Here is a 72089-nt window from a genome sequence, read left to right as displayed (position 1 = left end):
CGGTGTGGATGCTAATAAACACTCTTAAAAGTATAGGTTCTTTATAGGTATCTGGTTCCATGAAGAACTTCAACATCCATGGAACCTTTCCATTCCACAAAAGGTCCTTAAAGTCTGGTGGATTCTGATCCAGTGGTTATTATCATTTATCAGCTGGAAAAGAAAGTGTTCTGAAAGTGATTCCAACAATATCGTTCCTCTGTGTCATTGTTATTATAGTTGTGGTGTGCACTTTCCTATTCTCTTAGAATTAGAACGATTATTAAAACTTTGTTATCATCCTTCGAGAGAACATGCCTTTAGAATTGATGTGACATGTGGAATATTAGGATTAGCCAAATTAAAATTGTAATTACTGTATATATGTTGAGTCTCTTCAAAATACTGCCCAATTTTAAGATTTGTCCATGCTGAATCAATAGCAATTAACAGCTCAGATAAAAACAAACTGCTGTGGAAAAACAGCTTTATCTGGGTTTTTAAAAATAGTCAAATTCAGCACATTTGCAAGAGGCTTTCTCTATTTTGCGCATTCCTTCCAAAGCCTCGGAAAGGCTGCCAGATAAACCAGGATTTAAGACTTATTCATCATTAATACCCAAGATTCATGGGAATTTGTTAGGATTATCACAGTTTTGAGTCAGGAAAACACAGTGTTTATCTTGTCTAATGATAAAATCTCCCCAGAGGGAGTAAGTGTGTAACCCAGCTACTCTCAGGATTTAACCCTTTTTCTCCCATTCACAAGAACATGTCAGACTGGGATTTTACTAATCATCTTCATCTAATCTAAGAATCTAATTAAAAGCCTCTCCCCAGAGATAATCAGTTGAGAAGTGACTATCACACTATAATGGTCATCTGACAATTGACAATAACTATACACCTACTTAGCTAGGAGGCATCTACTCTGAATTTGCATTACAAATAATTTAAGCTCATCACTCAGTCGCTATAGTTTTTAGTTAAGTCTGAAGTTTTAAGTAATGATGGAACCACCACTTTAGGTACAGGGGGTTTTATTTGTCAAAGTTCATGATTCCAATGAAGTTGGGACTAATTTCTACATAAAGATGATTTGAAAAACATTATATATATACACTGAAAAAAATTTGGAGTAGGATTTACTTGAAAAAAGCTAGGCAACTTTTTTCACTCAGAAAATGCTAGTAAATTTACAAAGATTTGCCAAGTAAAAACTTAAACATATTCATCAGTAGCTTTAATTAGAAATCTTTAAGTTAAATTTACTTGGAATATGGAATTAAGTAAACTTTACTTAACCTAGTTAAGTGAAAGTAACACAGAAAATAAGTAATTTTAACTTGGCTAGTAAAAGGTTGATTATTATCAATTTAGTTGAAATTTCCTTTGCATTACATTTCACTCAAACAATTATATTGAATTATACCAGTCATTTATAGTATGTGCTTTACTTAGATTATCTAAGTAATTTATACTACAACATGTCAGATGTTAAGCATCATGTGAATGCAAAGACCTCAATACTTGGTAGACAATACACAATGACGGTAACATTTGATGGATCGTTTTTGTGTTTGAATGTGTCATTTTGAGCAGAAAATTTACTCGAAATGTCACAAAATGGCAAGTTACTAATCCTGACAACAAAAGCAATGATAAAACAGTGTAAATACAGCTGGAAACCAGTGAAAAAATAACCTCATTAATTATTCAAGGTCCAGTGCATGATGGGAACCCCAGTATCAGAAAAGCTGAGTAATTTTTACTTAATTTTATTGAGTTGATATTTATGCTTTCATTTCTACTCGCTTGAATTAAGTACTGATATGGAATTTACTTCGTTTTTTTAGTTCTTGCCTGAACTAACTTTTTCATGTAAATTACATTGTTTTTTTTCAGTAGTATTTACTTCACCAAAAAATCATTTTTTACAGTGTATTCTACCATCAAGTTTATCCTAAACCAGGGGTCCAATCCTGCTCATGGAGAGCCACCTTCAAGCAGAATCTGAAATCGAATACTTCTCCACTATATATTATGTGAAAAACAGTACGACAAAAGAGAAGTTTGTCTGAATACATTGTATTCGAAAAACAGCAGGTGAAAAGTACCCGGATGACCTACTACCTCTGAGATTCTGAAGTGCGCATTCGCTGGACACTTTACTACTTTACTATGAGGCCACGGAAGAGTGACGTAACTGATGCTGGTAGGTCACGTGACAGTAACAACATGGCGGATGTAGTACATTTAAATTTCATTCATACTACCCATATTCCTACTAAAAGAAGAATGTTTTTTTTATTATTTCATTTGCGAGCTACTTTTTATAAATGAAAGTGGCTGAGAGCTACTCGTGTTATACAATACTGAAATCTCTCTCGGACCGAATGCAATTATAGGACGAATATTTTTTGCTCCTGAGACTTCCACAGAAGATATACAGTATGTGCATGTTTTAATATTTATACCACTTCTATTATTGATTGCCATCAGGATGTGAAGACAGTTTCAAACAGTATAAAAGTTATTATGAAAAACATTGCCTACCCTACCTTTAAGTAACTTGGCTGGTTCAATAAAAGGTTAAATGAAAAAAAAAAATAGTTTCGTAAGATTTCTTTCAGCACTCTGCCTTCAGTCATGTTTTCACACAAAACTAAACTTACGCTGCATGCTGTGCCTGTGTGAGACTGTTGCTAAATTTGCTTAATGCTGAAAAGTGCTGCATGTGTTTCAAATCGCAATAATCAAATACGGTTTTAATGATAATTAAAATATGAAATGGTAATACTAACCGTCAGGAATTTTAATTTTACAGGAGCAACTTGTGGGGCGGGGGGAGGATCCAGTTATAACAAGTCTTCACTGTTGATTGTGCTACATATCAGCCACACACAAAAACCCACTCTACCATTCCTCATGTAAATAGTATGTTTTTTCCCTTTTCTTTGGTTGAACGCTGTCTTTACTCATCCTGATGCAAACAAAGTTTTCTAGCTAATACGGCCTTGTACCCGTACAATCATGATGACGTGCTTGATTGAAACTTTGAAGTCCCGATAGGTTTTTTTCTATTGTTGGAAGTTATTCTGTTAATTACATCTGCATGTTGATAAATAAATGAAAAAAATTACCTCACAGCCGATATGTCAAATAGATACTTAACTTGCATTGAAGAGAGTGGGACACCTGTCTACATTACCTCACTCTGATTGGATGAAAAGTATGACTTTTCGGCTATACCTCCAATCAGGCCACTTTTTGTTAAACGTATAATTCCTAGATGTTTTTTTATTTTATTACTTATGTTCACTTTAAGGTCCTGCTATAATATTTCAATTTCAGTACAGTTCATATATGTTATTTTCAAGGTATATACCAATACACATTTTGAGATCATGCACTCCAGACAAATTTCTTTTCAAGTAAAATGGGCCATCCCTAACTTATCAAATATTTTCTTATTGGTCCAAGTTATGACTGGAAATTTTATCAGGCACATTGTGTAGCTAGGCTATAGTTTGTCTTTAGCTCAAAGTCAAATGGCAATAAATTCAAAGTCAAGTCTTAAATGTTGTATTTGCAGAGTCAAGTCTTAAGTCCTCAAAATTGGAACTCAGTCGGAGACAAATCCAAGTTACGAGTTCACATTTTTGTCTCCAGCCAAGGGAACAAATGGGGAGCATGCGATTGTCCCAAGCTTGAAAAACGTGGAGGAATTTATATGTATAAGTAACTAAATATGACACGTCCACCCCTCAGTCTCAGAGGCCAAAAGCCTATGTCTGCTGGGAGTGAGCTGGAATACATCAGCCATAACCCCCATTAGTTCTCAAAGTTGCCTTTCAGTTCAACACATGCAAACTGTGGGTTTCTGAATTGGGCACAGGGGCTTTTATAATTGCAGCTTTAAAATCTATTTGATTCTCAAGCCATTGGAGACAGAGGGCCACAGAGAACACCCAATTCTCGGTGGGAATCCCAGACCTGACTCAATTACATAAATATCAATTAGAAGGGAACTGGGGGATTGGGCTTGATCTGCCCCTAGAGAGGGTGGCCAAGTGTGGGGAGCAGCAGAGGAGGGGAGAGGGAGGAGACGGCACTTAAAACAATCAGCTGTCATGTTTCATTTGCACACTTTAGTTCACAGTCATGCTGTAAAAATGATAGCAGGCGGAAATACTGTCGCAAACAATGTGAAATTTAATTAACCAGCAGATTTAACTGGACAGAAATACCAAAATCCACACAGAAATGTTAATTAAAAATCAGTTTATCTAAGGATTTGAGCAGAAGTCCAAATTAATTAATGTCAAATGTCTCTCTGAGGGACTGTGACAATCGTCATAATTCCATGGAAGCCCAAAAATTGGAATAAAAATGTACACTATGGAAAAGATTTACTCCCATTGGTGGGCCCCTCTTTCATGTCTAATGGAACGATTGGTTAATAAGGCTGACAGCTAAGAGGATTACGATCAGTTTTGGGCCGTGCCTGATAGTGCCCTAAGCATGCGAGAGAATCCCCCCGTACTGTCAGGACTCATATACTCAAAACTGATCGACGCTATAGGCTCTTTATCATTCACAGCTTGAGGGATTTGGTCTCTGGATCACTCTAATGAGGGCCAATAGGATGAGGGCAATTTTTGATATCGGTATTGAGTGTCAGTGGGGGTTTCTTCTCCAGTGACGCATCTGTGAGGTGTGAGGAAATCAAGGGCCCATTAATCCACAGCTCTGGGAGGGTGAGATTGCAGAATCCAGTCACAGTCGGGATGAGTGTAGAGGTGTGAGGACTGGCTTATGGAACGAATCATGAGGAAGGGAGGCATGTCTCCATACATAAAACTGCTCTATCAGTTCACGGTCAGGGATTTGGAGATATTAGGGTCTCTGCTAAGCATATGTAGCATGCTTTAGACTGCTCTCTGGGATATTCATGGAGTTCAGATACTACACTTTATTGGATGTCACACATATGCTGTTTGAAAACATTTACTGCATGGTCAGTGCCTCCACATTCCTCTTCTGTAATTATAAAATCCAAATTTGAAGTCCAAATTTTCTTGGACGATATAAGGTCTGAGGTCAGGTATTCTTAGTGCAAGACAGGGTCATTCAACACTGTTTTTTTGTGAATTGGCCATTTGGTAAGTTCAGAAACCTGGTCATACATAGTCTTGTATTTCATTGGCTTATGCAAACAACAATAAAGTGTGGATTGGGAATCAATGACTTAATTAAATACAAAGAACTCATAAGAATTTAGTTCCATTATGCCTATAAGGAAATGTTACATCAACTTCCCTAAACAGCTGCTTTAATCATTAAGCAGGTAGTTTTCTTCAAGCATTTTGGAGACAAAGCTGCAGTTCTTCTGTATTTAGTCTGTCTCAGTTTTTTTTATTTTATGTAATCACAGACAGACTCGATGATGGTGAGATCAGATCTCTGTGTGGATTATACCGGCTGTTGTCAGACTCCTTGTGCATACACAAATCTCACTAGATTATTACAATTAATGGCAAAAGGGATGTTGAAAATACTAACGTGCCTAAGACTTTTGCACAGTACTGTGTATATATATATATATATATATATATATATATATATATATATATATATATATATATATATATAAAATCAAGGCCCTCATGCTGTTGGCCCTAAAAATCACTAATCAGCTAATCAAAAAATCATTTAAAATGATTATCCATATCTGTGTCACTGCCCAGCACTTTAGATCAGGTGAGAGAAAAGCCAAACCGGCTGCCCACAACCCCGTTACACATAGCAGGAGCATCTCTTCCGTGTGCCGCAGGTCGTCCGGGCACTGTGGCGAGGCGGTAAATATGGACTCAGAGAAAGTGCGATATGACACTAATCAGCTTGTGCGGTGCATTTCCCCAGCATACGCTTCCAAGCGAGCCCACGCTCTCCCAGGAGCACCAGTGAACGGGACCATGACAAACTTTATTTAGCTGAGCAGGTGCCATGACCAATTGACCCACGTGACTAACGGAGGCGGGCCGTGATTCAACAAGTGCACACTGAGGAAGAGCAATGTGAGATTTGTGCCACTTAAAGCCTCATCTTTCACTAATGAAAAAACATCCTTGGAATTGGGGATCTGTATGGCACCGCTGAACATGTTTATTCACAGGGTTTTGTAGCCGCTTGTTGTGGAAAAGACTGACCTTTTGACCAAAGACTGACGCTCAGAAAACCAACCCTCTTTTTGGTTTTAGTTGTCCGACGGTTGAAGTCCTGCTCTATTAATGCTTATCTGTCACGCCTCAAGCTTTTTCTACCTGTCTACATTTTTTTCCGCTGCTGTAAGCTCAAAATCACTCGGCATCGATCGCTCCATATCCTCCGAGTCCCTCCTGTCTCACTCACTAATTCTCCCTTTTACCCCTTTCATCCGGATTGAGCACGATGAGGTGGCAAAAAAAAAGAAAGAAATCAATAACAGGGCCAAGTGGGAGAGGTCAAAGTTCAACAAGGTTCCTGACGGATGTGTCAGGAAGGCCTGGACTTTGAAACAAGAAGCAGGGGGAGAGGCCGTGGCTTGCGCCCGGCGGCAGGCGAGATGGAGATCAAATTTACAGGCTTCGATCGGACCGGTGTGTTGGTGAAGGGATATTAGAGGAGGGTTTACAGGGTAATCAGATCAGCCCCATTAGAGTGCGAGAGGGTCGGCTTTATCTGGCTCAGGGCCAACATGTGTCAGAGACGGGGCCAGGGCAAATGACAGTGTCGGGAAAAACACCTGACATGCACTGATGACTGACTCATGCCCTCTGGAGAACCAACATTAGGTAATGACTACAGACGAGGATCCGGTCTGTGATATAGATGTACGGGTCAATAAGGACAGATCCCTTGCCACATCATGAGAGGTGTGATATGCATGTTTCGCTAAATTCAAAGGCCATCAAACTTCTCAAATCAAACTAACAGCACTGGTTTATACCGACACTGTACTCTGCTTCAGTCACGTTTCCTGAATTGTTCAGTCCAAACACTCATTTACAAGCATATGCACCATGTAATCATAGCTTCTGTTACAGAGGCTTATTATTGTCAGAAGAACAGTAATGTAAATATAATATAATATAAATAACATTTTATTATTCATGCAGTAAATTTGATCAAAAGTGACAGTAAAGACATTTATAATCTTACTAAAGATTTCCATTTCAAATAAATGCTGTTTTTGTGAAATTTCTATTTATCAAAGAATATTGAAAAAAATGCATCAAGGTTTCCACAACAATATTAAGCAGCACAACTGCACATCTCAACAATGATAATTATATGAAAAGACTGGAGTAATGGCATCTGAAAATTCAGCATTAAAAAAAAAAAAAAAAAGTTTTATTCAAAAAAATGTGTTACTGTATTTTTTAGCAAATAAATGCAGCCTTATGAGCCTTGTAATATTTAAATTTGTTTTAAATAATTATATATATATATATAAAAAACATGGGACAATGTTATACAACATTCATACTAGTTGGTCTATTTTCTTAAATCACAATATCTACTTAAACAGCATAATTTTACTTTGCCAACTAAAAAAAGAATCGCCAGACACAATTGAGCATTTATTGATTTAATTCATCCCACTGGAAAAGAGCACTCAAATATAAAACTGTAATCATTCATTGTAATCTCTGTAGTGCTGTTTAATCACAGGGCTTTTCCATAGAGGAATTAGCACATTTTCCTCTCAACGTGCTATAGATGACTGAGTGTAAATATGCGTGTGTGTGTGAGCGTTTGAGGAGGTTGCCATGAAAAGCAAATTAACTGTCGGTTAAATGACTGACATCTTCATGATACGGGTAATTATCACCACTGATGTTTTCAAATGAGTTGAACAGATCTATTCACTGCCCCTCTTCCTGAGGGATACTTTGTTAAATGAAGAAAGAGAGATGGCAATACATTATGCCTACACACACACACACACACACGCAATGTCTTTTGAGGTTTGTGAACTAGAATACAGTACCACAATAATCTCGGCATCATGGAGATGCTCTTCATTCATGTTCTTATCAGAAGAAGTGATGGCAAATCGGATAGTCCAATCAATCTAGCCACATTTTGCATTCATGGATCCTTTCAATTGGTCAAAAGGATCTTTATAGTGGAAAAAGGTTCTTTAGATTATTCAAATGTTCTTCAAACTAAAGGTGCAGTCATTTACATTTCTCAAAATTTCACAGTCGAAATTGAGTCATTTCAATAGGAATGCATGTGATTTTGAGTTTTGCGTGAGGATGAAAAATTTCCCCATGGATATTTTGCTCATGTTTAATTTGGTCCATCAAATTCATCACGCTGACCAACAGAAAGCTGCTCGATTTGAAAGTGAGATCTGTGTGAGCTACGCTTTATACATCGCTACAATATTGACGAGTGGCAATGGACTTTTTTGCCCACAAATTTTCACTAAATATCGGTATTGTTCTCTTAGAAACAGTTCAATGAAAGTTTTTTTGGGGAACCCAAAATGATTCTTCATTGGCATTGCTGTGAAAACCGCCTTTTGGAAAGTTTATTTTTAAGTTTAGTCCTCTTCATTTAACAGCAACAGAGGCGGTAACAGGAACAGAAGTGTGTATGTGAGTACATAAATAGAGGTGGTGGTCTGGGGAGGTTGGGGAGAAATCCATTTGCAATTTAAATGGAAATTTAATGATCCCACGGAGGCAGTGAATTAGCCTCCTGATCAATTGATCATGTCAAGGACAAATAGGTAAACAAACATGTCCATTAATTCTGGCCCTCCCTCTGTCCTTACGTCTCCTCCCTGCTGGGGAAGAGTGTTGGAGGATTACCAGGGAAGAGAAGCAGGAGGCGAGGGGGAGGTGAAGGAGCTAACAAGGCCCTGACAAGCTCCCAGCAACTGGGGGGGGCTGTCACTTCATTCCCACCCCACTGGGACGGACCAGCCCACCTCTTTACATGGGCAGTTGGGCCCAGCAAGACTCTGTTCACCATCACGGGGAGGAGAGATAAGAAGCGGGCATGGATGCAGAGAGAGGAGGTTCCTTGACACGGTGATCTCCACCAATCTGGCTCTGGATCAGCGCTGAGTGCATCGGTGTGGACGGGGACGAGGGCACAGTGCCAGTTCCTTGATGACTGATCACCAGCGTTCATTGACTATTGGTTACAGTGACAGTAGCACGTCACTTCACATCTGTTCCAGAATGAAAGACTGCAAAGAGTCAGTGAAGCTGCAAGAGTTTCTAGATTAAAGAAAAAAATCTAAGATCAAATGCACCGGTTACAAAAAAAACAGCACTCAACTGCTAAATGAAGCAAGGTCAGGGGTGAAATCAACAATTAGTCTTGAAATAAATGCTTTAATTCCCTTATATGAGCATTGATCATTCCTCTTTAGGCCATTTAAACCCTCTTATCAGCCCAAAATTATCTTTTCCAATCGTCTCTGCTAATTAGCCTAATAAGAAAGAGATGAGGGGTTTCTATAGCATGACTCTCATTGAAAGTCTATCAAGACATCTTGATTACCGCTAAATAGCTCTGGCCAGAGTCAATGGGTCTCAAAGGAAAATTTGCTCAGTTCTTTCAGGAAAAGAGTAAAAATACCATTTCACTTTCAAATTGGCTAATGATAATGTATGAGATCTCTCACAGTGCTAGATATCAGATACTGTAGAGTTTGCACGGATGACATGCATGCCAATTCCAATAAGGGGATATTCTTATGCATGCAGATGTGGTTTAAGAATGATAAAAAAGCATGTTTGAAGCTCAATGCATGTTTTTGCACTTTACACAGCTATAAGATGACTCTAAACATGTATTTTTATCATGTGAGACAGTGATTAAAAAGTGTCCCCACTAATGTTAAAATAATTTATGTCTTGCAACAAAACACTTCTCCATTGTTTAAGGGATATTTCTTCCAAAGACGATATTTTTAAAAATGTTTGTCCATACAATGAAAGTCAATGAAAGACAACCCCACTCATCGTATGGACAGAAAAGGTTGAAACATTCTTCAAATAGTATTTTGTTCTCCACAAAAGAAGGAAAGTCATACAGGTTTGGAACGACATGAAGGTGAGTAAATACTGACATCCAAATATTTCTGCATACTACAACACCTCCTAGAACCAAACAAAGATTTAATCATGTAATTATTACAACCCCCCCACACATTTTCACTTCTCAGTGCAATTCAGTAGAATGCAGGAATCCTGTTTTAAAGCAGCAGACATTTATAGTACAAGTCAAATAAAGCTCTGAAGCAAGATGTAAAGGAAATGCAGACCAGGAGCTTTAACAATGCCAAAGGCGGTGGAAAAGCTTTTTAAAAGGGCCATTTGTAAAACAAGGAGTTAAAACCAGATTATGGGTCAACAATAACACAATCCCTTATGCTCATTCCCGTAATACCCACAGAAGAAGAGGATTTATACTTATTGTGGGAGGCTAAGCATCAGGCAGCCATACTGCAAAAAAAAAAAAAAAAACATTTTACAGTGGGGCCAGGTAATCCCGTACGGAGGTGGTTCTACTGCGCTTTGGGACTGAATGGAGAAAAGGAAGTATTACTGTTATCAGAGAACTCAAATCTGGGCTTTCCAGGTGCTGCTAATGCTGGAGACACCCTCTCCAGCATTTTCAATAGATTGTGGCGGATTTGCCTAGTTGACTCTCTAATGAGTCAATTGTTCTCTCTGTTTACGCTATTAAAAGAGTATTAGCTCCGTTAAGGTGTTGGTGCCAAAGGGAGACACTGCCATAAGGTCTAAATGGGGACCCCTGTGAAGAGCTCATCAAACAGAACTGCACTGTTGATGCATCAAACAGGTCCAGCAGATAGCTAGCTATTTTACAGACGGTGACATTTCTGCTCTGTGTAATGTAACGCGTTGATGACGCAAACACCTCCTAGTCACTGTCTACTCTCTCGGCCAGAGGCGCATTAAAGCCGGTCGTGTGGACGGCAGTCATCAGCCCCCCAGCCGGCTCGATCGCTTCTCATCATCTACAACACCAAAAATGCGCTCATGAAACAGGTTATGAGACTATTTCATTTCTTAAAGGATAAGACCGCCAAGCACGGATCCAATATGGGTGCTTATGACTGAAGTGCCATGGGTTCTTCTCAGGTATCCTCTTAAAGCTACTCATTGAGAGGATGATGAAAACTTCAGTCAGAAGCAGGGAGTCCGCTTATTTCGAATCCTGGGTCATGTTTTAAACCTCTTCGCCAAAGTGCCTCAATACGCATAGAGTGCTGAGAGCCAGATTACTGACTGATAGGACAAAGCCCAGAGCTGATACAGAGGGATTTGCCAAAGTAAAGACAGATGTTGTAGTCGTGCAACGGAGAGCAATCCATACTCAGGGGCAAGGAGTTAATGGGGAAGCGTATTGTTATAAACGGCAGATTTGCAACTTCTGAACCCATCTTTTTATCTGAAAGAGGACTTTGCTTGTATTAAGAGTGTGCGTCAATCCCTTTTAGCAGCAGGGGCCGATCAACTAATCGTACATATCTGAGGTGATCTGTGAATGCCGCCAAACCCACGCCACAGCCGTCTGCTGCTGAAATATCAGGATGTCAGGTCATCAATATAATCAAACTGACCGGGTGTCTTAAAATGCTCATGCCAATTAGCTTTAACTATTAGGATAGTGCTTTCAGGCAAAAGTCTGCTTTCAAAAGCCACTACGTAACAGAAAAATGTGTCTCCCAGCTCTACAGGTTCTCTACAGCTAAATAAATATCCCTGAAGTTGGTGGACATTATAAATGAGTTGTCAATAATTCATGCAGGTTGCTGTTCATTGTGTTTTATTAGAAGCTGCTTCTTTCACTCAATAGTCATCAAAGCACTAAAGAGGAAGAGCAGCCACTTTATTCCCCTAATTACCCAATTATAGCCAACAGCACCCATACTGAGGATAATGACCTCATCTGAATCCAGTCTATTGAAATAATGAAAGCGCCTTATTAATTATGAAAGGCATTAGCAACACTACGATTACAACAGCAAGGGAACATATTCATTTTAATCAAATAATAATTTAATAATAAGAAATTATAATGGACATAAGACATTTGAACTCAGTGCAGAAGTTTGTAATAAAGACTTTTATTGATTGACTGACTTGGAGCAATAAGATAAGAAAGACATTAAAAAATAAATGAAAAATAATTGTAATCTGCAGTCTCTACATTAAACCAACACTGGCTGTATGTCAGAACTTCCCTTTACCTTTAGTTATTCTTCCGTCTATCTCTCTACTGTCCACGGGCTTCATTTTTACTTATGTCAGTAGCAGAAGCTTGTCAGAAGCGGTTAGTTTCTTTAGGAAAATGACTCCTGGTTCTTAACTCACAGTTCAACTCAAGCCTGAGATTTTTTTAGCGCCTCTTGTTTTTTCCTTTTCTTTTTCTTTTTGCAGTGAAGGTGGATTAGGAGAGAGGGGCTTTTGTTTAGATAAAGCGAGGGATTAGGTAGAGATTTGCCCCCATAAAGTTGTGGGCTTGATGGGCCTTTTATCCCTCCATGTCGCTAAAGCTGTGTTGCTTCTGGATTAGGACTATACAATGGGGCCCCTTGTGCTGGGGATCCGGGCCAAAGTGAGCAAGACGGAGAGAGAGAGAGAGAGAGAGAGAGAGAGAGAGAGAGAGAGACTGAAGAAATACAAGGGGGAAAGAGAGACTGAAGACAGTAGAGAGATGGAGAATGAGAGAGAATAAGAGGGGCACAGCTTCTGACAGAACTGACAGGTCAAAAACTTTTAGCATGGGGATTTGTTAAGAAGATCCTGGGATCTTGTCACGAATGATGCGATTTCCAGAGGTATCAGTGGAGCTGTGTGGAGAAATCAAAATAAATTAAAAAGTAGCACTGCCCCTTTAATACAGGTATCTAATTTAGCAAAAGGAAAAAACGGGTTTGAGACGAAGGTGCTGCTAATAACGTGTCTAAGAGATGGCTCCTGGCAAATTGCTTTGTTATTCTTGTCAAAAAGGTCTCCTGGAAGCAGTCGATTTTAAACCATACATCAAAATGATTAATTGCTCTGGGAAGAACAGATGCTGAAATACCCTTGGATTGAGCCTGAGAGGCTACAGCTTTGTGGATTGCAAACGTAATGTATTCATGAAGTTGCAGAAACATCATTAGGTCTATTAATTAGCTAATAACAACCATCTCGCGTTTTGACACCAAATGCCTTCATTTCATTTCTTTCCTGCTAAAGCTACGGGACAGTGTTAAATTCAGAAGTTTAAATAAAAGCCAGCGATATGATTGACTCGTTTATACGATATCATCCCTCGTTTTGTAAAAAGCAGACGCGATTCACCCTAAATACAATTATTTTGAGAGAAATGCTCGTCGGTTTAGTAAATTCAATGTCAGATTCCAAGTATAATCGCGGAGACTTTACATTGCAAATGCTGTTGTTATAAATTGCTATATCCAGCACTGAAATAGAAACGTGATAACATACACACGAGAGGGCAGCAAAATGAAATTGGAGTGCCAAAAAAAGAAAAAGAAAAACACAATTACTTGGAGTAAAACTGGACCGAGGGCTTCTTTTGCAGCTCTAAAAGTGGGGTTCTCTCTGTGGCACTTTAAATGGAAGGCATTTAAAGCCCTCAGATGTGCTGGACAGTAGGCTAGTCCTCGTTTAAGCAGATTTAAGGAAGAGGCGCTGAGAGGAATTCTTTCTCACTTTAATTGCTTTAGAAACGCTTCTCACAAAGAGACATTGCCCAGATTTACCTCCCGTTAAAGTTCTTATTTCCATCGGTTCACAAGTTAATCCTCTTTCTTTCTCAGACCATAAAAAAAAAACGTGGGGGGAAATGATGGGAAAGGACACAGGTTTGGTTCCAAAAAGGTAAAAGTAAATATATATATAGGCTATATTAGGCTAGCTACTGCATGAACTGTCTTGATAATGGCAACAAAATAGGTTTGATTTTTTTTTTTTTATGCTATAGGCCACCCTACTTTTAATGAGCAAATCTCTAAATATATTTAAAAGTGATGATATTCGCTTACAGCCTAAAATCGTATCCATTTGGATTTTTTTACATGCATTTGTTAATGCGTCGAATAGGCTAATTATTTATATTATTAATTTTTGTTAGTTATTTTCATGTGGTCTTTCTTGCTTGCTTAAAATTTATAAACAGGCAGAACGGGAAGATTTATACATACACACACACACACATATATATATATATATTTGAATGGCTTAGAAAAACTTTTGAAATTCAACATTATTCTACACTAGGCTACTGATCAATTAGATACGAGCAACTGTTATAATACATAGTGATTTGATTTTAGCATCGCTTGATTTCTTGCTGCCTATAATAAATATTAAATTAAACAGAAACATAATTTAGACTGTAGCCTAAGCCATGCGTTTAGCCAGTTCATGATCTGAGCACATACATCTTGCATTCGACAACACCCATATCATTTTTAAACGACAGTAGCCTAAATGTGTGTAAAAAGAGACACTCAGTTTCATTCAATTTCCACTCGTTTCAAATTCCTCTAGATGATAACTATGGTCAGAGATAAAATTCAGTTAGGGATTTTCACCCTGGCCCGCTTTTCTGCGAGCATCTTTAACAAATTATGCAAGCTTTACATTAAAAGGCTACTTTGCGCTGCCCTTAATTCCAACCTAAACGGTTTTGCTTCGAGAGAAGAAATCTTTTCTAAAAACCCTTCAAGAAGAGAAGGGCATTATTGTTTTAATCCTCTTACCGGCAGTCATTTCAAGACAGAGGTTTTTTGGAGGCTGAAATAGCGTCTTGTCTCCCCTTATCCTCACCCAAATCCTTCAAGGCCGGGAGAGATTGTGAAGGCAGTAGCCTGGCATCTATTAGAGATCTCTAAAGTCCCTTCAGTCTCTCCTGCAGTGGCATGACAAAGCCGAAAAGCAAACAAAACCAATGCGTGAGATATTCGTTTGTCAAAAAAAGGAGAAAAAAAAGGCTTGGGACTGTGACCTTTATAGAAATATTCCTATGTTCAAGAAGTAGGCTAAAAGTAGTCAATGCGTGAGAACAATATGAGAAAGTATATCGAAAGTTTGGCAAAACAGAGTTCAATATAGTCAATTTCTAGCGATCTGCAAATTGTTTGTGGTTCTTGCATAACTTTAACAAATGATAAATCCTAAAATCAAGAAAACAATATGACTCCATGTAAAAATGGCCAAGTGGAAATGCAATATTTGTTTGCTCCTTTAAAGATCTTCCTAACCTAAAACCCATTAAAATTACTAAACAAAATTTAGGACGAGAACACGCGTATATTTAATGCCTTATTTGTCCATATTAAAACTCTTTGCCATCACCGTCTATCTAACTAGGCTATATACGCGTTTCTCTTTTGTGCCTGCTTTAAAATCTTAATCCCACCGATGTCAATATTATTCTCACATTATGATATTATTGTTTATAAGCAAAAGTGCTTGTGAGTGGACATTAGTGCTGTGATTTAAGACTTCTAAGTAAAGGGTCAATTGGCTCGGAGTCCACACACACGCAACCAGAAAAATACCGTCGAGTTTTGATTGACAGCTTCAAGGACCAGTAGCAAGCCTCGTTGATGTTACGCGGAGCTCTTTAAAATCCCTCCTCAAAGCTCGTGTCAATAGATGGACGCAATGTGCTGAGAAGAGCGCGCAGGGAACGATTTGGAGGCGCTTGATACTTAGCGGATACATTTGAATGGGCTCTTAGACTTTTAGAAACGCGATAAGGACTTCTGGGAAATACTCCGAGCTACAAGCAACAAAATATCAAGTGACACTGTGAGACACTGGATAAAGGACAAGACTGAGATAAGGTAAGAGACGAATTGTTTATGCAATTGTTTACATTCTTAAAAATAAAGGTTCTTTATTGGCACTGGTGGTTTCATGAAGATCCTTTAACATCAATGAAACCTTTCCATTCCAGAAAAGGATCTTTATGTGTAAACAGTTTCTTTTAGATTATTAAAATGTTCTTCACACTAAGAATTATTATTATTATTTTGTTTTATTTTTAAGAAACGTTCACTGAAATGTTCTTTGGGAAACCAAAAATGGTTCTTCTATGCGGCATCGCTGCAAAAAACCCTTTTATGTTTAAGAGCATGCTAAACAATTAAACCATGAACCAATAAAACAATAGAAATATTAAAATTTGTCAGTTCAGTAGGCTGTCTGAAATATATAGCTTAAATAAATGCTGGCAGTTCCTCAACTTTTCTTAAGTCTTCAAATAGGCCTATTTAATTTTAAATATAGGGCCATTACCAATATCCTTATTTTGTATTTTTCTGAGATGCATAGTTGTAATCCAGAGCAAAATAATAATAACAATTTAAAAGAATCTTAAGCCTGTGTGTGAAAGAGACAAAACATACAAATACAATTTTAAGCATGAGCTAAAACAGCGGTCTGACTTTTTATTTTATTTTTTTAGCTTACTTGATTTCACAGTATAGTGCCAAAACTTGGATAAAACTATTATTTTTCTTAATTCATAATTATTAAATTGAAATTCTGTTAAAATACATTTCAAGTGGATATAGTTCAACCTGGAGGCCTTTGACAGTGAGGGATACAAATATATGAGTGACAATATAAAACCTATGTCATGCGAGACACGATAAATAGTCCCCCCGGGTCAAATGGGGTTTTAACGTTAACATTTTTCCTAATTTAGTCGGATCAAAAAGTTGCACTGTACATGCCAATTTGCATAATGAGGTTTTAATAATCGAAGCATGGAGTGTCACACTGCCCGCAGCAGTAACAGGCGGATGAACAGACTACAATAGCAGCGAGACACAGTATTAAAATAAGCTGCCCTTTGTGCTAAATATCAGCTGGCCTGTGGCGAAATTTGACGTTTAGCAAGTATTCACACGCTTGAACGAATATTTTCGCAAACGTGAACGTTAAATGATATCAGTAAATGGAATCGTAAATATCAGGCCCATCATTATTTGGTCGCACTAAGTCACTATTGCATTGATCGTTTTTATTAGCCTACTATTTTGAAATGTGTGTAGGCCTATTCTGTGTATTTATTGATCGTTTACAGTGTTTTTGGTCAAATGTAAGCTATAACATCCATGGAATGACAATGAATGGACTAAGCGAAAAGTAAAATACATAAGTTGGTATAGGCCTATAACACATCTCTTTAGACACATATTGGTTGGAAAACACACACACACACACACACACACACACACACACACAAGTAAGCTCACTGTACGTCCGTCCGTGTCAGCGGTGATGATAAATGGAGGTCTCCACAGTCGAAACCTATTTGCACTTCCATTAGACGGGGACCCAAATGGGGATCAACATGCATATTTTACCCGCAGAGAAGCCATACATCTCAGCCAAAACGTGGCCCCGGGGCGATGGGATAAGGGGCTGCGAGAGAAGGGAGGGAGAGAAACGGACCCCATTCAATTCAAATACTTGGGGGAGAAAAGTAAATGTTTAGCAAAGCACCTTCTGTGCAAGCGAATTAAACTATTCCCTCTTGCCCTCTGATCACATTCATCAGACGTTGCACTGACTTAATAGTCTGGGAATGGGCAGTCCGGATGTCACAAGCTTCCACGCTGAGGAGGGTACATGCGTTCTGGTGGCCTAAAACGGCTAAAGACAGCAAAAGTGCAACTACAAACTTTTAAACAAATCTTCCAGACAAACTTGCTTCCGTAAGTTCTACCTAAATGCACATAAGGACAATGGCCTGTTACAGAATAAGAAAGACACAGGCATTTTTTTCCAAAGAATAAAAGACCCTTAGAAAATCTGTGCGTAGCCTAATTTATAGCCTAGACTACTTGAACCAAAAATATGGTATAAATATGGTTTATGATATAAATGCAGAAATAATAATAATAATAGCCTAAATAATAATTTAAATAGAAAATTAAATAGGAATTTTATTATTATTACTAAAATATGGAAATTAATTAGAATTTATCATATTGAAACGGGACAAAATACATATTTCGTTTCCCTAAGAAAGTCAGCTAAATTTATTGTATAACATAAAACATTTGCAACAAGTTTTCTACTTCCTTTTTCATTTTATGCTATACATCATTGCTCAAGTGTCTAACTTCGAATTTTGTCAGAGATTTTAATGTAATATGATTTAAATAAATTATACTTGTTTTAGACATTTAGTCTCATGAATTTAATGTTGGCTACAATCGAAGTAAATAATAAGCAATTTAAGTGCTGGTTGGAAATACAATTTCTTTTAAAACTCGAGGCTGTTAGAAGTCCCTGGACACCCGGCATGTGCGGGAGCATATACTTTCTCTCTTAATAATTCGCACTGCATTGACCTCGGAGATATTCGTGCCTGTCAAACACCTCTATATACTAATACATTTCTAATCGTGTCCTGGAGCCTTTCATTTTATCTATGAAAAGTTTAAACTGGCTGTAAAAAATGACTGAAAAAACATGGGCACTAAACCTCATGGACAGGCTACATTTGGAAATGCAGATCAGTAAAATTTAAATATTGAGATTAAAATATCCCTACACATTTAGGCTTTGCAATTATTATAAGTAGCACAGGTTGAATTGATTTTCGATTACAAAAAAAAAAAAATGGTAGAATAACATCTTAACATCTCGTTCACTGCTAAAAGTAAATCTCACTAAAATCAATCAATGATTCATTGACAACTGTTTTTAAAGGATTTGCTACGGTAATTTGCCTCTGAAATTATATATCTAATGTAGTAAGCATAAGTCGGAGCTCATTAGGTAAACAAGTGATAATTGCACCAATTAATTCCTTGTGTATGACTAATGGATTGGACAAAACAATAATTGGATATTAATGAACACAGTTCCGCTCATAAGCGGATTTCCAAAAGCGCTACTTGACACTCTCACTATTAAGACTGACAACCATATTGATTGATTATATATCACTGTACATAAAAATATCACAAAAGCATGATGCTAAATAAAATAGTTGTTTTAATAATTGTAATAGGCATAAATGAATGCAGGGTAATTTAAGGATGTAAATGTAGATGATCATTTCAGTATGCGAATTAATCGCTAAATCTTTTAAGGCATTTTGAGGAAAATTATATTATTAATTTTATAGCCACAATCATGAAACCAACTGTGACGCAAATCTTGACACCAAAGTGTCAATTATATCAATTGACAAAGTTATTAGTCAATTTATTAAATGTAAAAATAAAAAATAAAATAAAAAAACTTATTACACGCAAAGGAATTATATCAATGAAATATATATTTTTTTTATTTAGTCCATGAATGGTACATAGGCTATTGAAAAGGCGCTGAGATAATGTTGCTATGGTGACCACCTCACGCGAAACGTGACTTCTGTTCAAAAGCATTTATTCTGATTTCTATTCGAACTCTGATTCTATCCTTTGTGATTCCTAAACCGTTCGAAAACCCCGTTCAAATGTATAGTCTACACGCTTGCATGCAAAAAGAAAACTTACTTTTGAGATCCCCAACTTTTATTCTGACTTCCTTTATGTCAGGCCTCAATATGGGAGATTAGACCACCAGAGAATGTTAAAAAAAAGTGTGTTAACAAATGGGAAAAGAGCTCATTGTTATTATAACATCCTCGCAATCCTGCTCTTTTACAGATATTTTGGAATCATGCAACACTACGGAGTGAACGGATACTCTCTCCACGCCATGAACTCATTGAGCGCCATGTACAACCTGCATCAACAGGCGGCGCAACAAGCGCAGCACGCGCCTGATTACCGGCCGTCCGTTCACGCGCTCACCCTCGCAGAGAGACTGGCTGGTAAGTGCGTTCCCTCTCTCCCTCTCCCATATAACACACACATTTATTGTGATTGTACAATGAATTAAATATGCCGTGTCTTTTCTCTTCCAACGGCTGTACATTTCAAGATATCATACTCGAGGCTCGCTACGGCTCTCAACATCGCAAACAACGCCGCAGTCGCACTGCTTTCACGGCCCAGCAGCTGGAGGCTTTGGAGAAGACGTTTCAGAAAACGCACTATCCAGATGTTGTGATGCGGGAGCGCCTGGCCATGTGCACCAACCTACCTGAGGCACGTGTGCAGGTAAGAAATTAATTTCACCTTTAAACTTAAAAAGTTTAGAATGTCCACAGATATGTATCCATGAGTCAAGAGTCAAATCTATAAATTGCCTTTTGGTCATCAGGTATGGTTCAAGAACCGCCGTGCGAAGTTTCGCAAGAAGCAGCGAAGCCTCCAAAAAGAGCAACTGCAGAAGCAGAAAGACGTCTCGACAGACGGAGCCCTAGGAACAAGCGATAAGGATGATGCCCCCTCCAACCTAGCTCTTGAGAACCAGCCACCTTCGTCCTCCTCTTCTTCCTCCTCTATGGAAGCAGAGGCAGCTCCCCATGCACTGGCATCAGAACTTAGCGTTGAGCTTAACGTGACATCGGCAGAGCAGTCAGGCAGCGAGTCGGCCACAGAGGACAACGCAACCGACAAGGAGGAGGAGATAAAGCAGCACAGAGAAGATCTGAAGGTTGAGAAAGAACCAACACCTGGAAACCTTTCCCCTCTTTGCAAACGTCTCAGCCCCAAACCAGGTATGTATAGCAAATACATATATACCATATACCATAGCCGTGTAGGCAAGAGCTCCAACATACAGTGCGGATGCACTTCGGGGCGACCCGAGTTCGAGTCCCGACTCGAGGTCCTTTCCTGGTCCAATTCCCCGCTCTCCTCTTCTATAGGATTCCCTGTTTGTCCTCCTACTGTCTTATGTAAATAAAGGCACCCCCCCCCCCCAATAACAAAAAGTATATATATTTTTTTACTTAAAAAGGTTATTTATTGGCATTGAGGGTCCCATGAAGAACCTTTCCATTGCACAAAAGCCTCTTAATAGTGGGAAAAAAAAGGTTCAGATTATTAAAATGTTCTTTTGCACACTAAGAAAATAATAGTTATTTTAAGAACTTTTTTTTTGGGGATCCCAAAATGGTTCTTCTATGGCATCCCTGCGAAAACTCTGCTTTGGAACGTTTATTTTTAAGAGTTTGAATTGACACTATGGTTCCAATCTAAATCTCGACAATCCATCTTTGTGTCCTTAGACTCTCCTCTTGGTTCCCCGGCCATCTCATCTTCCTCTAGCGGGGTGACCGGCGGGATCTCTCAGAGTCACTCGTACTCCTCGTCTCCGCTCAGCCTCTTCCGTCTGCAGGAGCAGTTTCGCCAGCACATGGCCGCCACCAACAACCTGGTTCACTATCCGTCTTTCGACATGGCGACCCCGTCGTCTATACCATACCTGGGCATGAACGTCAACATGCCAGCGCCCCTGGGTTCCCTCCCCTGCCAGTCCTACTATCAGTCTCTATCTCACCACGCGCAACAAGTTTGGAACAGCCCGCTGATGCAGACCTCTGGAGGCCTTCCTAACCACAACAGCAAGACCACCAGTATTGAGAACCTACGCTTGCGGGCCAAGCAGCACGCGGCATCACTGGGCCTGGACACGCTGCCCAACTGAACAGGAATCTGAAAACTACCTGAGCAAGGGAACATCTCTCTACCACTAACAACATGCCACCTGGACTTCAAGTTAGAGTGTCAATCTTTGAAAAAAAAAAGAAAAAAAAAGGGTGTCTTGAGGTTCTCCTGAATACTAAAGTTGCTTTCAGGAGAGGCAAATCAAATCTCTGACTCATTTGCAAATATTAGAGGGCTTGTTATTTTGAGGCAGGCAGTGAAATGATGAAGGATATTACATTTGTTTTGCTTAAAAAGACAGACAGGCCCTGGATTAGATTTAGTGTTATTTATACGTTTTGGAAGGGCGTAGATGTTTGATATAAGCACTTTTTGGAGAGGATCTCAGCCGGCTGCATGCACTATACACCAGAATCTGAAAATAACTTTTAATTTAATTTAATTATCGCGGTTCTCAAATTACACCACACAAATTACCTTGTAAATGTAAATCTTGCACAACTACATAGATTAATTAAATCTAACCTGTTTAATGGTCAGGATTTAACCACAGTAAATTGAGGATGGTTGGGTAATGAGGAAATGATTTCATTGACTACATATGCAAAGCTTTTAATTACATGTAGCCTCGGGCAGAGGAAGAAATGCAATTATAGACCATGCATATCATTGGAGATCGCCATATTAACACTCAGAGGGAAAGTACTCTCAAGAAAACTAGTGCTTACATTGCAACAGGAAACAATGCAGAATAGTGGTTGAATGCCAGACAGTCCAGAACAGGAAAAGTTCTCCAGTGGAAAGCAAAGCACTTCCATGTATGGCAGCTTTTTTTCCCCTCTTCTCTGCTCATTCTTTCCATCTCAGTGCTGAGCTCTCATTGTGTTTGTAAAGTATTTTAATATGTAAAATACAAAGTCTTTATCTATAAATGTTTACTGGTAAGGCAAATGTAAAAGTTCTATGTTTTAGACTGAGAAGATTTTAACCCTGTGATGATTCTGGTAGCTGTCCCTTTGTAAGATTGTACCGGGTGGGCCGCACTGCCCGTCTGCGTCTCCCCCAGATTATTTAACCTATACAGTCTGGTCGTCTATGTAACTCTTTCATTGTCACTGTGAACATCAATATACAGTCACTCACAACATCACACAAAGTGGTGAATTTGTAGCCTATATTGGTGGAGAGTGTTCCAGAAGTATACACATCTTTCCCTATGTCAATTGTAGATTTAAAAACTTGTAAAATAAAACTTCAACAAAACATTGGTTTGACATCTCTTGTTTATCCTCAAAATACCACATTCAATGTAAATTAGACTGTGACCATGCTAAACTGATAAATTAATTTTGAAGGTTAAGACCCCCCCCCCCCCCCCCCACCACCACCACCACCACCACCACCACCTACCTAAAAAAAGAAGAAGCTGATTTTAAAAGATAGGACAGCAGAAAACAAGGAAATGAGAGTGAGGAGAGCAAGAAAACAAGGTAATCTTGGGAAATGAAATCGTTGTGGGGACATAAGCCATCCCAGATGAATAAGCAGGCCATTATGCTGAAGAATGACAGCCTGGGGCCGTGATTATGCCGCTATTATATCTTAAACAGTGTGGTTTGTCAAAATGCATAAGCCCTTTGCTCACATAAAGAGGGTCTCCCCCTCTGTGTGTATTTTACCAGAGGCTTGATGCCACCGCCACCATGTTCTCAGTGCCCTTGATGGGGCTGCTAACTGCATTTTAAAGTGCCTTATGCCATATTTAAATACAGCTGATTGTAATGCGTTCTAACATTCAACCTTTTGAGTAGATCAAAACACACATGGGAGGGCGGTATGATTCATTATGAAAAAATGAACACCAACATGCAAACAGCAAATTTAACTTGTCAGTTAAAGGTTCGAGCAAGTCAACAGTGTAAATAAATAGCATCTCTATTATCTAGTTTCTAGAGCAAAAACAAACTGCCTCCAGGGGTTTGACACAGATTATGTGACAACAAGGTCAAGTTCTCTTTACTAACTCATGCAATGAGACCGGCAAGAGAAGCATTTTCTGTTAATCGTGTAGTATGATTTAAGACACAGGCATTAAATTGCTTGCTTGCAAATGAAGCCTGTTCTATGCCTGGCAATTTAAATGATTAACCTAAATGTCACAGTACCAAAACAAATAGTTACTACTGCTAAGCTCTGCAGCATCCAAATTCAATTATTAAGCGGTTTCTAAATTCACCTTAGTGTTTAATCAGGTGTCACCGTCAGACAGTCCTTTACAGGCACGCACAAGCACATAATGTACTTCGAGAATGCCTAGCACAAAAATCACAGTGTACCATTCAATCAGAACTTTTTTCCCCTCATGCTCTCCTTTTTGGTTTTAGCTGCATGGAGAATGAAAGCTGCCACCATAAGGAACCCCAGCCCATTGAGGAAGTGACAGGCACTGCCAGAATATGATCCTAATCCTGTTCCCAGCATTCTTTTAGCCCGCTGGCACTGCAATTTTGCCACATACTCTCCAAGCTGTCAGCTGAGGTAAATCTCTCTAACAGCACATTGTTCAGATACACATCAAAGAACTCTTGGAAACCAATACGGCTCACTCAGAAATTAGCGGGAAAAACGAAACATGCCAACTGTTATGTTAAACCTAAACTTCAATGAAAGTGTTCTAAAATCTTAAATAAAATATTGGTAACACTTTAGTTTAGGTATGCCAAATTCTCACTATTAACTAGTTGATTAAACTGACTCAAAAAATGAGTTGAACCTTGTATAACTTATAAAAATGTTAAAACATTGCTTAACTTATATTGATGAGTTAAAGCAATGTAAACACATATGTTGTCATATGTTATCACATATGTTGTCATAACTACTAATAAGCAGCAATTAGGAGTTCATTGAGGCAAAAGTCGTAGTTAATATAACCAAAGTATTTAAATGATAGTGTTAAAGTCGGTATGAAATTGAAGTTGCAATAGTCTTTTCTTCCTTATTGTGACGTGTAGCCTATATCTGAGTGAAATGGCTTCACCATCAAGAAAAAATGTAGGGTGGGACTTGATTTTGTCCACGGGAATTGATTGGATGGTTGTGGTTTGCTATTGCTGTGATGTCATCTGAGTGACAGGTTGTCCCGCCCTCGCGCCAGTAAACACGTCACCAGAAAAGAAGATGCGTCACAGCAAGAGGGAAGGGAAGTCATTTTGGTTAAAGATCACGAGGGCACATGAATAGTGATGTGCACGGATAAATCATTTATAATAAATATTGCAATATTCCATAAAAAAAAAAAAAATGATAATTTTGATTTTATGATTACTTTAGGGAGAGTGAAAAAGTAGCAACTGAGCTGAGAAAGCGCTGATGACAGGACGATGACAACAGGTGTTTGAACTCGCTTTCGAGAGGTCGCCCTCTTTGGTCCCAGCTCTCTTTTCTGATTCAATTCTCCCCTTTTTATCCCTCTGTTATCACAACCCCACTTAATCCTCTTAAGGGCAAAGAAAACCCCTCTTTTCTGGGGAGAGCTCACCCAAGCCAACCGCAGCTCTCCAGAGCCTGTCACCAAAGCGCTGTTTCAGTCACACGTAATTACACATCAATGCCACACTACACATACCTTTCAGACGGGGAGAGTGGCATTGTGGGCATGCGGAGGGAAGCTCAGCGCTCTTTGAATGCAGGACACAGTCATATGGATTAAGTCTCCACCGGACACTTGAGAGTTAGGCGAGACACTTCGCTACTGTGCGAGACTTAAGGAAAGCAGACAATCCCCGGCAAAAAAAAAAAAAAAAAAAATTGTTTTGAAACGGCCGTTGCCTGCGAGGATTTATTTTCTTAATGGTAGATTAAGCGGGAAGATGTATGGTGTGGTAATTCACGCTAAGCACCATGGGATGGTTCGTGAACGCTGCTTCAGCAAAATGTTTAGTTGTTTTTATCTGAATGCTGCGTCGCATCAGTAATGACGGATCCACCCAGAGATGGACAGTGGACTGGACCACAGCTATAGGATCACTGGCGGGAAAAATACGATTTTGGTTACACTTTATTTTAATGTGTCCCTGTTACAGTGTAATTATACATGTAGCCTACTGAGTAATAGTAATTAACTATAGGCTACATGTGCTTACTATAGGGTTAGCTGCATGTAATTATGCCTAATTTATAGTTATTATAAATAAATACATACGCGTTCCATTGATGTATGGTTTGTAGGACAATATTTGGCAGAGATAAAACTATTTGAAAATCTGGAATCTGAGGGTGCAAAAATATCGAAACATTGAGAAAATCGCCTGTAAAGTTGTCCATTTATGTTCGCGATTGTGCTGCATTCACTCACAAAAATAAATGTTTTATATATTTACGGTAGGAAATTTACAAAGTATCTTAATGGAACATGATCTTTACTTAATATCCTTATGATTTTTGGCATAAAAAAAAAATCGATAAGTTTGACCCATATAGTGTAGGCTATTGCCACAAATATAGCTACCCGTGCGACTTGTGACTGGTTTTGTGATCCAGGGTCACATATAGTAAATGCATGTAACGTGTAACAAGGACACATTGAAATAAAGTGAATACCAATACCAATAAAATACCATTTTTATTGTTTTTGAAAGAAGTCTCTTGGGTCTCTTAAGTCTCACTAAGGCTGCATGTATTTGATTAAAAACCTTCTATTTAAATATATTTTAAAATGTAATTTATTCATATGATGGAAAAGTTGAAGTTTCAGCAGCCATTACTCCAGTCTTCAGTGTCACATTATGAGTTGGCGCTCAAGTAATGTTTCTTACTATAATCAACTGTTTTTACTACTTAATATTTTTGTGGAAACCATGATATATAAATATTCAGGATTATTTGATGAATGGAAAGTGAACAGCATTTATTTGAAATCTTTTGTAACACTTCTTTACTGTCACTTTTGACCAATTTAATGCATCCTTGCTCAAGTGCATTAATTTCTTTCTCTTTTTTACATCAAAATTTGAACAGTGTACCACGGTTTTCAAAATAAATAAATAAATAATAATAATAATAATAATTAAGTAGTACAACCATTATCAAAACCGATAATACAAACTAAGCTTTGCATCACATGAATAAATTACATTTTAAAAATCTAAAATAGAACACAGTTATTTGAAATAGTAATAATTTTTCCACAATATTACTGTTTTTACCTTATTTTTGATCAGATAAATCCAGCCTAATGCAAACTAATGTCTGCTGCATTTTGTAATTAATAGACACTTATTTCACTGGACCTTTATGTGTCTTAAAGGAAATAGTTTTTACACTGATTAAAAAAAAAATTGGTGGTATATTTTAAAATTCTCACTATGAAATCAGACTAGAGTTCAAATGATTACATTTCAAAATATTAAAAATTTGTCATTTAATTGAAAAAATGAAATATTTGTATAATTAAAAATATTTGGCTTTGACATCTGGCCCCTATGAAAATTCCCTGAGGCCAGTCCACCCTTGATCCACAGTCTGAAAGAGTGAGTGCTGAGGCCGAGGCCTCATGCTGGGCTCTTAAGATATGCGACTCACACCACAGATATCCGAGCAGTATACGCCTTAGGCCAGAGCTTCACAACACCTACAACAATCAGATACCTTATCACTGAAGTGCCTGCGGTCAGCCGTTACATTTATGTGAATACGGTGTTAACAGCTTGTGGACATTAGAACAAACATGGAGTACAGAGATCTACTGATATCCATGACATCTTACATCAGAAGGTGTGAGGAGGACTGGGGCCAGTTGACATTTATAGGCTAATCTTAAAAAATGTAAACATAATATCCGTGAGGTTTAAGGTGACAGAGGTTAAGTTATTGTCATTGGATGAATTTACTGATCCAGAGAGAACGCATATAATTTAAAGGGTTAGTTCACTGTGTCATCATTTACTCAGTTAAAAACCTGAATGACTTGCTTTCTTCTTTGGAGCACAAAATATATTTTGAAGAATATTTGTGACCAAGTCCAAAAACGACACTGAATCCCACTGACTTTCATTGTCCAAAATATCTTCTGTGTCCCACCTAAGAAAGAAGGTTATACTGGACTGACAATGAGGGTGAGTAAATGATGACAATTTTCATTTTTGGGTGAACTGTCAGCTCAACTGTTTTGTATCAGTAATTAATCAGTGCAACTAATCTCACATACAAATGATGAAGTCAAAAGGGCGAGCATGAAGCTTCTGAAGGGGCCCTGCGTTTTTGAAGCAAACTTCACAAAAGTTTTGGCAAGAAGCTGTGTGATTGAATCATAAGTTGTTTTTTTTTCCCCATAACACTCGTGTTTGCCTTTTCCATGTGAAGCAGTTATGACTTCAACCCACCTACGGACATCTGAGATTCCGTCATTATAAGGCCTCGGAGTCCGGACGATATTCCCGACATGTTTCTGTCATTACAAAGATCTACACCCGATTTACATCATTGGCAAGGTGCTCGCCAAATGATCAGATGCCAGCATCCTCAGCAGTGTCAATAATGAATAAAACGTATAGATGAAAAGAACTCGTCCCTAATGGTCCCTCTGTCTCCTGAGTGTTAAAAAATGTAAATTTATGTAAAAGCCCATAGGAAACACATATTTACAATACGTTTAGGTAATCACAAGATGCAGGCATGGAGAAATATCCCGGCCGAGAGAGGCAGTCAATGCAAAAATAGTTTTTATGTGTCATTAATTCTCTTTGCATTCCCAAATAACCCTATATTACCGCGGTAATACAGTAATCACTCACAATCGCACAGAAAATTATCTGCACTCATCTGTGGAATAAAAGGCGAAGGGGAAAACGAGGGGAAAGCATCCCATTTTAGTATCCTCTTGCGTCCTTAATGTTCAACGAGAAGCCGGCGAGTAAACGACTGCTCGGCCAATCTCGACTCTGGCACCGATGGAACAGTTTCCGAGCAGCTTAATGATAGCGGGGAGTCGATGGCTCTCGTCAGCCCCTCTTCCTAAAATGCGCACACCTTTTCATGCTACATTGCCCAGAATAGACGCAAGGTTCATGGACAACTGGGGGAAAATTGAACCTTTTATACGCTACCAGAAAACAAAACACTCCTCTGATGCCAAATCTAAACGACACACACTCGGAGCGCTGACATTAGGTGTAGAAGTGCTGCAGACACATCAGTCCATGCAGCATTCATAAGAGCCTTGTCCTTGCCCATGGACATTCTTTATCCCTAAAATCAATGTTACAAACACTAGTACTGAACACTCAATCAAAATGCCTATTGTTGTTTGTATATAATACACGTCAATTGTTTGTGAACAGCTGATATGAAATTTCAAGCAGATTCTGTAGTGTCCTGATATGTGAAACTATTGTAAAGAAAATAAGGTCACACTTTAGATTAGTTTCTAAATCTAACTATTATATCCTAGTAATATGCATGCTAATAAGCAATTAGTTCATAGAGGGAATTGGACCCTAAAATAAAGCATTACCGAAAATTATTATTACGCATTCAGCGTTTAGGCCTCATATTAATTGAGAGACTACATGAAGATTGAAAGTATTCAAAAATAATGTAAACCCTGACAGCAATTGTGACTAGATATATCATCTTAATTATAAACTTTCCCCGGAAATAAAAAAATTATTTAAACATTTTTTTTTTAGCTAGGACTTGATACAGGTGAACAACTCATCCGTTTAACAGACATGTGAACAACACACTTAAGGACCTACATGAAAACAATTTCATTATCTTTAAACTCCTCTGAATTAATTCAGAAAATGCAAGACACTGTATATATATATCCATACACACATAGCTGTTTAGGGATTTTCTCTGAACCCTTTAGGCAACTGAAGTACTTCATTATTATAAATAAATATAATATTTAAGATAATTGTAAAATGATGAAGACCAGCATGTTTCGGTAATCTGCATGACAGGAAGAAGACACAGTGCTGTTTCTTTGAATCATGCAGAAATGCATACTGTCAGTTCAGTTCTATAACGGTTCGTCGACGCCCCCTACTGGCCAAACTTGGGAACACGTGAATAACAAACGAATAGGATTCTCAGTTTTCAAAACCATTGCTCTATTCTTGATTTCAATTACTTGTTTTTAGTTGAATTGTCATTATTGCAGGAACAATGGATTCTGCTTTTCACTGTTCTTCTCAACAGGGGATACATATTCAATTATACTCTGGATAGATGCTGTACTGCAATTTATTTGTAAATCTTCATTTGTTTTTGAAATTAAAGGGATAGTTCACCCAAAAATGAAAATTCTGTCATCATTTACTCACCCTCAAGTTGTTCCAAACCAAGAATGTTTGTAATCAAACAGATCTCGGTCCCCATTGACTTCCATAGTAGGAAAAAAATATACTATGGTAGTCAATGGGGACCGAGATCTGTTTGATTACAAACATTCTTCCAAATATCTTCCTTTGTGTTCAGCAGAACAAAGAAACTCATACAGGTTTGGAACAACTTGAGGGTGAGTAAATGATGACAGAATTTTCATTTTTGGGTGAACTATCCCTTTAACAGGAATTAAACTTCCTTCCACGAGAAAAGGGAAAAACAAAACTATTATTATGTCAACTTAAAAAAATATTTATAATCAAATAATATAATAATGACATGATTCTCACTATTATCTTCTTTACAACAGTAACATTTCCAGGTGGGGTTACATTAGTTAGAGCCTTATATTCAGAGAAAGTTCCATGTCTGGCCACTAGGGTGCACTATTGCAGCAATAGTGGTGTGACGCTGTCATTTACGCTAATATCTGAATGTCCGGCTAGTTTATTCGTTGTAATTTACACATATAAATAGGTCCAAAGTTGGCACACAGGTGTGGTAAAACCAGCTCCCCGACACTTAAGTGTGGCGCAAAGTGGAAAGTGTCAGAAAAGCATTGAGCGAACCATCTGAGGTCCTGAACCTGTACTGTGATTCCCAGCTCCTCCTGAGCGAGACTTATGGCCTGTTGCACCACACACTCATTCTGCAGCTGGGACAGGGAACATGTAGAGTACACTATGTGTCCACCTCGGCGAGCGGCCTGGATCCCAGCCCTGGACGGAGAAAGAAATATCCGATATAGTCTTTATGCAACAAAGTTTGGAAACATTACTATTTTTAGAAGTTTCTTATACTCATCAAGCCTGCATTTATTTGATCAAAATACAGAAAAAAGTGTCATATTGTGAAATATTATTACAATTTAAAATAAAGTGTTTTTTTTTTAAATATACTTTAAAATATAGTTTATTCCTGTGATGGTAAAGCTGAATTTTCAGCATCATTACTCCAGTCTTTAGTGTCACATGATCCTTTAAAATCATTCTAATATGCTGATAATATGCCAATATAAACCTTTACTATCACTTTATATCAATTTGATACATCCTTGCTGAATAAAAGTATTAATTTATTTCACAAAAGAAAGGAAAAAATTTCTGACACCAAATTTTTAAACGGTAGTGTATATTGTTAAAAAAAAAACAAAAAAAAAAAACAATTTCTATCCTATTGTTTGCACATTTAGACAAATTACTTACACAAGAAGCTGTGTTTGCAAGAGTGGAAGTTTCTGTCTCTCTTTGGTCCTGGACCTCTTAAATAAATTGTTCTCCTCCACCATTGCAGAGTGTCTGTCTGTGGTGCAGGGAACATCTACAAGCACCTGTGAGAAGATGGAAGATGAATGAAGGCACAATGCCCAAACATGCCTGGAATACTATTTGTGCTGTTGCCATATGCTTGGCAGAGATACATACTTTAATCAGAACACCACAGGGTTTAGGAAGCAGATGTTAGATATTTTAGATTTTTTTTGTGACATCACACGACATACAAGGACAGGACAATGTGGCAATGTAAGTCACAGACGCATAAATACATGTTGCTGTTTAAGTACAACGGTGTTGTAAAAGCTTGGGATCGGCAAGACTTTGCTTACAAAATAAGTCTATACTCACCAAGACTGCATTTATTTGATAAAAAATACAGTAAAAACATAATATTGTGAAATATTTGTACAATTTAAAATAACTGTTTTCTATTTTAACATGTAATTTATTACTGTGATGTAAAGCTGAATTCTCAGCATCATTCCTCCAGTCTTCAGTGTCACATGATCCTTCAGAAATCATTCTAATAGGCTGATTTGCTGCTCAAGAAACATTTCTGATTATTATCATCAATGCTGAAAATGCTAATATTTTTGCGAAAACCGGGATACTGTGAATTCTTTTTAAGGATTATCTGACGAATAGAAGTTCAAAAGAACAGAATTTATTTGAGATATTTTAACTTTATAAATGTCATTGTTGATCATTTTAATGCATTCTTGCAGAATAAAAGCATTGCTTTCTTTAAAATAAAAATCATACTGACCCCCAAGTCAGTACAACATGGCATTCTGCTTTAACTTCATAATACAGGTGCTTCTTCTCCAGACATTTTGCCTCATACTAACTCTGTCAAAGCGGTTCTCCTCAGTCAGGCCTAACTGCCGACCATCAGTGGATGTGATGTGGATTTTGTTTTCATTTAGTAACTCTTTAGGCACGTAGCTCTGAAGAGTCCTGCGTAATCGTGTTGTGCGGGAAACTGATAAGTCATTCGCCCATAGATAATCTGAAACGGGGGGGAAAAAACAGGTATATTAAATCATATCATATATGAAGACCTACATCTCTTCCATTAGAAAGCTTTGGCGTTATTCATTTTCATACCGACTGAATGTGCCTGTAGGAGAGCAAAGGTCTTCCCTCCAGGAGCTGCACACAGATCCAGCACTGTGTGTCCAGGCTGGACGTCCAGCGCTAGTACAGGCAGCACCGAAGCAGCATCCAGAAGGTAATATCTCAATATACCACTGCTGTCAGGTCTAAGTTAATAAGACATATATATTAATTAAACATAACTTTGGACAAGATAGAATAACTGATTTTTTTTGTTTGTAATTCTTACCTTGCAGGCTTAAATCTAGATGTGTCTCCTTGTGGAAAAACAAGACATTTGATATCAAGACTTATATTGTGTTGACGAGCAGCAGGTTCCAGCTCTGTTGAATCTCTGTGTGAGGTTGTGGAGCCCTCCTGTGAATGTTGATGTACCTCATTACTGGAACAGCCAATACTGATGAAATCTTTACAACCTTGAGCTTCTAAATCTGTGATTATGTGAGGTTCTGAAGAGAAACTGTTTATCAGCGCTCCATACTTTTGTTCACACAGCATGGCGACTCGAATAGAGGGCCACAGGTCCTTAAACTGCATACTGTACGTTGTGTCAAAGTTGTGCAGAGCAAGTTCAGTAGATGGAAACTTGGGCCTTGTTGCTGCCTAATGGAATATAGAAGACGACGAGAACATCTTAAGATATGAATTTGCCACGTTGTTTTTAATTTGAAAACCACTGCAAACTCATTACTCACCCATTTTGTTTTAACCCGATACCGTCGCTGAATAAATGTAATCGAGTCTTTGAATTTATTTATACAAAATCTCGTGCATACGTACGCTGCCATGTTTGTGTATCCTCAAAAGCGTCCCTCGCTAGTTTTGTCCTCATTGGTTCCTAGCTTGGTTTTGTGATTTTCGCGCATACAAGTGATTACTTGTGATTGTGAATATATAAAACAATAGACATTTTGTTTTTTGTTTTTATTTTATTTATTCACCAATATATTACAAAATATATAATGGATAAAGTGCATATAACATTAGAACTTTCCAGAAATTTCTTTCGTGAGCCCATACTATTGCGAAGGCTGAACTCATAAGCTCATTATGACGTTTTTTGAAACTATCCAATAGCGTTCCTAATTAATATTCATAAGCTAAGCCTTTACCATAGTAGAATTCGTAAATTCGCATCCCTATGATATCTACACACATACAGCTCAACTTTACGTTTAGCGGTTGACCTTTGCGGCTTCATTGTGTTTAAGTGTGAATTCAAAGCATAAGTTACAAGTATGGTTTTTGAAAGGGAAACGATCAAACATGGACAGCCCGACGAGGCGGAGGAGGTACGGCCACTAATTTTAGAGTTTTACTGTAGTTTAAAGAAAGTGCATTTGTGAAGTTATGCAACTGGCACGTCATTGTATAACTACTACAGGCAAGTCGATTCTTACATGTCAGCTGTCCTGACATAAAGATAAGAAAACAGTTCAGATATTTCAAGCCTTGCCTATAATAACACGTTTAATATAGTATTATAATGTAATTAATTTATGACGCTTACATTGCAAATACATTAAAATGACTATAAAACACAACACAATGATATCACTTAGGACCACAAAATTGTTCATCCCACAAAAAAAAAATAAAAAAATTATGCAGTATATTACAATATGTTTGTGGCTCTTGTCCATTTATTTGTAAAGGAACAAACACCAATAGAGGAGGAAGATGCGGGAGAAGATGGTGCTGATGAGGAGGAAGAAGAGATGGTGGTATGTTACTACAGTAAATCGGATCCTTATTAAATTCCTCTTCATCTTAAACAGTAAGACACACACACACACACACACACACACACACACACACACACACACACACTGTACATCTGAATGGTAATCAGCTGTAAATTTGTAATCAGATGTAAATTTGTAATGGTAATCAGATGTAAATTTGAGGTAATCAGCAACATAGATATCATATGATATCTATGATCAGCAACATCAAAATTAGGTTAAAGGTGCAGTGTGTGTTTTTTTGCGGCATCTAGTGGTGAGATTTGCGAATTGCAAACAGTTAGTCACTCAAGGCCAATCCTTCAAATTGCAAACTTGAATGAGAAGCTACGGTGGCCGACGTAGGAGCGGAAGATGTCGTCGTCTGAGTCAGCAGAGTAGCAAGTCAAGCAATGAGGTTTCTTTATATTATATTTTATATTAAATTATATTTACTTAATTATTCAGTAAAACCACATGTTATTGCGATTATTTTTTACTTCTTCATCATTGTGTTAGTCTTTTATTCACTGACTTTACCATAGCCTGTTTCCATGCTAGTTAGTATAAGATAAGAGCTATGGATAAGAGCATCAAAGCAGCTAGGTAAGGGGAAATAGCTAACGTTACGATGTCCGAGGCGTCGTTCAGACAGCATGTTTTTCTCCACGTTTGCAGAGTCAGGGACAACCTGAGTATTCTGCTGCGTCTTTTTCTGCTGCTTCTCATTCAAGTTAGTGATGAAACGCGCTCTGTAGCGCTGTTTGTTCGCTGTCGGCTACGGTAGAAACATGACGTCACGATATGTCGACCTTCATAGAAGGGGGTGCCCGCGGTTATGTAGATATAAATGACTCATTCTAAGGTAATACAAACATAACGGTTCATTAAGTAAGGTCTTTATACACCACTGAAAACATAGTTATGGATCTTATATTGCATTTCTGTCAATAGATCCTCAGAAATATCACACATTGCACCTTTAAGAAATTCAAAGTTTAAGTAAGCAGAACTGCCAGATTTCAATTTTGTACTCATAGGTTTTAATTGCTCCTAGTCCTAACTTGAAAATTGAGCAGGTTAATTCATACATTTAACTTAAAATGATAATGTTATCTCAATTTAAATATTAGTAGTGAAAATTTAACTACTAGATATAACTAGCTAATTGGTGATGCTTTGATAACATTAGCATTAACATTAGTAAGAGTACAACAATATAGAACATTTAACATACAATTATGCTCAAACTAAGTTCATGCTCCACTTGTGATGATGTAACGTTAATGGTAACCCCTCAAAAAAAAAAAAAAAAAAAAAAAACCCATCAGAAACTCTTCTAAATTAGTATAACAAAGCATTAAATATCTCACTTAACATTTATCTTGCACAAAAAGCATTATGTAACACTTCATTTTAGCATTTACTCTCCCCTTAGACTAGAGTGCCATGGCAAAGCATGCTGGGAAATAAAAATCCCAGCCAGTTAGGCAAATTTAAGTTTGTCTTTTTAGTTTAGTAAAGTACTTAAAGACTAAACAAATAAAAGCATCATTGCTGAAGGAGAGGTGATTGTCATATAGATTAAACAGTGTCTGGCCCCCTGCAGGACCCCCTAGACACAATAAGACAGAAATGTGAGCAGACGGCACATTGCATGCATGCACAAGAAAGACTAGAAGCTTGTGAAACTCGAGTTGGCTCACGGTCACACACTGAAGAGGACTGCACAGAGGAGCTGTTTGACTTTCTACATGCACGGGACCACTGCGTAAGTCACTCTCAGCCCCTATAGGGGCTCAAACAGTTCTTAAAAACATTGCTGTAATATTGTAATATTATCATTGTCTTCCAGGTTGCACAAAAGCTCTTCAGTTCGGTTAAATGAAGCCCCTCTGAGATACTGTCCTTTCGTTCCAGTGGAGTATCTCAGCTGTAAATGTGTATTTAAAAAGTACAGAACAAGCATAAACAAATCTCAAAACTTGTAGTTGTGTTGTTTGTGAATAAATGTGTGTAGACTTCATGTACACCTCTTTGCCTTACATTTATGTATTAGTTGGTTCTTTCGTTTACACATGTGACCAAAAATGTAACTTGTATATGTAAAAAGTGTAAAATGTATATTCTGCTTTCCAGGAGTCACATCAAAACTATGATCGTATTGCAATTACACATAGTCCCACATGGTGGCAGTAGACACTGCAATTTTTTTTTTAAATCTGGTAAGCTTAGATTTTTTTGATAAAAGGAGACCATTCTTGTTTGGATTTTGTTGCAAGCAAGAACAGCCCATGAAAGTAGGTTTTTCATTTTATCTAGCAACTGGATTATTAATTGCATATTTTTCCATGTGCTATGTAAAAGCCTCAGGATTTCCACAGGAGAAACATGACTAAGCATCTAACTGAAACTCAGTTTCACCTGCTTTTATACAGATTTAATGAGATTAAAACTACGACGGGGAAATGTTCATGCTCTTAAGTTAGCTCTCAGGGGCCTATACCATGAAGCCGGCTTAGGTGGCTAGCCAGGTTTCAGTTTAGTTTGCGCCAACCCTGAGTTTCAGGCACTATGAAAGTGGTTTGGCTTTTAGTAGTGTTCATCACCATAGTAACTAACTGGTGCAGGTGATGTTCCAGGTAAGAGGTTGCAAACCGAACTTGGACCAATCAGCTGTGAGCAAAGGATAAAGTCACTCCACCTGTTTCTGCTCCAAATTAAAGGTCACTACATAGCAAATGATTTTTAAAGACAACATCGTCTGGCTTTTAGTAATGCTTATTTAGAATACATTTTTTTGTATGATTTGTACCCTTAATCGATCACACGTACAATTTTAGTTCATCAATTATTATTACGCAGTTTAAATGAATAAATGTATAAAAGGTAATATGAATACGCTTTAGAATCAATAGATAAAGCTATAAAATGACTATTGTGAGCTTAAATGTTCAATTCTCTCTATACCTTTATCAACTGTAAACTAACTTAACTTTTACTTGCACTGATATACAGCAAGACTTTTTCTTTTAGTTGTCCTCTTTCATAGACAGCTATTTTCTTACTGTGTAAATTTGTTTAAATTCTTAATATTTTAATACTTATTTAATAAGTGAATCGCGCTGCTTCTCTCGCAAGAAATGAATCGCACTTTCACTTTCTCAGCATGTGATTGGCTGTTCGCTACTGATGTCACACCTAAACCCCGGATCAAAGCCTGAGTTGACAAAGTTGATGATCAGCATCATGGTACCAACAAAGCCTGGTTGGATTGGTTGTGTCAACTTGAAACTAATCCTGCAATCCTGAGTTTGTTCAACTACCATCACGGTAGCCTACAGGCCCCTGGTTTAAGATGGAAAATGACTGGCGTTTATTTACCACATTAAGAAATAAAGTTGTAAAGGAGCTTAGAAAGGTGAAAGCAAATTTTTTTTTTATTAAGGCTATCTGTGAAGCTAGAGGAAATACCAAAGAAATATGGCAGAATTTAAAGAAACTAACTGGAAAATGTAATATATATAACAGAATACAATTAAATATAGAAGGGAAATATGACTAATGATCCATGTAGGGTTGCAGAAGCATTTCATAATTATTTTATAGATTCTACAAAATCTTTTATTCAGAATGTTCCTGGTTCAAATGACTTATGGCGCTTTTCCATTACCAGTACCAGCTCGACTGGACTCGCCTCGCCTCGCCTCAGCTCGGCTCGGCTCGCTTTTCGCTCCGTTTTCCATTGCAGATAGTACCTCCACAATAGTACCTGGTCGTCATAGCGACGCCGCAGGAAACTGCCGTGACTTAATCTTTTACGCGAGACGTGCGAGACACACCCGCTACCCACACACACAGGACAATGGAGGACATCGAGTGTATGCTGTTTTTGGATGTTTTTGTTTTTGCTGTTGTTTTATTCAGGATACTCCGTCTGGCGCGTGCAATGATGACGCAGTGAATAGTGACGATTCTCTCTGACCAATCAGCAGTCTGCCGTGTTTTCACGTCACATTTTAGTATCGCCTCAGTCAGCTCGCTTAGAACCTCGCCGGAGGTGGTACGAAAAAAAGTACCTGGAAGCAGGTACAGGTACAACTTTTACACAGTGGAAAACCAAACAGAGCCGAGCCGAGCCGAGCCGAGCTGGTAATGTGTAGTGGAAAAGCGCCATTAGTTACATCAAAGAGTATAGAAGCCCAAGAGGCGAAACTCTGTTGTGTTATGGGTAACAGTCTGTAGATGGCGCTGCGGAGGCGCGTCCGCCATTATGGACTGAAAGCTGCTGAAATCGTTAGCGCCAGTTTGGACGCCACACAACCAAACTGTGAAAAGAAAAAGAAAAAAATACAAAAAAAACTTCTCATACACAAATGCACACACAGAGATGGTGGTGTCTGATTAATTACTGAGATCTTATGGCACCACTTCCATTTTAGTACTGTTTATAGTTCATGTGTGCACTTGCTAGATTGCACATCTTTTTTGTAGCCTACCTTTCCGCCTGTAATAGGACATTCACAGATTGTTTTTGTTCTTGCCATTGAAACGTTCACTGTGTGCACTTTCACTGAAGATGTTGAAAAAACAAGTTGTTAATATTTTTGTGATATTCTATGTAAAAGATTAACTGGCTTTAGAAATGTTCATTTATAATTTTATTTATTTTTCCAAATCATATATATGGTGATGTTCACTAATTTCAAAATCAACATTTGAATAAATATCTTATTACTTATATCTTATTACTGTGTGTCTGCCTATATATTATTTCATGAATTTCTGTTATTCATATAACAAGGAAAATGCATAATAGAACATAAATATTGATAGATTAAAGGTTTGCAGTAATTTTATAATTGTATCTTTGCAAACCGTAAGTGGTAGGCTAATGAAGCCGATTCGGTGGGGGACATAGGCCTACCCTTACAAAAAAGTACTATAGGAATCTTATAGTATTTTGGGACAAAATATTATAGTAATCTTATAGGAATACTATAGTAATTTGGGACATACTATATAGAAGTACGATAAGACTAGAAATACTATAGCAGCTTTAAAATATTATAGAGGTATTACAGAACATCACAGAAGTATGTTATGTTCTGTAATACCTCTATAATATCCTAGAGCCGCTATAGTATTTCTATAGTAGGCTAGTCTTACTTCTATAGTAATATTTTGTCCCAAAATACTACTTTCCTAAGGGTAAGTAGGCCATGCATAACCAACACATAGACGTAACATTTTCTGTCATTTAACGTCGGTCATCCTCATTAATGTATTTTAAATTGTTTTCATATTTAGATATGACGGCCAGAAAAAATGGTTTTTGTTATGTTAAGTTGGTTCAGTGCCATTGACTCCCATTATTTTTCGGCGTTTTCCTTCAGTTTTCAGTCCATAATGGCGGCCGCGCCGTCACGTCATGGGGGCAACTGTTGCTATGGAGCGTTCTATTGAGTTTCGCCTCTTGGGCTTCTATACTCTTTGGTTACACACCCATAAATTTTAAGAACCCATTTTAAATTTTAAAGAAGTGACCAATTCTTAAGTAAATATGATTATTTCTTAACTGTTCAAGAGCAAAAGATAGATATGGGATAGAGACAGTATTTTTTAAAACCCATAAAGAGGCACTTATTCTCATTTTAAAATTGTTATTTGGTCTATAAAATTTAGTGTTTCTAAGTGCTTGGAAAACTGCAATAATTATACCACTGTTCAAACCAGGTGATCACATGGCTATAGTTAAAGACAATTAGTATACCAGCAGGATCTAAATAGCAGAAAAATGGATTTCTGAACAGATATCACATTTGAATAGTACTCCATACTCATTACATCTGATGCAATTTGGGTTTTGAAAGTATCATTCCACAGAAAATGAAAATGGTTTTCTTTTAGAATATATAAATTGGACAAAGGAGGTGTAGTGGGGGCTTAGTCCAGGCAAAGTAACTCATTTTGGAGCCAAAAATAGAACTAATTGTAAAATATATTTTTTTCAGCTTAGATCATTTCTATGAGGTGTCCAAAACAACATACTAAAAGTCCTAAGAAATCCTAGTTGAGGAAATATGTTAAATTCTCATCAATCCGAGATGTGTGCCAATAAGGCCAGGCAACAATACACCCCAATGGGGCTATTTTTTTCCTTTACTCCAATCAAAATAAAACTCTACACAATGAAAGTACCCATGAAAAGTAAAAAATTTTGTATTACAAGTTTCTTTGAAAATGTATTTGAATATGCAAATGAGCTATACACTAATCGAATATGCCCAAAATACACCCAAATAGGCTTAATTTTTTCCTTTACTCCTACCACAATAAAACTTTACACAATGAAAGTCTACAAGAAAAGTAAAACATTTTGTATTAGAAGTTTCTTTGAAAATGAATTTGAATATGCAAATGAGCAATATACTAATCGAATATGCCCAAAATACAGCCTAATGGACTTATTTTTTCCTTTACTCCTATCACAATCAAACCTCACACAGTGAAAGTATACATGAAAAGTAACATTTTTGTTTTACAAGTTTCTTTGAAAAATCTATTTTAAATATGCAAATGAGCTCAACACTAGGCCTAATTGACTTATGGCCAAGAAACCATAAAGTCACAAGTAGAAAAAACAGGGGCCAGATAACTAACACATTCATGTCCATTCAGTAAGTTAACCTATGCATAAACACGATAAATTTGAAGTCACTTGCCACACTTACCTGGGTCACTTGCCACAAAAAGACTTATATTGACCTTAAAGGGTTAGTTCACCCAAAAATGAAAATTCTGTCAGTAATTACTCACCCTCATGTTGTTCCAACCCCGTAAGACTTTCGTTCATCTTCGGAACACAAATTAAGATATTTTTGATTAAATCTGAGAGCTGTCTCACTCCTCCATAGGCTTCTAAGTGATTGAAACTTGCTGGCCCAGAATAGTTATTAAAGACATCGTTAAAATAGTCCAAGTGACTACAGTGGCTCAACCATATGTTTATCAAGCGACGAGAATACTTTTTGTGCGCAAAAAATAAACAAAAATAACGACTTTATTCCACTATTCATTTCCTTCTCTCTGGGCCTCGAGTGAATTCACGTAGTGTTTTAGCACAGCGCTTCTGTGTTGCACGTCACCACGTAGGCTCACTATTGGCCGACGCTGGGCGGGCCGGCAAAGGAAAAAATTAAGCCTATTTGGGTGTATTTTGGGCATATTCGATTAGTGTATAGCTCATTTGCATATTCAAATTAATTTTCAAAGAAACTTGTAATACAAAAATTTTTACTTTTCATGGGTACTTTCATTGTGTAAAGTTTCATTTTGATAGGAGTAAAGGAAAAAAATAGCCCCATTGGGGTGTATTGTTGCCTGGCCTTATTGGCACACATCTCGGATTGATGAGAATTTAACATATTTCCTCAACTAGGATTTCTTAGGACTTTTAGTATGTTGTTCTGGACACCTCATAGAAATTATCTAAGCTGAAAAAAATTCTTTTACAATTAGTCTGTCGTAAAACGCTATTTTGCCTGGACTAGCTGTCTAGCTGGATTTAAAGGCGGCATTCAACTCGACACAGTAGATCAAGAGGTTAAAAAGTTATCAAATATATATTTCTCACTAAAAGTACTGATAGAAAACAGTCAGTTCTGGTAGACTAAGACTTCACAAATACTCAATCCTGTTGGCGTACCTCAGGGTTCAACATTAGGTCCTTTGTTATTCAGTTTGTATATCAATGATCTACCAGATGTTTGTCCATCTACTTTTAACTGTCAGATGTATGCTGATGATTTGTTTACATACTTGCATGCTAAAAGCAAAAAGCAAGCTGCAGAAGAATTATCAGCTGCAATGGTCAATATCTCTAGTTGGTTTTAAAAAAAAAAAAAAAGAAAAAAAAAGAAAGAATAATTTACATCTTAAAAATGTTAATAAAACCATATGTATGTTTTTTAAAGTCTGCAAACAGACATCCAGATCCAGATGTTATAGCAGCAGGAAGGAAGAAGATTATCAGTAGTACAGGAGTATAAATATTCAAGCAAGCATAATAGATTCACAAGTTACAAAAAAATAATAATAATTAGGAATAGGATTAAATTTAATCTGGTAAATTGTAGACCCATAGGAATAATTTAACTTCTGAGGCCTCAGTTACACATGAATGCCATGATCTTCTCACATATGAACTACTGCCTCACCAGATGGACGCAGACAAGTGGGACTACATTATAATCTATAGAAAGACTATAGTCTGCAGGCTTTGAAAATATTGGATAAGTCAAATGTATATCACTGTAAAATTTTAACTAAATATTTTTTAAACTGGGAAAATTGATTAAATTTGCAGATATTTTATTTGTGTATAAAATGTGGTATGATATGGCCAAACCTCTGCTTTTAGACAAAATCATAACTCATCTACTAGATGGGATTGTACAATACCACAGAAGCACATACCTGGAATTTTATTTATAAAACAGTGATTATTGGATAAAACATTAGGAGTAGCGACTTGTATCCGTCTCCTGATATTTAAAGTAACTGTGTTTGTGCTAATATGCTCTGGTTATGGCCATGTTTGCTGGAATGCATTTTGAATGATTCTTAATGTTTTATGTACTATTTACTATCAACCTGCCAGGGACTACAGATGAAAATGTAAATGTAAATGTGCTGTTTTAGCCATACAGTGTAAGTGCTCATATTAATTAATGTGCATTGTCCCTTTTAAAATAAATTCTTACTCTTTCCCCTGTAATGTAAACCGTTACAGGATGTTAGCCACTACAGCTAACCTCAGTGAGTAAGAATATTCAACTAACATTACCAGATCAAATCATAAATATTCAAACAAATGATTTTTACAACCATTGCCACAAGCAAAACCCTGCTTAGGCACTGATAACAATTTGCTCTTATGAAAAGCATGTAAACCTGAGACTTTCATAACCCAATTCATATATATAAAACCATAAAATAATTTTATTAAAAGAAAAACATGGTCAAAATAAAGTTTTAGACAGTAATTATAAAAATAAATATTCAGCTGAAAAGCAGCATAATTTATCCAATAAGAAAAACACTAACTGAACTATATGAACTCATGTTCCTGATGCATCCATGCACACAGTGCAAATGAAAACTAGAGCTTCCCGTCACTTCCTCACCAAGGGTAATTCTCCTTATTGCTCTGTCCAACAAAGTCATTCATTGAGGACTGGGGGAAGAAAAGAATAGAAAAAATTAGAATCAGAGCCATATATAAACTTACTAAATCAATGGTAACCTTGTTGAAAATTTAAATTGGGCAATTTGAATTCTGAAATGATTGACAACTAAATGTAAAATCATCCAGTAAATTTGAGCTTCCTGGGGGCCTTTTATAAGACAATCTAAGATCATTTAGATTCAATCTTTTAAATCGCTCCGGTCTGGTAGAATACAGAAAAGGGTAATTGTCTGAGGAACAGAGTGATTGTCTAAAGTGGACTGACCTGCATGAGGAGTCTCTCTTTCCTCAGTCTCTTATAGAAGAGCAGCACGTCCTGGTTGGCCTGCACCACTCGAGGATCAAAGTCCATCACACGCAGGCCTTCCAGGCTCCGAGCCCGTGACAGAGCAACATAAGCCTGGCCGCTCTCAAACACACGCGCCAAAGAGATCTCCACACAATCCAAAGTCATGCCCTAAACACACCAAACAAATCGAGACACCAACAATTTACTTCAATCTAGCAATTTAAGAAAAAAAAAGAAAAAAAGGGGGGACCCATTTTTGAATAATATGCCTAGTAATCAAGAACCAAGAAAATAATCAAGACACAAAAGCAAAATTTAGTTTATGTAAAATGTTTCCAATAAAAAAACTAAATTAATTGATTTATATATTAAATTATTTTGATGACTAATTTGAAAAGTGGTCCTGACTGAAACTCCAAAGCTCCAAGATATAAACCATTCATTTACTAACAGCAGAACATAGTCGTTATAAAATACGAATATAGTTCCCATCCTTGATTCTGATTGGTTGCGTTCAAAGCCATTGTAAAATATTTACATTACACATACACCTGTGACCTCATTACATCAGTATTATTGCACCACTAAGGCTGTTCAGACTGTGTCCAAATCCGATTTTTGTGCATATCCGATTGAAACAGGAAAAACGTTGCAATAAATGCAATTTTTACAAATCCGTTTTGAGCTACAACCATAAGTGGTTTGAAATCCTATTCAAATAGCATTTCCGGAAATCCGTTTCAGTCTGACAGCTCAGATCAGATTTTACGTGGTTTATGTGACTTTCTGATGCCGCATAAAACGCAAGCGTCAGACGCTGTTATAGGAAATCTGCTGGAAGTTGCTGCAGAAACAAGGTTGTGTTGCAAACGAAAGAGCGGTTTGCAAGGACACACAAATTGGAACCGAACAGTTGCAATACACAATGTGTAGTCAATTCTAGATCAGAATCTAATCGGACACACAAATAAACGGATTTGGACTGACAGTGTGAACGTAGCCCGAGTCTGTGTGTTGCAACTTGCTTGGCAATTGGACTAACGGTTTTATGATTTTAAGAAAAGCCAGAAATGTCTCAAATGTATTGTAGCTTCTTACAGAGTTCTTTAAACTCATTTTGAACTAATTACCCAATTACACTGGCGAGATTTAGGCCCACATGTTTATAGTGAGGAATTTAATATGCCATTTTTCTCAGTTCCCCCACTGAGCATTGGGACGTGCCACATGCAGCGTTTCTGAAGCGTTTGCCAGACACCCCATGAGCTTAATTACTGACACTCTTTGCAACAACTTTGACAGTTCATCAGTGCAGAAGGCAAAGGAAAAGGTCAGAAATGATGGGTAAACATGGTGACTAGTTAATGAGTCAATACAGAAGCCAGAACCATAGTCCTGAGCATCTGTTCACAGATGCACAGAAACACTGTTCCTGAGCCAAGTCATTTTATTTTAATGGGACATGCAATGAAAATCGCATGATCATTTCCTCTAGGACCCAGAACAGTAGGAGATCAACAGCACAATCTTGTAATATTAGATGTCATTCTATGCATTCAGCTGATGCAGGTTTGACTCACTATGCATAATGAGTTTTGATGGGGCTTCATAGTAGAGCTCACCTGACTCTTGTGGATTGAAATGGCCCAGGCCAGTTTGAGTGGCAGCTGCTGTCGGCTCAGGTACAGCCCCCCGGACGCTTTAAAAATCCAACGCTCTCTCTTCATTACCTCAACAGCCCCGCAGAGGAATCGCACCCGAGGGAGACCTGTGGGAGAGGGGCATTGATGAATGATGGGATGACACAATATCTCACTGCATGCGTTCAAATCCTCTGAAATATGTTGGTGTTCTAGAACCAGCCACGTACAGCAATTAATGAAAGATATTTGGGTAAATCTCAAAGCCAGTTAAGAACATGTCAGAATAAAAATATGAACATTTTAAATTGACATCCCCCTAATTTTATTACAGCAATGAGCAATTAAAATATATAAAATCTTACTTTAAAGTGTGTAACTTCTGTGGTACTAAATGAAACTGGAAAATAATGAATTATCAGTAATAGAATAGAATGAGGCATTTATATAGCGCTTTCATATGTGCTACTGTACACCCAAAGCGCTTTTACAATCATATCAGGGGATCTCTCCTCAACCACCACCAGCAGCCACAGTACAACGGCGCAAGTGCGCTCACCGCACACCAGCTATAGGTGGAGAGAGGAGAGAGAGTGATAGAGCCAATTCAATGTAAGGGGATTATTAGGAGGCCATGATTGGTAAGGGCCAATGGGTGGAATGTGGCCAGGACACCCCTACTCTTTACGAGAAATGCCATGGGATTTTTAATGACCACAGAGAGTCAGAGTTTAATGTCTCATCTGAAGGACGGTGCTCTTTGACAGTATAGTTTCCCCGTCACTACACTGGGGCGTTAGGACCCACACAGACCACAGGGTGAGCGCCCCCTGCTGGCCTCACTAACACCACTTCCAGCAACAACCTGGTTTTCTCAGGAGGTCTCCCATCCAGGTACTAACCAGGTTCAGCCCTGCTTAGCTTCAGTGGGCAACCAGTCTTGGGCTACAGGGTGATATGGCTGCTGGCATATAGGTAGTTATGTCCCAACAGCATGATGTCACAAAACAATTAATCTTAATGGTCCTAAGAAAAGGCTTTCAATTCCTTCTTACAAAACAGAATAGCTTATTTCTTTTGAAAAACAATAGACATTGTGAGATTTAACCATTTATTTGCTAATAGCAGTATTGTTTTTTTTTTTTATGGTGGCATTTTCATAAAAACAACACTTGTGACAGAGAAAGTAAAATGAGTAAAATACAATGCGTTTTGGAAGTGCCTGCCACTGTTTTGCAGTCAGCCGTACCTTGATTCCCTGGCTGAAAGTCAACCACTACTCCTCTGGCTCCATTCACTAGACCCCTCTGGACATCCAGGTTTTTTGTAAGCATGACCTAAACAAATAAAAAGGTTCTTGCAACATTTGACATTTAAAAAAACAAAACAAACCAAGAGCACATGTTAGCCAGAAGGAGATAAAACACCAACCTGAGCGCCCACTTTCAGCTGTAACAGCCGACTCACTGGACTCTGGGCGTCAATGGTCTGAACCAGCATAGGGTCACTATCCACAGCTTCGAATACTCGCACGGCCCCTGCAAGTAAACAAGAGACTTAGAAATGTGTACAACACCTTATCTCTGGATTTCGCTCATCTTACAGTTTGTGTAGAAACATTGAAAAAAAAAAAGAATAATAATTACTGCTATACAGCATGTCCTACATGGTTTCTAGTGCCTAATGTCACTCGTGAATCAGATGGTGGATTTCTAGAAACTATTTCAGTTTCTGGTGATCTCATTCAAACCCATCAATGCAACAGAATTGACAGCGATTCCAGAACAGCCACCACCTGATGCGACCAGCAAAGCAAAGCATGTCACATTTCTCACATATCCACTTTAAAATGAGGTTTCAGGATGACCAACCTGGTAACTGTTTGAGTTTATTCTCATTGGTGAGCTCCACATCATCTTTGTGCGTGCACAGCCTGGTTGCTAGGATACCATCCCTCTCGATGCAGTGATTGGCACTCCTCAGCAGCTGTGTGGTAACTTCCTCTGTGACTCTACAGCATGGAGAGCCACTGTTACAATAGGATCAACATGCTGACAAACTCAGTCAATTCACAACTTCACTGATTACAAGATGTAGCGTAAAAGTTCCCCACTACAAGTCGTGTAAATATATAATTTTTTTTTAAATCACACCTACGAGATCCACTTAAGGTCATGGAAAAAAACTGACCATGAACCTCAGGGATTGCATCCCGAAAACACCCCGAGCCAGTGAGTCACTGCACTGAACGGTGGCCGTGGTGAGAGCTCAGTACCTGCCCACTCTCACAGCCTGCAGGAGAGAAATGAAGGCCTTGTCTGTTTGTCTGCGCACCTCCATCAGCTCCATGTTCATGTGGATACACTTCCGCCAGCTTCTCGACTGCAGGCAAAATAAATTGTGCATCTTATTCTTAGAAACTTGCACAGTGGATATCCAGATGCTAACCCAAAAACAATTATGCCCATAGAAATTAAAACCAACTTTCTCCATCTTGTCGAATTTCAAGATATTACAATGTACTCTTAAAAGGATAGATCATCCACAAATGAAAATTGTCATGATTTACTCTTTACTTTCATCCATCTTCAAACAGTGGGTCTCATTCACTAATAATTGTGTGGATTATTTCGTATTTGTACGCACAGGAGAACTTCTCAAAAAAAAAAAAAAAACTCTGCCTAAATCACAACGCATGCATACGCACATGAATTTTTCTTAATCTCGTTGTAATGTTAGTGAATTTGGAGCATTCTAAAGGAGCAGCTGCGTGCACAAGGTTAATAATTTGCATAAAACACACCAAAACATCTCCTTATAAGGACTTCCCGCACACGCTTTCGTCAAACAAATGCCGCTCTTCAAATGCGCTCACCAGATCCGAGCAACCCCAGGTGTCATTCTCAAAACCATTCAAACACTTATCCAGACCCAGATTACAGACCTCTCATAAGTCAGCTGTACATACACATAAATCTGCTCTTTTTTTTTTAGACAAACCTTGCAGCTGAAGCTATAACGCAGCTTCTTACTGTTTCACTGTATATGATGACATTAAATTGTATTATTTATTAATAATTTAATTATAGTCATTGTTAAAATGAAATATAACTTAACATAAGGCCACACAGAGAAAGTGCTTTTTGTGTACATGTGGTTTCACTTGTTCCTACCTTTTTTCATAAATTTAGAATACATTTTAGTACGAACGTTTTTGGCGAATCATGATTTGCTTGTGAAAACGTTCACACAATGAGGTCACACACAAATGTGTGCGTACGCTTGCTTAGTGAATGAGACTACAAAACAAAGTTTTTTTTTAAAACAAATTATATGTAATTCTTCTATTTCTGCCCCTCCACTGAAAATCCATTCCAACAAATAATTTACAAGTTCATAAAGATATTGTAAAAGAAATCTAAGTATGTGCATTAATCAATGTTTATAGATTAATAAACTGCTCAATTCATATGGATTACCTTTGCAACGGCTTTATGAACTTTTTGAAGCATCAAAGTTAAGGCAATGGACTTTCAACCACGGGACAGAAACCTCTAAGGTTTCATAAAAATAAAAAAAAAGTAAAAAAATCTTCATTTGTGTTTTGAAAATGAATGTAAGTCTTATCAGTTTGAAATGTCATGAAGACAGAGTAAACGATTCCAGAATCTTCATTTTTGGGGTGAACAAACCCTTTAATGCCAAGTCAGATCAAGGCTGAAGTGGAAAAACCATGAACTATGCCTAAATGAGGGTAGTACCTGGAAACAAAAGTTAGCTTTGTCCTTTCCTTTTGTTACAGGTGGAAGTTGAAGAAAGTCTCCACACACAATCAGCTGAATCCCTCCAAATGGCTCAGTTGATCTTCTGATGGACCTAGAAAAATAATATACAGATGACACTTGTCTAATAAGGCAACTCTGACCTAATATTGAAATATTTAATGTTGTTCCTTTCCTTCAGAACAGATGATAATTTTTAAACATACTAGACTAGGACTGGGAGAATTGATGGTTTGGATTAATTTTGTATTCAATTTCTGATCCAAATCACATTCAAAAATTCATTTGCCATCTGGCGCTCATCAGAAGAAAGTCCGTAGTGACAAATTCAGAAGCAACCAATCACATTAAATGAAATTACTAAACCATTAAAAACGACAACAACAAAAAACAACCCTTATCACCACATGAATTGATAATGGTAAATTGAATTTTATCCATGTGGAAAATTAAGTGCGCTGAAATAAACTGGTATCATTAACGGAGTTATCTTTATTTTTGTCATAAGTTCCCTCAGTGTTGCTCACCTGGCTATGGCTTCCAGTTTGTCAAAGAACTGGGCCTCCACCATTGAGATCTCATCAATAATGAGGTGTTTGCAGGAGGTCCAGTGCTGCAGAACTCCAGGACGCTGAGCGAGCTCAAGACACTGTTCAAGAGGAGCAGAGCCAGACCCAATACCTGATAACAAGAGAGATGAAAATGACTCGCACACAGCACAACTCTGTTTATAGATTTGAGAAATGTGTTGATCATATGACACTTCAGAAAAGTGACCCTATGCTGTGTACATACTGAAATAAATCTGTCACCTATGATTACTGTTTGGTTTGGGGTGAAGGGATACTGCCAATTCATAAAACCTTTGCCATCATCAATTATATATGAGGAGATTTCCTAATGAATGCATGCAGCATGTTTGCATTCGTTGGCAGTCACTTTTCAGAGACATGAGTGAAATCATTTGAACTTGAAATGTTCTTACCTGCAAAACTGTGCAGTGTGGTCCCTCCTATGTGACAGGCTGCGACGCCAGTGCTCGCGGTTGCATATGTGCTTTTTGGGGGCAGAGAGCCTACAATCCTTTTGAGCAAGAAGGACTTCCCTGTACCTAAAATAAAGCCATGAACAGTAGGAAACGCCATGAAAAAATACCTCTATAAGAAACTAGATTATATTCATCTGTGGTTAGAAGTAATAATAAAATAAATAAATGCATAAATAATCAGTGCAGTTAATTACCTGCACTGCCTGTGAAAAACACATTCTTGCCACTCAAGACTGCATTGAGAACTGCAGTTTGTTCTTTGCTTAGCTTTTGTGCCACGGGCAGAACCAAGACAGGCTTTTTATTGGGGTGAAGCGCCTTAACCTAAAAGAGATAAATAATTAAGTCCATAATCCTGCTAAATACATGATAGTATTGAAAGCAAGCATTGTGCAGTCTTTTTCAGCAAATAGTAGATAAAAGATGCTCAACTTTCCAAAACTGTTGAATCTCAAAAATAAACAATTCACAAAAATAAAAATGTGAGACATGATTGAAATTGTATGATTGTGGTTACTAAAATAGCCTAGTTCACACAACAATACACTTAAATGTATATGTATGTGTTTAATAAATGAATATCCGTCAACTGAAATTTATTGGCCAAAATTATTTTAAGAGTTTAATTGTTAAATGCACTGGAACCTTTGAGGTGGGAAAGGCCAAAACTTTCTTTTGAAGAGAAAAGGACATTTTCTTTTCAACTACCCACTTAATTTAGTTAAGTAATGGTGCATCAAATTAACAAAGTGTAAATAAAAATAGTTGTGCTTATAATTTGTCAAGACAAATGTGCAAAGTATTAAAGGAACGTAGGCCGAACACAAAAGGATGAACATACCGGACTAGTGTCACAATCAGGTCTGGGTCTTTTCACTGGTTTCCTTTCACCCAAGACCTTATTGACAGGCCTCTCTGAAGGACCTTTGGGTTGAATTGGGGCGTTCACTTTACTTCTCAGCTCGTTTGCTTTCTGTACATCTTTCAGCTGGAGAGGACTGACGGTCTCAAAGGCTCTAGGAAGGCCGGCTCGTAGTTTAGCCCTACCACTCATAGGCTTGTTGCTTTGGGATGCTTGATGTTTGATGCTGAGCGTCTTGAGGAACACCTTCAAACGATCCGGTGGACAATCAGAGACTAGAACCTGTGTGCTCTCCGGGACGAATTTAACAGTACATTTCCCATCCTTTGCAAAGCGCGTAAAGAGCTGGAAATCGCGCAGCATGAAGTTCTGAGGAGCTTTGCCATCGTGCACACGCAGGACCATCTCCTGAAACTCGTTGCGCCCTAATGTGACGGTGGCTTTGCGCATGAGCTGCCGTTTGATGGCTTGACCTGCAGGATTCAAGCGCTCCACTGCCACGGTGCACTGAAGCTCAGCGGGATCAATGTGTCCCAACATTTTACCTTGAAAGAACATAGAAGAACCGCTTAAAGCATGTGATCGAGAATCTTATAACTTTACTCATTTACTAACACCGATGAGTCTTCAGCGAGTGATTGGGTTATACATTTCAATTTGTACATTAAATAATGTTACATGCAACAACATTAATCTCAACTGAAATGGCAAATTTAGCCTAAAAATACATGTAGGCCTACGTGTTCATGTCTTGTTATTATTTTACTTAATAGAGAGAGGACTAACTCACCTTTGTTACGAGCTGTTTAAACAGCAAGTCACCACCGCACCACCAGCTGTTCATTTATATGTTGCTGCTCATGCACGATTTTCAAATAGTTCCGCTCTACAGAGATTGGTCGATTGTGACGAACTACTGGCCAATCAAAGCGGAGGCATTTAAACAAATATCCAATCAAAGATTGCGCTTCCTAAACGTAAGCAGCGGGTCCGCCTACAAGCAAGCGCTCCACCAATGAAACGGCGTTGGTTTTCATTACGTCATCTTTCTTTTGTGCATTCATCTCATGGACTGGAGCGTCTGCGTTCTAGGCGTCATACACTGCAAATACAAAAACTTAACCATTGCAAATCGGTTGGATTTCATTTATTCAAATGATCATTTCTGAAGTCACAATTTTAGTAAAAGTAGAATGGAAATAAGGACAGAAAATGGCTATTATCCATTGATGAATTGATGATGATTTTTCATTCAGTTCTCAAAACAAAGGCACATTTCTCAAAACGTTTTAACTTCATTTCATTTCATTTCACTCACATTTTACCTGTGGAAAACACATTTCAATTTTCTTAATGATTTCAAAAATGCCCTCATTTTAAACAGGTTTAACCATGTTATCATTCATAAAACACATAACATAGTCTAATTAACTCAAGTGTCACAATGTGAACTCAAATAACACATTTATCCATGAGTCAACATTAAGTAGCCTACCTAATGGCACCAATCAGAATCTAAAGATAATAAATAGGACCATTGTCAGAAGATCAAGAAACTCTACTGTTATGAAATTTGGCTGAAGGTGCAGAGGATGCCGAATTATTTTTTTTATTTTTTACTGTACTGTAGACTAATTGCCTAAAGTTCATATTCAGTTCTTTGGTATTTGAACTTTTTTCTAGTGCTTTTCATCTACTGTAACTACTACTTACAATAGTGGAATGAAAATGTATTTTTCCTAAAGCTTATTGTTGAATTATACTGTAGGCTATCTGCACGCTTTTATGTTGTATACTGTACTGTACTAGACACTGATCTGCAAAAGTATTCCTGAATCCCAATAAGAGCTTTTTGTAATAGTGTTCTCTAGGCAGGAATGTAATCTGTGTATTTGTGTTTCATCTGAGGCCAAAGTTTGATTCTGACAAAAGAGAATATGTCTTTGACCAACATATTTGATTTTGACGTGACAATTTGAGGTGTGTAGCCTAAAAGTTGGTGTGTAGTTCTGAGACTGTGTTAGTTGTGAGAAATTTGTGAATTGTTTCATCAATTGTGTGTTAGCAATCGAGAAAATGAACAAATTAAAGATTATATTTAATTATTTTATATTTCTGTATGTCACTCCTTCCTTCCTTATCCTTGAAACAATAAAAATAAAAAGAAAGGTAGTGCATTCTGGCTACCAATATCACTTATAAATAAATAAATATGCCCTAATTCATCCAGAATCAGCACTTGGCAAGTTCCATATATTGTTATTCATCAATAAACCAGTGATTTACAATTAGGCTTATATCGCTTATAGGTCATTTTCACACAGGCCATGGTTTACTTACTACTGACAGTAAAACAAATGTTTTTTTGATTTAGAGATGGTTAATTACATTTTCCAGGATCAAATATCAGTCATGGGTTGGTGTATTTCCGTAAACAAGACATGCTCTTTTACGTCAGCTGAGAAAGAAATTTCCAGGAATGGGTCACTGTCCCGCATCATTAGGCCCTGTTCAGTGCATGCAAGCTTTTCTTTGATTTACATTCATTGGCAAGACGACAGCTGGCTGAGTTATGACACTCGGGAGAAGTGGGCAGTACAGAATGCAGGCTAACAGTAAGGACTGCCTTTAGCTCATTGGAGATGTAGTGAGGTAGAAGAACAATAATCAGAAATATAATGAAGGATAATGATCATTTCAATTGCATACATTATTTGTGATATGCAAATAGGGTTATGAGTGAAACTTCACAGAGTCTGGATTAATTAGCAATCACATTATGAATTCATATCTAATAGCTTGCCACTCCTTCCAAGCAAACAGCCCTGCTTCACTAACCATTCAAATGCAATGAGATCTTTGACAAGCACACATTTCCCATCATAAATGTCCCTTTGAATAAAAGCGGAACTGCCACGATAGGGTACAGTGCCTTCCACTAATGTTGGCAGTGGTAAATATAAGCAAAGGTGGCTGTGAAAATAAATCTGCAAGGTTTATCCTTTTTATCTTTCATTTATCTTTCACAAAATTCTAACCTTTCATTGAAGTAAAAGAATTGAAAGTGGGGGGTAAATCACATTATCAAAAATAAATGCTTTTTGCCAATGCATGTTGGCCACAATTATTGACACCCCTAGAAAGTATTAAGAGTAAAATATCTCTGAAGTATATTCCCATTAATATTTACTTTTTTTAGCACACCAGGGTGACTAGGAACATAAAATTGTCCAGTCAAGACTTCCTGTTTCACATGAGTATAAATATGAGGAAACTCAAAGGCCAAATTCTCTTAATCATCCATCATCACAATGAGTAAAACCAAAAGAATATAGTTCTGATGTGCAGCAAAAGATTGTTGAGCTTCACAGAATAGAAAGTGGCAGTAAGAAAATAGCCAAAGCATTGAAAATTCCCATTTCCACCATTAGGGCAATAATTAAGGAGTTCCAATCAACTAAAGATGTTACAAATCTGCCAGGAAGAGGACATGTGTCTATTGTGTTAATGCACGGTGAGGAGGAGAGTTTGAGTGGCCAAAGACTCTCTGAGGATTACAGATGGAGAATTAGTTGAGAAATTAGTTGAGTCTTGGGGTCAGAAAGCCCCAAAAAATAATCAAACTGAACCTACATCAAAAAATCCTCCTCGCTCATACAAAAACAAATCCCAGCATATTCAGTTCTCAGACACAACTGGACCTGGTTCTACGGTCAGATGAAAATAAAAAAAAGAGCTTTTTGGCAGCAAACACACTAGAGTGGTTTTGTGCAAGCAGAAAAAGTACCCCATGCATTGCCCACAGTTAAATATTCTGCTGGATCTTTAATGTTGTGGGCCTATTTTTTGCTGGAGGTCCTGGACATCTTGTTCAAATACATGGTATCATGGATTCTAGCAAATATAACAACAGATAACAAATCTGGACAGTAGATATTTACCAAGGGTGCCAATATTAGTGGAGGGCTCTGTATAACATAGTGTTATCTGTGGTAGATATACGCAACATCCATAGTGCTACAGAAACACCCTCAATGAGGTGTTGCATTGAACAGAAAATCATTACAATTTTTACATAGATCATATATAATGAGTCTACCATGTCATGAGTTCCCCCTCATGTTTGTACCAGCCAAAAAGACTCATTAAGCTTATTCCAGAATGACTGTTGTTTGTGCGGATTATTTGCTCTCACTGCATGACATCTCTAATGACACCCTTCCACCACCACACACATCACACGTGTAATGATCACACAACTGTTTCCAGATGCCCACACCTTGGTCCCCATTAAATTGGGCTTTCATGCTTCATTTCTTAATTAGAAAAGTAAACCGTCTTGTATGCTGTCACAAAACAGCCGTCTGTAGACAGCCACTCAGCATAAAAATATGTTTTTAGAGCTCCAGCGATCATTATCGTTCCTGCCTGGGTGAAATGTAAAGGGTAAGACTTTACCAAGTGTAAAATAAATGAACCAATGACTCATTTCACGTCACACTCTTGATTCACCTCAAATACAATAGAGAATCTCTGAAGAAATGAAGAACAGAGCTCAAATTAACATGTCTCTATTGCAAATTTCGAGTTATGTTAAATTAAATATATGATTATTTTTAAATATTTTTCATAAAAAAATAAAAAATAAAATATATACACATACATTCACCGGCCACTTTATAGACACCTTAGTGCTGGGTTGGACTAGAACTGTCATAATTCTTTGTGGCATAGATTCAACAAGGTGCTGGAAACATTCCTCAGAGATTTTGGTCCATATTGACATGACAGCATCACACAGTTGCTCCAGATTTGTCGGCTGCACATCCATGATGTGAATCTCCCATTCCACCGCATCCCAAAGGTTGTTGGATTGAGATCTGGTGACTGTGGAGGCCATTTGAGTTTAGTGAACTCATTGTCATGTTCATGTGCATTATCCTGCTGGAAGATGGGTTCACTGTGGTCATAAAGGGATGGACATGGTCAGCAACAACACTCAAATATAGGCTGCTGCGTTTAAACGATGCTCAGTTGGTACTAAGGGGCCTAAAGTGTGCCAAGAAAATACCCCCCCCCCACACACACACACCATTACACCACAAGCACCGTTGATACAAGGCAGGATTGATTCATGCTTTCATGTTGTTTATGCCAAATTCTGACCCTACCATCTGCATGTTGCAGCAGAAATCAAATCTGATCAGACCAGGCAATGTTTTTCTAATCTTCTATTGTCCAATTTTGGTGAGCCCATGTAAATTCTAGCATCTGCTTCAAGGTTCTACGCTACAGGTTGTGCATTCAGAGATGCTCTGAAACAGTGGTTATTTGAGTTACTGTTGCCTTTCTATCAACTCGAACCAGTCGGGCCATTCTCTTGTGACCTCTGGCATCAAGGCATTTTCGCCAACAAAACTGCCACTCACTGGACATTTTCTCTTTTTCAGACCATTCTCTGTAAAACACTAGAGATGGTTGTGTGTGAAAATCCCAGTAGATCAGCAGTTTCTGAAATACTTGGATGAGCCTGCGTGGCACCAACAACCATCCCATGTTCAAAGTCACTTAAAGGAGCAGTAAGCGCTTTTAAAAAAATGCTGTTGAAAGTGCATCTGACCAAGCACCACAACAAACTTGTAGCCAATCAGCAATAGACACTCATGATGGGAGAGGAGAGTGATCTGAGCAAGAGGGAGAGTTGAAGAAAAGAGAGATGGCTGAGAGAGAGACATTACAAAAGAGAAAGGCTCAGTGGAATATGACCATTTTTTAGGGTTTTCTATATACCGAAGTGTCATGTAATGCATTCTATTCTGCATTGTAAATGTGTTCAAATCTAACCACTTCATATCTGTGAGCAGTCTGCATTGTGACTGATTGATTTTTATTTGAAAAAAAAATGAAAAAACAAACAAACAAACAAACAAACAAACATTGCCCCCATTATATGAACCCCCATTCATTTTAATGGGAATTCCTAGGTGTGTGTGTACACGTGTCTGTATGTGTGTGTGTGTATGCATGAGAGTGTGTTCAGCATTTGGGGATGTTCTATAGTCTCATGCCTTCATTTGTTTGTGTGTTTGTTCTGGATTGTGCCAGATTCTCTATATATTTTTTTACAAATTAAAAAAATATTCCTCACATTCCATTCATTCCAATGGGGGTCAAATTGACCCGCGATGGAAGGATTTGTTACTTTTTTAAATTTTAACCACATAAACTCCTCGAATCCAGTAAAAGGATATTTTAATTGATCCAGTTTTTGTGTGTTGTGTACAAATGTTACAAAAACTGATTTAAACAGTTTTAATTATAAAAATAAGTTGGTTAAAAATTAGTAAATGCATATAAATATAAAAACACCTTACATTTTCAGAGCGCTGAAGAAGTAGTTCTTTATGCAATGATAAAAAATTAAAATAAAAACAATCCAAAAAGCAAATAGTTTAAGTTGTCATAAACAAGACACTCCCAGATCCTCCCAGTGATAAACCACAGTGTGAAATGAATCCTCAGACCCTCAGACCCTCACAGAGACGGAGGAGTTATAGACCAGATGAGCCTCTGGGCCACAATGTCACAGTAAAGTTAGTCTGCGCTCCAGAGAATACTACATCCAGAGTTTTATTCATACTAAACTTATTTAAAAGCATAATCTTAAAATTAAAATTAAAAGAATGTTTAAATCGAATCTTTAAAGTTTTATTAAAATCGTATCTTCTTAGAAGACTTCTGTATGATATAAATGATTTTGCTTAAATTTAACCTAAAGTATTAATTTTTCTAAACAGCACCTGTTCAAAAACCTTTTAAAAAATGTTTTTAAAGCAAAAACAGTGCTTAGGCGTCTTAGATCTTATTTATACAAAAATATTTTTGTCCATGCAACATGAAACATGTTGTCAAAGTTTGTCACAATGTTTTTTTTGTTGTTGTTTTTTGTTTTCTTTTGTCTTTAAGAAATCCGAGGACTCCACTTATTAGATTAAGTTGTATCATTTAGAAAATCACCACACATTTTCAGAGAGGCGATGTGCCTCTGTGGTCCATGACGCAGCATAAGTAAAGTTTGTCTTGAGCGAATATTTAATTTTACTCGTCTTAAAGCTGCAGTCCGCAGTTTTTCCTCTTTGTCGCCATCTCTGTTCGAAATCTGCAATTGCAGTTATTCGCGGAATTATCAACTTTACGTGCGTTGTGCCTCGGCACGGCACAGCGCGGATGAATCCAATGTTTTGAGGAGAATGTGCGGCTGTCAGTCACCGCGCTAGTGGTGTGGATCCTGGCATTCGCAATCACAGATTCTACTTAATTGGAAGTATGACCAACATAAGAATTTTCACTGGAAAATTTCATCTGAAAAAGTAAGTAACATCCACTTTTGTTCTGACCAACTAAGGGGAAAAAAGCATTGCAGTAAATCGCGCCGATTAAATCTAACGATCACTTATCATATCACGTCAAACCGTGCAAATTATACTTTGTTCTCAAATTGTTAATGTTAACAACATCAGCATTGCGTGACTACATTTAATGCCCTTCCGATATTGGTCCTTGTTTTCGCATGGGCCCGGCTGCAGTCTCTTTTTTGCAGTCTCTTTTTTTTTCTCTTTTCTTTTTTCTTTTTTTGTCACTGGTGATTGTCGTTTGAACCTTTCTGGATCCGCCATCAAATTGATCATTTTAATTATATCAAGTGCTGTGAGAAAAGGCTATAAATCTCCACCTCCAACATCCTCACACGCAACATAGCCTACTAGCCGAGACTCCTTCTTTATGTGTACAGATGTGACGTAATGACGCAAAGACATGCTCGAATTTCCCACGGAAATCCACCAGTACCACTGAATTAAAAAGATTATTACAAGCTTACCATTTTGAATCGAGCTACGGCAAGCAGATAGTTTTGAACACTGGCTGGTTATGTACTTGCTCAAATTATTTTGGATCATTTTTAACCCAAAAAAGCTATGGACTGCAGCTTTAATTCAAAGCAGGATCTTACTTTTTCTACGTTAGCTATGATCTATTGTACGTATAAGATGTCTATCATTTTTACTTTTCTTGTATCTCCCGAACTATCCTTAATCAGTGTGGAACCACAAAGGGTGAAACCCTTTACTGAGAATATACTATCGGTTATCTAGGCTACTCAAATGTAGAATTTTAAAATGTTAGCATTTGTTGATGCTACAGGCTGTCTGTTGGCCGCATAAACAGACTTTGGGGAGAGCTGATGATACTATAGCAGGAAGCATGCCCTTTGACCTCCTCGATTTTGGAGGCTTTTTTTGTTAAATACCCTACAAGTTAGTCCTTAATTTCAGATGTGTAAATTACAAAACAGCATTTTTCAACCGAGTGAATCTACACATGAGAAGTCTTCAGAAGTCATAACTTCAGGGGTCAATGGGTCTCCTGAGAATATTAAATTTCCCTTAAAAACCAAAGATTAAGCTAAATGACACTAGTTTCCAACGTTCCCCTAAAATCAAATACTCTATACGATTTGTATTACACTTTTTCAAACATAATCTTGCTTTAAAGTTTGAACACAAATTTAAAAGCATCTCTTCATATTGGCTGTGTTCTGACACAATGCCATCAATTGGTACTTTTTCTTTTATAAAATGCACTTTTCTTATTTCTACAAAGGTTCAATTTCAATTCATTTCCTAGCAAGTATAAAGTAAAAAATATGATATGTCTGATACAATGTTTTTGCAAAGAAATAGGTGCTGCAATACTCCAAACAGTTCCTCACACAATGACAGCATTAAGGATGGTCAACGGCTTAGGTCAATTGGTGAAAACACTGCATGTGTAAGGTAGTTTTCCAAATTACCCCAAAATCAAATACTGTATTACACTTTTAAAAGGATAATCTAGCTTTAAAGTTAGAATAAAAAGTTAAAACCAAACTTATCTTCATACCTGTTGTGTTCTGACACAATGCCATTAACTGGTTCTTTTTGTTTTATAAATTTACTTTTCTTATTTCTGCAAATATCAGCCTGATAAATATGGACTTAATACACGATGAAACAAGATAATCATGCCACCAAATACGTCTGACACAATGTTTTTAAGAAAAAGCAGTGGTTTAAAATACAACTAAACCATAATAAAAGAGGGTTTTTTTGTTTGTTTTTTGACAGACCTACAGAAATGCATGTTGATTACTAAGTTTCAGGCATAGTGTAAACATGCAATGTTTGAGAAAGCTAATATTGGTGTAATCTTTGTGAGGTCTCACCCCAACTTTGTGTTGGGTGATCCAGCCATAGCTTTACTAAAAGAAAATATTATGGAAGTCAAACTGTAATTATACCATATTTTATTTATTAATATTATGGTTTCATATTGATTTAAAGTTTTTGTTTGTTTGTCATTAACTAATTCCTTTATTTTTGAACATCCAGCACAAAATTAAAGAGATGAATGAGCTAAGGATGTTCTCTGACCCCAAATAAACAGATAATGGAATGTTCACAATCTACAATATACAGTTAGATATTATCCTACTTGGTATGTGTGTAAATAGTTGTGCTTAAATCTTTGGGTGCATTTTTATACGCCAACATATTTTGTCCAAAACATTCATGTAAGATTCAAAAGACCAAATCACTAAGAAAAGAGGGTTGAAAAGCACCGTTTATAATAAATACACAAAAGTGTGCAAATTATGGTTTTATTACTCCACCAAAATGCATGGTCTGTATGTGTTTTAGGTGAAAACTTTTCTTTGAGAGCTGTCAACATTCAGTGTTTATAGGAATAAATGACAATTAAGAATTTAAGTGATAGTCTTTCTGTTTGAGAATGTTTGACTAAATTGATACTTTACTTTGTTTAGTGCAACTTTCTCTCTATCTATGATGTAGAATCACACAAAGTATTAACATGAAAAGTAAGTTCATGCTGTTTCACACTTAAACTATTAGGCCTACAACAGAATCACATCTGACTATTGTTCTGAGAGATGTATATCCATTAAAGCTTGAGTCTTTTAAACAAAGTTCCACACTTCGGTAAAACCTGTAGATAAAATTGCACAAAAGTAAATTCTAACGGTCAACATGCTAAAAAGTAAATACAGCATGAGCCATTTAAAACAAATACAGAAAAGCCACTTGTGATCAGTTTTGAATGTTTGTAATTGACATTTTATAGTCGATTACGCTGTTAACATCTTGTTTGTTTTTGTTTTTGTACAGTTTGCAAAAAATATAGTCTCCGAGCGTGGTCAAACATGTTCATATAGGAATTTATGAAAAACATGAACAAATATAGCATAAAGAGAATTAAATGACAGTCCTTCTATGAGAGTGTTTAAGACTAAACAAATCATATTTCTTTTAGAATATCTTGCTGCTATGTCTACGAAACATTGACATGAAAGTGAGTGAGACAAAGTGAGACAATGAGTGTTGCTGTTTTTCTGTTAAAGTTTTTTTTTTTCAACAATGTAAATGTCTCAGCAGTGCATTATTTGTTTGTATTCGGAGCATGATTATTTGGTCAATTTCGGCACAGGCTTTGCAAACAATCTTTGACGATATGGATCTGCCAGCAACACCACAAACATGTCATCATGTTTATTCTAATGCCTGAACTGTGATCAGTGATTTCTGATGTATAATTATTCAAGTTCAGATAGATTATTTCTTAAAATCGTTCAATGAGTCATTCCACGAAACCGGTACGATTTGGACTTACACATTTTTGGATTTTTTACCAATATGTATTACTTTTCTGAACACCCCACAACATTAATTACATATTTAACTTACAGAAAAACATATTTTCCCACCTCAGGCATCAAATCTCTATTATTATTGGTAATTATTTTAAGATATGGGCACTATTAGTCTTCAACCCTGTTATGGACATTATGGAAGCTCTCTGAATATGATTATAAAATATATTTTGTTACTGTTTATCATTATGCATCAGTAAATCAAGCCAGTGACTAAACGATCAACTTCACGTCTTTTCTCTTAGTAGGAACAATAATCTTATTTAAACTGTGATTAAATTATATATAGAAAGGGATCAAAGAACCCTCCCTTTCCAATCGCCCAAGCTGTCAATCACGAGTTTATCTGGACACTTGCCAAAACTCATTATAAAATCAATGATGCTGTTATATTGCACAAGCTCTTACTGTATTTACATCATGTTTGCATTGTTATTTAGTAAAAGCATTCATGAGAGAAATTGCGTTGCAATGATTAGATCACCGCATTCACATGATCAACAGACTGTCTGTCATTTGCTCAATGCTCATCACTGCAACCTTTCATGTGATGGAATAGATCTAAATGATCAATTCTTTTCCCGATTTGTTAATCTCGATAGCTGTAATAGTAAAAGCGTAGTAAAAGATTTCGAGAGAGGGAGTTCCACATGTAATACTAGCTACTTCATACGCAAACATGTCAGCCAATCACAGCGGTGGGCGTTTACACTGAAGTCTCACACAGACATGCCCCTTAAAAGAGAGCGTTTAAATCAGAGGCTAAAACCAGGCTAGGAAAAAGGCCTCTTATTTCTAAATTATTACCATTTTTGATGTAAAAATCATACTTATTCAATCATTATAAGGGCACCCCAGGGAACATTATAAAATAATAAAATAGGCTAGTCCAGTTCATGACCCCTTTAACAGTATAATGCTGTAAAAATATCTCACTGTAAATTTGTTCAGTTGCACTACATTAATTCCCCAACATCACCCTATAGCCTAACATGTAAGGTTTCACCTTTTCGTCTTGGCAAATCGAACGTGTATTACTTTTTCCATCTGTGCCTCTGTGGAACACGAATGTGTGTCAGAGAGAAAATCTTATATACAGTACGTCATATGAGTCACTTGCTCTGGTGATTCCGACAACTTCAGAGACCAACTATTCACTCAATAGTGCTTTAAATGTCAGCAGGCTATATCTCAAAGCACAAAAGCAATAAGGTCTAAATTATATTATTGGACTTGATCGATGAGCCGAAACATGGGTGATACTTAAGGGCTTAGAGCAATTGGCTGGAGCTTGAATACTGTGACGTGAGAAGATCTACAGCCTCTCATGCCCTTTCCCAGACCACAGGAAAGCCCTCAAAAGCCCATTACGTAATAACCAACTGGTAGTAAAAGCAAACCTGTATATATAAATAAGTCTGAGGACTTTCTCTTATAGCATAGCCTATATATTGTATAAGCCATACTTATGATTTTCCTCTTATAAACAGGAAAAGAGAGCAATATTTATTAGCGGTTTAAGCAAATGATCATTTTATCTTGCTGCTGCATGAACATCATCCTGACAAATTGCACCACTAATGTCGGGAAAGGTCAGCACATTAATAAAACTATATGGTACAGAGAGGAAGAAAGTGACGATATGGCTAAGAAGGGCTATTCGACCTGTAGTCTGATGTTTTTGTTAACTGAAGGTGCACAGTACATATCATACATAATAAGAATAAAAATGCTCTTATTCACCGCAGTGGAATACAAAGACCTTGAATTGTGATGCACAAAGATTCTTGTTTTGTGAATTTCTGGACAGCCTGCAGGAGGTAGAATTCTAACCACAAAATGTATGATTCCTTCAAATGTTGTCGCTCAGCAGGTCTCAGATTATTCTGTTTTTAATAGGGTAAATTACCTATAGAGAATAAACTAGTCGCTGCAGCTTTACTAAAGGTCAGAGCTATTCAATTCTGTTAATGGAGGGCCATGGCCTGCAAAGTTTAGTTCTAATCAAGCACATCAAGTTGCTTGATTAGCTGATTATATTTAATTGATTTTTTAAATTAAATTCTGCAGGCCATGGCCTTCCAGGACCGTCATTGTATGGCCCTGTTATAGGTTCTAAAGCACCACTCGATGCCAACTATAATGGGGGTTTTGATTTATCAAAATCATATCAGTGACTAAAATCTTTTGAATCCATTCACAAAAATAATTTGTTCAGATTTGCTTAGTTCAGTGTAATCTTCTATAGGTTACATCATTGTAAGCTACTGGATTCAGTAGGTGGAAGAAAGTGTTATATTTGTGTGTTATTAGTGAGCCAAAAGCAAATAAATGATGACTTCCAATGTCGTCATTACGTCATTTTAATGGTCAGTTTTACACAAATATAATTCTTCAGTCCCCTTACTTGTTGTGAACAAGATTGACTCACAAGCAAATGAACAGATCCCCTCCTCATGTCTGTCATCAGATGCTTGGTTAGTTCAGTGCTTCAGTTCAGCCCGCAATGTAATACTTTTTACATCTTTGAAAGCAGGAAATTTGTCACATGCTTCAAGAAGCAGAGATAAAAAAAAATATCTAGTGCACAGAAGTGAACAAACGACTCGATCATTTAAAAGATTCGTCCAAAACACTAATTTGTTCACGAACACAACTAATACCAATCAGTAGGCCACTCTAGCAATACATGAAGTGCAATGTCAATAATTTCTCTTAGCTTGAAAATCTTGAGCAGGGGCCTGTTTCAATAAGGAGGTTCAGCCAACTCTGAGTTAAAACTTGAACTCTGAGTTGATTTACCCTGAGATGGGAAACTCTGAGTTTTCGGTTTCAGAACATCTGAATTGAGTTAGTTTAATCTACTCTGAGTTAGTTGAGTTAGTTGACTCTGAGTTAAGCGCGTGCACCACGACTATGAAAAGACATGAATCAATGGAGCTCCGAAATTACGATTCACCATGGCAACAGCACCCGACAAAAAGACGTCAATAAAGTCAATAAACAAGTATAATTTTCAATCACTGCAAGTTATTGAACTAATACTAATTTTCATGGTATCCCACAGGCAAAAAAGAAAAAGAAAAAAGAAGGTGACAGCAACTAAAAATGAATATTAAAACATATAAACAATATAATAATTCAATATTTTAAATCTTTAAGCATAAATGGTTCATGGCTGTACCAAAGAAATTAACATTTGAGTTCTCCTCCGCCAACAGCAAGAAGGCAGAGGCTGGTCCTGCACCACCACTGATAGATGAAGAGGAGATACACAATATTGGAAGAATATTAAAATCCAACAGGAAAATAATTACTGTTGCTTTTGTATTTGTAGTAAATAAAAATTACCAAATAAATTGCGAATAATTTGTGTATTTAACAGCTGTGGTGGTTACGGCATATATCTCTCCATCTGGCATCCTCCCATTCCATACAGTAATCTGGTTCATTTTCGGAAGGTGCGATGATGGGATTATGTGTGTCATTAATGCATCCAACCACACTGGAAATCATAAAGGAAATTCTAATTGTTAGGTTACTTTCAGAGGTCACATGGAAGATGTTATCAAGTGAACATCATTTATGAGATTAGCCTCATTTAAACCGATTTCTCCACCACTGAGCTGCAATCCTGTGAATCTCCTCATTGATGGATCTCACAGGTTTGTGTCCAGGAAACAACACAAAAACTCTCAGGAAGAGCGTGAGAGCGAGGCACACTTTCTTTCCCGCTCTGATACAGTGGCCTTACTAATGTGCTCTGCATCTCCGATGTTATATAGAAAAATGTGCAATAAATGAATGTACTGCATTGCAAAAAATGCTTTTCTTACTTAGCCTTTTTGTCTTGTTTCCAGTCAAAATATCTAAACATTCTTAAATCAAGATGCATTTACTACATAAGAAAAACTCTGGGTTTATCTAAGAAAACCTGCTCCCGACCAGGTTAGGTTCACAGAGTAAGTTGCCATGAAACGGGCTTGACTTACTCTGCTTTCTCAGGTACCATTCTGAAACGGAAAACCCAGAGTTTCCCTCATTTCAGGGTTAACATACTCAGAGTTTTCACTTAACCTCCTTTCTGAAACAGGCCCCAGGCCTATGGCTGTAACGTGTGTTCTGTGTCGTGTTTCCCTGTGACCTAGTTTTCCCCAATCGGTTTGATTAGTCATTTCTTTCACCTGTGTCCTGTCACTTATCTAATTAAGTTCCTTTGTTTGCTCTGTGTATTTAGACCCTGTGTTCTCCCTCAGTCCTCGTCTGTTCTCGTTAATGTTTGTGTGGTTTTCTCCTGGTTCCAGAGTTTCGTCATTAAAAACCTTTATAGTCATTCTCCTTCGTGCTGTTTCCACGTTACGTAACAGAGGAACGGACCAAACTGTAAACAACATGGCCTAGGGATGGGCAAATGAAGGCTGCTAAAACCGCATACTCACTGAGTAGGTAGGCTACTTCAATAAGTAGGCTACGTACTTAACGAGCACTAAAAGAGTTAGGTGCCTGATCTCTTTAAGTATACAATCCGTATGTCATCCGCCACGTTGACGTTATCATGTGACGTATGATGTTATCACAAGCGCAACAACTTAAAAGACAGGTTTAACTCATCTATCTGAAAAAAATATTAATGAAACTTGCTCATTGTGGTCTTGAAGAAAGAGCTGCCCATTTATTTTGTGATTGTAGTATAACCAATAAATTATAGGTCGATTTAAGTTATTATATTTTTAACCCACAGTTTTATTTATCTTTTTATTACGAAACCCCAAATTGTCAAATTATTTTCTTAATTTTATACGCAAAAATATTGACCCACAAGCAAAAGTTTTCCTCTTGTTGAATTTAACCCTCGTTTTATCCCTTTTAGCAAACAAAAAATGTGTTTTCTTTATGTATTATGATGAATTATTCAAAGATATTTAACCTTTTCATTGTGCTTTTTCCCCCAGTGTATGTAGTCTTATATTATGATGTAAAAAAAACCACACAAACGTTTTTTTATATTTTTTATTATGATTGTTCATTGTTGAAAGATACAATCATGGTATCTTTCCCTGACCTTTATGTAGGCTAACTAAGTTCTGCAATAACAAAATAAGAATGACCAGTGCACTAACATCAGTAACTCGACAGCCCTACCTAGAAGAGTTTTCCTTAGCGTTTGTACAAAGATGGGCAGCTGTGCGAAGATCTCACCTTTGGAGAAAACTTGATTTTATTCTGGGAAAATTCAAGCATCACTCCTTAAATTAAGATTACCCCCAAATGAATTGCATTGCTGACACACACAGAGACACACACGGAAAGTATTCAGACCCCCTTAAATTTTTCACTCTTTGTTATATTGCAGCCATTGGCTAAAATCATTTAAGGTCATTTTTTTTCCTCATTATTGTACACACAGCACCCCATATTGACAGAAAAACACAGAATTGTTGACATTTTTGCACATTTATTAAAAAAGAAAAACTGAAATATCACATGGTCCTAAGTATTCAGACCCTTTGACACTCATATATTTAACTCAGGTGCTGTCCATTTCTTCTGATCATCCTTGAGATGGTTCTACACCTTCATTTGAGTCCAGCTGTGTTTGATTATACTGATTGGACTTGATTAGGAAAGCCACACACCTGTCTATATAAGACCTTACAGCTCACAAGTGCATGTCAGAGCAAATGAGAATCATGAGGTCAAAGGAACTGCCTGAAGAGCTCAGAGACAGAATTGTGGCAGGGCACAGATCTGGCCAAGGTTACAAAAAAAAAAAATCTGCTGCACTTAAGGTTCCTAAGAGCACAGTGGCCTCCACAGTGGACACTGTGTGTATGTATATATATATATATACACTACATTTACATGTTGAGGTTGTTGCTGATGTGTTAACTCACTCTTTATCCAACATAAATGTTCCTCAATTTATCGACAGTACTAATAAATTAGATAACTTATGTTTAGTTACTTTATAGATTAGTTTATTTACCTTACAGCTCATTTATCTAATGTAAACCGTGTTGACAACAGTGAATTCTATATAATAGCACACATTAATAGGGAACACGTGAAAACCCTCTGCGGCGTTCGATTATGACGTGTGCACTCCCGTGGCCTCCTGGGATAGAAAAGTATCCATCAATGGGTGCTTCAGAATCTGGGCAGAAGCAGTAGGTCATCCAGGAACTTCTCGCCTACTCTTAAAGGGTAACTCTCGCCAAAATTGAACCTCGGCTCTTTTTGTTAATCTGCCCGAATCAAACTTTCGTGTAAAAGCATAATTATAATGGAAACGCCACTTTTAAGATTGACCGTATTTTCGTTTTCGGTTTCGTTTTGAATGGGAGTGCATGGGGCACTTTTATGATAGCATCAAAATTTTATTAACATTTTATTAAACATAATCAATAACTTCACTGTGAGACACTGTACTGTCACCAAATTCTGTTCACACATCACTGCTCTCCAGCTGGTTATACTACAATACTTTTTTTATTTTTTATTTATGAAACAAAATCAGTAACTTCACCCTTTTTAGAAAAAATATTCAATAACTTCACACTGTAATACAGTGTTATGCCATCAAATTCAGTAAGCAAATATAAGGCAAAAGTTATAACTAATGTCAGCTGCGTACGGTACCAATATAATATGTGTAAAGGATAGGTACTTATTTTTTTATGTGCAATTACTTTCCAAACTAAGTGTTGTATAACCAACATTAGAGCAGTGATGTGTGAACTAAATTTGGTGTGTTACAGTGAAGTTATTGAATATTTTTCATAATATAAAATGTGCAAAAGCAGTGTAGTATGACCAGTGGGACACCATTGGTGTAAACTGAATTGGGTGGCACTACAGTTTGTAACATTGAAGTTAATGACTATTTTTGTAGACGTTTTTTGGGTTATATTGCACAGACGGTCCCTTTGGACTGGTCTCTCAGCCACCTACTCATAGAGATCCATTTAACCTATATTATAAAGCTCGTTTTGAGGGAAATTTGGTTAGCTCTACATTACTGTGATTGCATAATAGGTATAATTTGTTTTATCAACGTTTAGCTCACGAGTTATTGATCCGAGAAGTTCGAATATATATATATAACCTTGAGTTAAGCACTGACCGCATTTCTTTATATTTTAGTCCAAGTTCAAACACTATGAAACGCTCCATTACGGAGCTCTGAAACACTGCTAGCGGGACATTAAACAGGAAGTGTTTGTCCGAGCTCACAACAGGTTTTGCGTGGGAACGCAAATATCTTTGCGATGGAACGCAAAAGTTTTGCGAGGGAATGCAAAGTTTCTCGGGGAAATGCAAAAGATTTGAAAAAAAAAAAAAATTCTCCCATTCTAAATTTTTTCCACCACCACGTCCCTTTAGGGGCTCCGTAGATATTCTTTTTTTTTTAATTCTTTTTTTTAATTTCATGGTTATACAGTTATCGCTTTGGATGTTTGTGTCACATATTGTCAGTGTTTTGATTCTTTGTGTTTAGTCCCTGTCATTGGTTGCTATGTGGTTAGTCGATCGATCAGTCCCATCTTTGTTCTTCTTTGAACCAAAAAGCCTCAGTCTTTTGTTTGTATTTAATAAAAGAGTTGTTTGCAATTAGATCCTCACCTTCCTTGACAACCAGCCATGACACTATGAATGTTAGCACATATTGTTGGATATATAGGCATTTTTAAGTTAATTTCATTAGATGCATTATGGTAAATGCTTCTTTATTCACGAGTTCCTTTGCCCATATAATCTTTAAGCTAATAAGGTTGAGCGTATTTGGCTTGCTGTGCGCAGTGGAGGGGCTCAAGGAAGCAGCTTCAACTCGAGCTTAGATATACCCCCCAGTGGGACTACTAATGCTTAGATGATGAGTATGGTAGCAAGATGCCTAAATTATGTTGGTGGAGTTGGGGAGGTGGAGAGATGACAAAACAGCTGATGCCAGAGCAAGGTGAGCGGCTGCTTATATGCTCTGGCACATAACTGAAAGATTAGATGGGTTCACTCCTCCTGAAATTACGGTATGAACTTCACTAAATAGCATCAGATGTGCTATTGTCTATTTTGTCACTGACAATGTGAATTGAAATAATTTTGTCTCTGCACTGAGCATGTTGCACTTTTTTGGCCTCTGAATAAGAGCATTTTTGTGAGAAATCTTCTATGATTATGTGTGTGAACTTCTCCTCTTGTTGGACTCAGCTAAGTTTACAGACATTTCCTTATTTGACCCTAAAACACAACACAATGCAATCTGTAATTCAAAGTCCTGGTAAAACACCTGTGAAAACTCAATACAGAAAATTATTTTATATTAGTACAATACATTGGACCCTTTTCTTTACGACTGAGTGTTTATGATGTTCCTGGTTAGCATTTTATTGCCTGTCATCATCCCAGTGATGTGTGATGTTCTTCTTGTAATGTTTGTATGAGCGAATGAGATGGGAGACAGAGAGGAAGTATCGTGTGACAGCAGAACAAGCTATCAGCCATTTCATGTCAGAGTATGTCCTCTTTAACTGAGGCAGAGTTCAAGGTGTCTGAATCAGACAAGAAATCTCATTTCATCTCCCTCTGCTGCATTATCTGGTAATTGCCCTGCTTGCTAATGTGCTGTTGTTGATTCCCAGTGAAAATGCAGGATCTCTAATTAGAAACAGACAGTGTCAATCTGAAGCACATGTGTGTGTACTTAGCCTGTGAATACCAAAAAGCCACAGTGAAAGAAGAGGAAAATTGCTTAATGTGCTGAGAGGATATTAATTCAGCCTGCATCCACATCCTACTGTCAATAGGAGACAAATAAAACACTGTAGTCTGATAAAAGCCCTGGTTTGTACCACCTGTCTTATTTTGAGAGCTGCGTGGTTTAATGCAGTTGGCCCGACCACACTCAATTAGCCAGCTCGTCATTCTTTCATTCAGATGTTCACCCACTCACTCATTTAGTCTCCATCGTTTTTTCTTTCTTTAAGTGTTAGCTAGTAATGAATTTTATGGCATTATACCATCTTAACTCAATGAGGCACCTATTATTTGGATTACCTAGACAACAGTGATATGTGATACTTAAACTTCTTTCTGCTCAAATTCTCTTAATTTAATTTATTACAATCTTATGTGTAAAGTATACTAGAGGTAATGTAATGCTCTCTAATAAAATCCCATTCACATGCATTAACACAGCTACTTCTAAAACCAGACAGAAAGCTACGAGACAAAGAGCTTTGCCATTTAGAGTCTTTATTATTCAAAACAAGATGCATTTAGCATCTCTCGACCTATCTAGAAGAACAAATTTAGCAATGTGGCCTTAAGAATAAATGAAAATCACTCTGGGTATCTGTTATTAGTCCTGTCTTGCCAGCTGAGGAGTCACAAGATGAACAATTCTAATATCTCCCCTGACCAGATGCTAACATTACCACACATTCCTTAGAGAAGCAATAATGCTACAAGGAGGCTGTTAGTCACCCAAGCACCATAACATTTTCAAAACGTGTCTTCAAACGATTCATGTCTTTCTATGTGGCTTACAATTTTGAGAGAAGAGATTTGCTTAATAGTCCCTAAGAGACAATGAAGCTATACAACATTAGAGATAAAGATATATGTTATGGAAAGCACCAATGCTATGTTATGAGGCTATTGCAACCTAAGAAGTGCATCTGAGAAGCTCTTTCTTCCATCTGAGTTGGGATTTGCTTTTACAACGTCATGTATTCATTCCAAAACATATATATTTATTTTCTAACAACATAAAGATTTACCCATGAAAAGTAAGTGATTAACTTTACATCTGTTGCCTATAAGCTAATAAAGAGCAAATTATTATTAGTGAAATAAAAATAACTGCAAACTCATTCATTAACTTTCACTACAGGCTTGTTTGTCAGCATGTTTTAGCGGCATATCAGTATGTTTTCATGACATGTTCGTTCCGAAAGGAAAACTAGCTTCCTTTGTACTGAATGCAGTGCATTCTTTATACTACCTACTACTTTATTAGAACTTAAGCAGTAGGTATTGGCTGAAATATGTCAGAAATAGAGTATTACAGTAAAATGCTACTACACAACAGGCATGTCCTAATACCTACACTTGCAGGCTATGCACTTGACCACTTGACGTATTTCCTGTATTTTGCCCCAGTGATCAAGTGGGCTTGAGAACCCTGTTAGAACCCTGTTTTTCTGTTAGAATGTTGTCGTGTTAGCTGCCCCTAAGTTAACAACTAATGATCGTTGCGACGGAAGTGAATCGATCAAAACTAACTTTAGCTGGACAATAACTTTATTCTAGACCTGCTGTAAAGCCAAAACAATCTTTGTTACTTTAATTTCCTATTATCACTGTAAAGCTGCTTTGAAA

General features: G+C 37.4%; 4 protein-coding genes across 4 annotated transcripts; 2 read left to right on the top strand and 2 right to left on the bottom strand.

The window, feature by feature from the left end:
- The first annotated feature begins 15690 nt into the window (after positions 1-15690).
- On the top strand, positions 15691-22821 carry dmbx1a (diencephalon/mesencephalon homeobox 1a). Its single transcript, XM_084119373.1, has 5 exons — positions 15691-15883; positions 19715-19881; positions 19992-20170; positions 20274-20673; positions 21187-22821. Exons 2-5 carry the CDS (start codon positions 19728-19730, stop codon positions 21603-21605), a joined length of 1152 nt encoding a protein of 383 aa, XP_083975499.1. The 5' UTR covers positions 15691-15883; positions 19715-19727; the 3' UTR covers positions 21606-22821.
- A 6848-nt stretch (positions 22822-29669) lies between these two features.
- Positions 29670-33189, bottom strand: nsun4 (NOP2/Sun RNA methyltransferase 4). Its single transcript, XM_084120433.1, has 6 exons — positions 33045-33189; positions 32579-32952; positions 32341-32495; positions 32082-32242; positions 31162-31286; positions 29670-30675 (listed from the first exon to the last, which is right to left on the bottom strand). Exons 1-6 carry the CDS (start codon positions 33135-33137, stop codon positions 30399-30401), a joined length of 1185 nt encoding a protein of 394 aa, XP_083976559.1. The 5' UTR covers positions 33138-33189; the 3' UTR covers positions 29670-30398.
- Positions 33190-33500: 311 nt separating this feature from the next.
- LOC311086627 (cytochrome b-c1 complex subunit 6, mitochondrial-like) lies at positions 33501-36096 on the top strand. The gene is made up of 4 exons (XM_084119599.1): positions 33501-33641; positions 34005-34073; positions 35683-35844; positions 35929-36096. Exons 1-4 carry the CDS (start codon positions 33588-33590, stop codon positions 35959-35961), a joined length of 318 nt encoding a protein of 105 aa, XP_083975725.1. The 5' UTR covers positions 33501-33587; the 3' UTR covers positions 35962-36096.
- A 6960-nt stretch (positions 36097-43056) lies between these two features.
- Positions 43057-51820, bottom strand: pif1 (PIF1 5'-to-3' DNA helicase homolog). The gene is made up of 13 exons (XM_084120714.1): positions 51735-51820; positions 50924-51489; positions 50277-50406; positions 50020-50145; positions 49562-49715; positions 49014-49128; positions 47528-47634; positions 47124-47263; positions 46684-46790; positions 46502-46589; positions 45235-45380; positions 43589-43780; positions 43057-43311 (listed from the first exon to the last, which is right to left on the bottom strand). The coding sequence occupies exons 2-13, from the start codon at positions 51482-51484 to the stop codon at positions 43258-43260; spliced, it is 1920 nt and encodes a 639-aa protein (XP_083976840.1). The 5' UTR covers positions 51485-51489; positions 51735-51820; the 3' UTR covers positions 43057-43257.
- Between the last annotated feature and the right edge of the window lie 20269 nt (positions 51821-72089).

The sequence above is a fragment of the Abramis brama genome (assembly GCF_963993115.1).
Source record: "Abramis brama genome assembly, chromosome: 7".
NCBI lineage: Eukaryota > Metazoa > Chordata > Actinopteri > Cypriniformes > Leuciscidae > Abramis > Abramis brama.
Note: the sequence above shows the minus strand (reverse complement) of the source record. Positions and strands in the feature narration are given on the sequence as shown.

Coding starts and splice junctions, on each gene's coding strand:
- nsun4 (XM_084120433.1), bottom strand. CDS start 33,137: ATGGCAGCGTACGTATGCACGAGATTTTGTATAAATAAATTCAAAGAC. Junction 32,496..32,578: donor TCTAGATTTAAGCCTGCAAG/GTAAGAATTACA, acceptor TTATTAACTTAG/ACCTGACAGCAGTGGTATAT. Junction 30,676..31,161: donor TTGCAAACACAGCTTCTTGT/GTAAGTAATTTG, acceptor TTCTCCGTCCAG/GGCTGGGATCCAGGCCGCTC.
- dmbx1a (XM_084119373.1), top strand. CDS start 19,728: ATGCAACACTACGGAGTGAACGGATACTCTCTCCACGCCATGAACTCA. Junction 19,882..19,991: donor CCTCGCAGAGAGACTGGCTG/GTAAGTGCGTTC, acceptor GTACATTTCAAG/ATATCATACTCGAGGCTCGC. Junction 20,674..21,186: donor ACGTCTCAGCCCCAAACCAG/GTATGTATAGCA, acceptor TTGTGTCCTTAG/ACTCTCCTCTTGGTTCCCCG.
- pif1 (XM_084120714.1), bottom strand. CDS start 51,484: ATGTTGGGACACATTGATCCCGCTGAGCTTCAGTGCACCGTGGCAGTG. Junction 45,381..46,501: donor CTTTCAGCCAGGGAATCAAG/GTACGGCTGACT, acceptor CCTCTCCCACAG/GTCTCCCTCGGGTGCGATTC. Junction 43,781..45,234: donor TTTCAATCCACAAGAGTCAG/GTGAGCTCTACT, acceptor TGGTGTGTTTAG/GGCATGACTTTGGATTGTGT.
- LOC311086627 (XM_084119599.1), top strand. CDS start 33,588: ATGGTTTTTGAAAGGGAAACGATCAAACATGGACAGCCCGACGAGGCG. Junction 33,642..34,004: donor AGCCCGACGAGGCGGAGGAG/GTACGGCCACTA, acceptor TTATTTGTAAAG/GAACAAACACCAATAGAGGA. Junction 34,074..35,682: donor AGGAGGAAGAAGAGATGGTG/GTATGTTACTAC, acceptor GGCCCCCTGCAG/GACCCCCTAGACACAATAAG.